Source organism: Phodopus roborovskii, unplaced genomic scaffold (genome assembly GCF_943737965.1).
Source record: "Phodopus roborovskii unplaced genomic scaffold, PHOROB, whole genome shotgun sequence".
Taxonomy (NCBI): domain Eukaryota; kingdom Metazoa; phylum Chordata; class Mammalia; order Rodentia; family Cricetidae; genus Phodopus; species Phodopus roborovskii.
In genome coordinates, this window is record NW_026126417.1 from 5,260,510 (window position 1) to 5,332,598 (window position 72,089).

Below are 72,089 nucleotides of genomic sequence, written 5' to 3' on the forward strand. Positions count from 1 at the left end.
TAAAGCTGGAGCTGGATTTATTTAATTTATCCCACTCCTAGTTACTTCAGCACAAGAAATGAAGTAAAAACCACTGCTTTCTGTTGCATTTGTATCACAGATTATTAAGGCATAGTTAGTTGATTCTTTCTGGCAACTCTATATAACTTCTGCTCTCATGGGTTTTCAATGCTGACAGCATTCAAGATTGCACCCACATCTACACCCTTCTTCTGTGAGTGAAAACCAAACCTGCTCTTACTTTTCAGGACACTGGGTGTCAGTAACTTAACTTGCCAACTCTAAGAATGAAGTCAAATGGGCGAAGTGATATAGGGTTACAGTTGACATTTTACTGTGAAATCAGCTGACAAAACATCATTGGGGGATGTTAGGGACATTATGGTACTGGAGGTCACCTGGGAGCTGGGGAGCATGACTTCCCTCTTTGATTAAGGCTTTTGCTTATTCTTGTCTCCTCGGCACCGAGTCCTTGAGGCAAGAAGCAACAAGTTGCAGGCTGGGATGTACTGTATCTTCTTGGGAAACCTAATGTTGGTGGGAGGAGGCCAGAAGACTCCTGATCACTTTGTAGATTTTAGTTGCCACCCAAAGACTCTATTTTAACATAATGGCTCCAGTGTAAAGAACTGGGTTTTGGGAACTATCCAACAAATCCTTCGTGTACTAGGCCGTCCTGCAAGTAAAAAAGCTTTGTCAGCCAAGCTCTGGATCCCTGGCATATGGCCACCCGGCCTTTCTCTCTTGTTGCCCTAAGGGATCTGTGTTGTGAGTCAAATCACTGGGCAACCAAGTATCTTCAGAAGCGCCCCAGGCTCTCCAGCAGCTACTGTTTACTCCAGACAAAACTGGAGAAAGGGAAAGTATCTAGAGAAGGGAGGCCAATCCCAGCCCTCCAAGCAGACCTGTACTAAGATCTCTCTAAAAACATTTCAGTTGCAATATTCAATGACCAAGTAGACGCTACTGCGCCTGTGCTCAGGTAAGAGCTGACAGCTCCTCCCTGCTCAATGCATAGGCTTCTTCTCCTAGTGAATTTTGCAGTAGAACTGTCACTGTGAACAGGTGGGAACTGTCTTCTTGTTCCTGTTGCTGCAGCTGGCTCAGACACAGGAGACAAGACAGGTGAGAAATGCTTTTCTTCCTCTCCATTGTTCGGAACTGGCGCAAAGCTTTGCTTGAGCTATTTGAGTTTATGGTTTCTGGAAACCTTTTAGAGTACTTTCTCTAGCTAACTGCTTCCTCTGGGGACGATGAAAGCTCTTTATTTTGTTTTAGTGTTGCTGTTATTATTGTTGTTAAATGTCCAATCAAAGAAATGACTTCACCTTCATATCAAGCTACCTTTCCTCTTTTGCCAGTCTCAGCTGTGTCTGTGGGCAGGGCCAAAAAGCAGCAAGGAGCACAGTGGCTTCCAAGGAAAGCGCATCAGCAGAATGGAAGCTGGAGGTAGATGTGTCTGGAGCCATTTTTTTTTAACTTAAGGTTTTAATTCCGGATGATAAACACAGACAATTATAAAAACACAACAAGCAAAACCATCTACAGTTCTACAGTGATTCTTGTAAGTGGGTATTATAAGAGTTGGAGTAAGCTGGAGTATAACAACACATTGTGATAAGCCAGGCTGAGAGCAAAACATTTAGACTGACTATTGGTTAAAATTTGGTTCATGTTGGCTCACAGGCTGTTTTACATATTAGTGAGGCACCAAAAGAATGTGCCAGGGATAGAAAGGTAAAGAAATGCAAACCTGACCTATAGGAAACTATAATCAATGAAAAAGAACACAAATGTACCGACATATATGTGGGAAATAGTTATAATCATATTTTATAGTTACAGTAAGTGAAAAGTGATGAAACTTCAATATTTATTTATACTTATGGGGATCTATTTGGATTGTTGTTACTTTATAACAAACATATTTTAGCTAGTTTAGAGAAAACAAAAATGTTAATAAAATTTAAGTACATTTCAAATCCAAATTAAGCTTTTCTAATTCATTTACGTTTAAAATATAGCGTATACTAAATTCTGATAAGTGAGCTTACTGAATGGTACAACAATACGTAGAAATGATAATGTAATTTTGAAAATTAATCATAAATGAGAGTCCAACACAAGATCTCTAACTCTGCGTAAAAATAGTCTTAAAGATATTTATTTAACTCCACAGTTTTAATTCTGCATTTATATAGTAATATCTATTTACAATTCCAAAACTTCAAAATCCTTGATTCTAAATAAATCATGACATCTCTCAAAATCAAATATAAGAAATAGCTCATGGCTATTTTCTGCTCCAAAGGATATATAGGCCCAAAGCTGTAGCTTCCTTTATTTGATATGTTCTGTGTGGTTTGGTACCCAGAAGATATATAATAACAGAGATTACTGAACTCAACTCTGATGACTGAGCGGCCCCTGAATTAAGCTTTGTGTACAGGGTAAAGAAAGAACATCTATATCAAACTCCAGGAACATGTCATTCACAGCCCTGTTGAACCATCAGGCATCTGGAATAGGCTCGGTTTCTGGAATGTAGTGGATCTGATTGCTTCTTGGCAGCTAGTCTCTTCCAATTATGTTTGGCTTAGTCTGATTGTCAAATTACTTTGCAATCCCCAAACTGATTCAGGATGTCTGTAGAAGAGACAGCTCTGTCTACAAAGCTGATTATCTGTGATGGAAGGAAAGTTCTAATGAAATTTTTTTGAAATGTTCTCTGAATAATCCACAATCCAGCTAAAAGGAAGGCGATGCATACTATCCCTTGGCCCTTTGTTGAGCCAAAAGAGCCAAAAGTAGCACACTTCTCTAAAAGTCTGGTCAATAAAGGCTAGCCCACAGTTGTTTTGTTCCCTTGATGCTGCTCAAGAAAAGATATAATTAAAAACATAGGACTTCTCATAATCAATGTATGAGGAGGCTCAGAGAATGTAAAATCTCTTTTGTACTGTCATCCCATCAGTAAACAAGAGGCTTCACAACCTCAGTTTTTACTGAGTTATAGTAACTCCACTGTGACGAAGTGAATGTTTCCTTTTTACCAAATATGAAGGATATTTTTGAATGAAGTCTGGTACTTTAAACAAGATAGCAAGCAGAACAGTGACCTTCTTCAAGAGCACCAAGTGGTTTTTCTAATGGTTCCACAGAATTCGTTATTTGTGTGAGGATACAGTCAGGAATGATCATATGCCAAACAAGTTAAGATTAGAAATAAATTTTAACAGATTTGAAGCCCCAAAATTAAAAGTCTATAGGTGGTTGATATCATGAGTTAAAGTATGTATTCCAATGATTTTTAGCTGTTATGTTATTTAGGCACTATGAGCACAACCCAGTCAGCAGCAACTTTTCCAAATACAACTGTATGATTTATAGATTGAACTATAAGTGAATAATATTTCTAAGCCCCGGTGATAAAAAGTTTGGAAAAAGAAAAAACCTTTTTCCTACTCCTTTCTCCAAAAATAAAATGTCTGATGGTGAAGTTCACTAAGCAAAGACCTTGAGAATGAGCCACTGTTTTAATAGTACCATATTAATAAGCTGTAATTATTCCCTGGAAGATGATATGAACATACGTTTTCCATGATGCAATCATATATCAAAACTACCCTGAGGATAATCAGTGGAAATTCACAGACATTGACATCTGATGTGTCCATGGTGTTCTCTCTGATGCTAAAAAAGTAGCCGGTGGGGTCAGTGATATACATTATTTCCCTTCATAGTTACTATGACGTTCCTGCATCATGTTGTCAATCCACTTTAGAGAATTTTACTCAAATTAGTTATTTGATTTCTGTATTCTCTTTTATTATAATAGACTTTTTTCACCAAGTGCAACTACACCAGACTAATGAACATAAGTTTGAGGTCATCTCTCCCACTAAGGGAGTGGGGCAGGATAAACCACAAGGATATCTCTTGCCTCCATTTGCCTGTATGGCTGTGTATCTAACAAGGGCACTGAAAACAGGAATATCGCAGATCGTTTCTTCCTGGCTCTAAGAATCCTAGTTCTAGCATTTATTTTATTTTTAAGAGCAGTACAAGAACTAAGTTTTACAGTTGTTTCCTTTTTCTTTCCAAAGACAGCAAGAGAAACTGGTGATAAATTTCAACATATAAAATTAAGAAACTGAAAACACACCTATTTCTGAAGTTGGACAGCATCAAGTACAAGTTAGTTGTGTCACACAGAGTTCCCAGGTAAAGTTCCCAACCCTGAGAGTGGCAGATAATTAGGAAGGGAACATGCACATGGTAACACTGTGGAGTGAAAAGAAAACTCCTCCAACAGATAAGACGCTGCCAGGAGCAAGGGCTGTTTTACAGGCCAGGCAGGACTGTTCTTTCCCACCACGCCTGATATCATGTTTCATAAGCTAACAATTCTTTCCTAAAGAGAACCAAAATAATAATAAGCATAAAATAATATTTTCTTTTTATAAGTGGAGTGTCTACTGTTTTCCTTTTCTTCTTGGAAACATAATAATGTGTCACTAACCAAATTCCCATGATCCTTTCCTAAGTTCAATTGTAAGTTGGATGAGTTAGAAACAGAGGTCAACAAATCTGTGTGTAACAAGCCTGTGGATTTTCAGGAACTTTTCTTCTTAAATATTTATGATTGTTAATAGCCTTTTTATTTTTAATGTTTTATATTTACCCCAATAAAAGTTTGAAGTTAGCCAAGGAAAGTTAAAATAGGGAATGAGTTGCCTGCCTCACCATGTTTTTGTTTGAATCATCATTTACATTCATCGGGAAGCTAAGAAGACTATGAATTGTAGAAATGTCCCACCAAGTTCCTACATAGACATCCAAATTGTTTTACTTTAGTAAAACCTAAGTCCTGGTGGTTTCTCCATGCCCTCCCCCAGATAACCTCCATTCTGGACAATGCTCATGTTTCTTTAATGACTGGAAACACAGTTTTACCTGTGTTTTACCTCTAGAGTCCAAATACTCTAAATAGACGAAAAGTAAAAGGGATTTAGAAAAGATAGATGGAAATTTCAAAATAGCCTGGAATGAGATTGCTACATGTTGGGACAGATGTCTGCAGTTCTGATCACTTCACCAGTGGATTTTCTCAGGTTTTGTTGAAGTTGACAGCAAGGCATAGTGCCATTTCTAAATTTAGAAACCATGTTCATCATGATGGAAAAAATCTGTACTACAAGACTATCCATTAAGTAACAATGCTTCATATGCCAAATGGAATAGCTATCATTTCAATCAGAAAATGTTAAACAGGAGCCCAGACATGGCTTGGCACATAAAAGAGATTACTACTCTATCTGAGGACAGAAATTACATTCCAGGACCTAGACATCAGACAACTCAAAATACCTGTACTCCAGCTCCAAGAGATTTAACGCCCCCTTCTGGCCTCTATGGGCATCAGCACATACACTTAAATAAAGATAAATCATTTTAAATGTAATAGAGATCACCTAAGCTTAGAACACATGCGAACGCACATGAAACCTGGATGATGAAACAAAATGAGAATTTTTTTTCATAAGGTAGACTCTAATGTCATAGAAGAGTCTCCAAACTTTTGACATTGTGACACAATCTGCTGGCTAGTTGTTTGCCAACTTAACACAAGTTAGAGTCACCTGGGAAGTTGGAACTTAGATTAAGAAAATGCCCGAGGGCAAATGAGTGGAGAATTCTCTTGATTACTGATTGATGTGGGAGGGCCCAGGCTACCCAGGCAGATAGTTCATATATATATATATATATATATATATATATATGGAGAGAGAGAGAGAGAGAGAGAGAGAGAGAGAGAGGGAGAACAAGCAACTGATCAGTACTGATCAGTGTTTCTCCATTGCCTGTGCTTCAGTTCTTTCCTCCAAGTTCCTGCTTTGAGTTCTTGCCCTGACATCCCTTCATGTTGGATTATAAGATGAAATAAACCCTTTCCTCTTCAAGTTGCTTTTGGTCATGGGCTTTTTCATAGCAATCGAACTATCTAGATGTATACCTACCAGTGGAATGGCTGAATCATTGGCAGTTCAATTCTTAATTTTTTGAAAAGCAGATTCTACACTATTTTGCTTAATAGATGTACCAATTTATACACCTCAGTGTTCTTTGTTCTCTTTATCTTTGCCAACACTTAATACTGATTGTAACAAGGGCAAGGAGATTTCTTATGGTTGTTTGGGTTTGTAGTCTCTGAACATAATTGCCCATTTGTTCACAGACATCCTATCCATTTTTCCATCTTCTTTTTGAGAAGTGTCTGTAGTGTCTGTGCAGATCCTGTTATTAAGGGAACTTGATTTCTTCCTGACACATAAAATTTTTGTATGGTTTGCAAATACTTTCTGCCATTCTAGTAGCTTTACAGTTTTGAATCTTATGCTTCAGTCATATATATATATATATATATATATATATATATATATATATATATATATATATATATGATCCTGGCACTTATGGCTTCAGTCTTCTTCTATTTTGAGATGATCTTTGTCAGTGTTCTGGAGAAGAGTCCAATTTCATTTTTCCAATTATGGTGTTCCAAACACTATTGAAGAGACCATCTTTTCTTTATTGAGTGTCTTGGAAATTTTGTTAAAACTATATTGACATTAGATACATGGATTTACTTCTGGTCTCACCAGTTTTTCAATTTTCATGTCAGTGCTGTGTTATTCCTGTCACTATAGATTTACAGTGTATTTTAAGAACATGTGGTATGATAATTCCACTCTTTCCTAGTTGGTTGCTTTGACTATTTAGAAACTGTTCTGCTGCCATACAAGTGTCAAGAGTGACTTTTCTGTTGCTCGGAATCATGTTATTGGAATTATTACATACATTTCACTGAATCTATAAATCATTTTAGTACCATGGGCATTTTAAAAATACTGAATCTCCCAGCTTATGAATACATGCTATTTCTTTTCACTTCCTATAATAGCCTTCAAATAATTTCGTAGTTGTCTTAAAGTTTCATCTCTGTGGTTAAATTAATCTCAAGTCTTTTCATTGATGATGTTGTAAGACTGTGCTCTTATATTACAAATATTCATATGCTTGTTCTGTATCCTGAAAACTTACTGTCTCCTGTTAATAATGTTCCCTATATTGAACCAGCCAAAATATTTCCCTGGCCACATTTATATAACACACACTAATTTCAGCTATGGGGGAAGTTGGAAATGTAACTATGTCCCAAGTTTATACTGAAAAATCAATATTACATTAGTGAAGAAGCAAAATAAGGTAGAATCGAGATGAGACACATAAAGCAATATCAGTCACAGATCCTTACAGAGTAAGTTAAACGATGTTCTCTAATGAATATTGACACCATACTTTGTAATCTTCTCCGTTTCCCTTGTGATATAGAACTTCATGGTTATCTTCATATCTTCTAATACCATGTCTACAAAGGAGATATTATTACACATGAGTGCTAATTTTTCTCAATACCCAAAGAAGTAAACTGCCTCAACACAGCACAGCATACCACTGACTGGAAAAAAGGATGAATGAACTGAAAGAAGACAGCTACACTATAGCTCTTGGCCAGAAATGTCCATACCACTTTTATGTGTGCCCTTAGCTCAGAATAGCTGTTCTATTTTGAATGGGGTTTAAAAATCAAGAATACAAAAGAGAAATTATATGTATCCTATCAACCTAAAAGTCTTTCGCTCCTTTTGTAGAAACTATTTGGTGACTCCTGACAGGGATTTAAAAATTGTGATATTTCTCTCTTTTGTAAAAGAGTTTATTTTTCTATTTATTTATTTATTTATTTATTTATTTATGGGGGGGGTCGAGACAGGCTTTCTCTGTGTAGCTTTGGAGCCTGTCCTAGCACTTGCTCTATGCTGTTCAGGCTGACCTTGAACTCACAGAGATCTGCCTACGTCTGCCTCCTGAGTGCCAGGAATAAGGCATGCATCATCACTGTCTGGCTGCCCCCCCTTTTTTTTTTTTTTTTTAGTTTAGTTTAGTTAAGTTTAGTTTTAATTATGTGCATGTGTATATACCTATGAATGGGTACGTGTTGGTAAGTGCAAGTTACAGGTTGTTATGAAACACCAGATGTGGGTGCCAGGAACTGAACCATGATCCTCTGCAAAAGTAGAACACACTGAGCCACCTCTTTAGACTCCCCCACCCTCCCCATCTCTCTCCTTGTCTTATCTGTTGCTTAAAGGTCTAATTGTGCTATCTCAGATTGCTGACTGGAACCACCACTGTGCCTGTGGGAATGCCTGCAGTCTTCCCTACCTCCCATATGGAACCCTAGTGTGCAATAGGAGCTAGTTCCAGACTTGCTAGAGCTCTCTTCAAACTTAAGTACTAAATTTCCAAGTTAAACTAAATTATAATTTTAATGAGTAGTTTGCATAGTAATGCTCCCCTGTCATTAGCATTTAAGAAAAGCTTGGGCATGAGTACCCAAGCAAACACATGCATCTGAGGCCCAGCAAATTGTCTCTTCTGTTTTATGGCTAGGTAAATCCAGTGTGTTTGAATTAAACAGAGAAAGCAAACTTTCCTGTCTTGACTCAAGTCTATAGTCAGAATAAATCACCAAAGCTATTTGATTTGTGAAATAACATGCAACACAATCACCTACACGTTAATTACTTAAATACCATGAAAGGACTGTAACTTTAATATGGTTTCAAAAACAAATGTCACCAAGTGTCTTTGTTTTCCGTGGGGAGTCACTAGTGCTCCTGGTGCCTGACACACTGAAGAGGATGTATGAGCAGATTCTGTGCTGTGTGTTGGTTTTGCTCCTTTCATCACATTTTGCTGTCCTGTCACCTTCTGTTAGGATAAAGGTGTCAATGCTCCTATGAAAACACTTAAAGCGTTTTTCATGTAAATTTTATGTTATATTTTTACTGAATTCTACTCTTTGTACACATGTTGAGAATCTCAGAAAAAAAAATATTTGCAGAAAGCTTAGTCTATAACACTATCATTCTACAGGTCGGGTATAAGCTCACTAATTAAATAAGGATTGATACTGAGTTGCCAAGTGCAAGTAGCGGTGGCTCCTTTCTTTTGCTAGATTTCTTTTCCTGTAATTATTGAATTGCTACAAATTTGGTGGATTTTGTAATGAAAGGAAGTCATACATTCCCAGTCAAAATGTAGATATGTAAAACTACCCTGTAAACACTCAAGATAAAGTAAGACATTCCAAATAGGCAAAGGAAGAAAATGTCAGTAAACAAACCCGGTAAGCTTTTTGAAGGACTTCAGTGTTTTGATGTTTCAGTAAGAAAATGTACTGCACAAGTAAAAAAAACAAAAACAAATAATAGATTAGAAATAGCACCATATTCCGACTCACACTACTCTTTAAGCAAATTAATTGCATTCTTAGTCCCTTGGTGGTCATTGGGAATCATGGAAGCATGTTTTGTTTCCAAAGCCAAGTGTAGCTGTCATCAGTTAAAACAGCAGAGATGTGAGCTGGGACTAAGGTTCACCAGTAGAGTACCTGTTTGGCCTGTGGGAAACCCTGGGCTTAACCTTCAGCCCCACAAAATCAAACCAGGGAGGCAAACATTACATTTTCCATTTGTGGAGCATTTTTTCCGCAGCCTTTCTACAAACTTGGTTATACAAATGGTTTTGTCATTGGTTCTCACTTTATCATCTAAAATTTCTGTTAAAGAACAAGAAATTCTTTTCACTGGATTCTGATGTAGCATTTTTACCCTAAAACTAGTCACTCTGTTTCTGTTTACACCATGTGAAATACTCTGATCAGAACAAAGTTCCCAGCATTGTTCAAACCACAGGCTTACACTGCTAAACAGATAGCAAAGGCCAGAGTCCACTTGCATTATTGCACCGGTCAGACTCAGGTACAATCTGCCTTTCTAATACTGTCAACATTGACTTGTCATCGCAGGTAGCTGGTAGGATTTATCTTCAAACATCAGAAACATGCACTGTGCTATGCTAAAGGCAGAAGCAGTGGATGGCGCTCATCTGATGCAGATCTTTTGGCACGATGGGACAGAGTCGCTCTACCCGGCGGTATGGCTGAGAGACAACTGTCAGTGTTCTGAATGCTACCTGCATTCTGCAAAAGCCCGGAAACTTCTCCTAGAAGCTCTCGATGTGAACATTCGAATCAAAGACTTGTCATTTGACAGGAAGAAGGTAATTATCTCTAGCAATCTACCCCTTCTGTTTTGAGTTAAATCAAAGCCTAGGTTATAATAATGAAATCAATTTTCTTTAACTTATTTTACATAGAACAAACCATCTCCGTGGACATGTTTGTACAGCGTTTGGTAGAACAGGCATACTCAGTGGAAGACTGCTGTTGCTATCACGGCTTCGGTGTTTTCCTTTCCCTTCTGAATATGCATAGTGTTTATTTTAACTGAAATGCAATTATATCACCTGTGTCCTCCCTTTTCCTTCCTCCAACCCCTCCCATAGCCCCTCCTTCTCTCAAACTGGTGGCCTCTTTTTCCTTAGTATTGTTACATATACATATGTACATATAAATATATAAATACAGCCTTTTGGTATGTTCTGGTTTCTCTTCAAGTGTCTTTACAAATCTTTTCTGTACAATGTTTTGCCTTTTGCTACTACCATTTAATAAAATATGTAAATTTGCCTTTTTTGCTTTTAGTGGCTAGCAGCCTTGAAACACAATCATGCAGTTTATATCATAAAAAGCAGTGCTGGTCCTTAGTTTGCTCCTCCATCAAGCTAGAAAAGTACAGAAGCTGCTCACACAAATGTCAGAATTCAGTGAGATAATCTGGGAGGAAATGTTTCTCACAGTGCTTGGCATAGAACACTCGCTCAGAAATTACACTAATTAGTGCTATTTATTCAAATTATCATGTAGGTCTAGAAGAAGTTGTGTCCTAAGAGCACCACTCTCAAAATCACAGATGTGTCAATTAATCATCTTTCTTCCTTACTTCCAAATTCTCTCCAGAAGAATAAATGTGATCAGAAATCCTGTCCTTTCCCAGTTATTCTGTCCTCTCAGCTTGAGTTCTCTATACCCACTTCTCAATCTTGGTAGACATTCCCTCTCATAGGAAGTTTGAGGATCACATACTTGAAGTATGTAAAGCATAAATGTTGGGTTAGTAAATTCTGTTTTTTACATATCTTCTCATCAGCCTTAGGCACCAGAAGTAGACCTTTGGCTTGTGGGGGAAATGGAAAGTAATGCTTAACTGATTTCTCTAGTCATTTTAAATAACATTCAAAAGAAAAGCAACTTCAGAAAGCAGAAGTGTATAACTGTGCAATGTACAAATAGATGATAATTGTTTTCTGTGTTATAAGGTTTATATCACATGGCCCAATGAGCATTACAGTGAATTCGAAGCTAATTGGCTGAAGAAAAGATGCTTTTCCCAACAGGCCAGAATAAGACTCCAAGGAGAATTGTTTTTACCAGGTAACATTGCCATTGTTTTCTGTCTATACTAAAATCTTATAGAATTATTTGAAGAGAAATGATATTATTTGAATTGGATGTATCTACAGGGCACTATTTAATGATCTTATCACACATGCATATATTACAAAATGGTCAAACCAATGTAGTCAGGCTTCATATCCCTTTCTCACTTTCTAATGATTTGCACAGGAGAAAATTCAAACCCTTTTCTTGGTTAAAATAATGCTGCAATTTATAAGGAGTGCTTAACATACTAGTAACACAGATAATTTGGGCAAAACTGAAAAGAAGATCAAAGCAGATGTCAACATACTAAAGCACTAGCAAGAAAAAGGACAGTGGGCTTGAGTCTGTCTCCTCTAAAGTTAAGGCTGGAGTCCAAGAACTTCCCTCCATGCTCTCTACAAAGAAGCAGAATAAACCAGAAACAGTTCATCCTTCTTAACAACATCTGAAGTCAGAACAGCCCAAACTCAACAAAGCACAAATTCCTACCCTGGTGTCCATCAAGAGATTGTTTGAGTGAAGCTATGAAACAATGAGTGTGGATGTAAGCCTGTTTCTCTAGAGAACATTTATATGGGTCCCCAGAGGATTCATGAGTGGAAAAATGTTTAGAGATAGCAAAAGATGGAGTCAGTGGCAAAGGGGGACCTTATCTGTCAGATAAAAGGTAAAATAAATGCTAAAGACAAATAGGTAATTTAAAATGAAACTTCTAAGAAATGTATAACACAGGCCACGCAGAAACATTGGTAAGGGTGGGAAAGTCAGAGATTTCTATTTTTCTACAGATTATTATATATGATTGTGCAGGTCAAAGGCAAAATCTAACATACATGAGTTTTGCCTGTCTGTTGGAACCCTGATTTCCACAAGCACACTAGCCTGGTACATTTACCTGAATCATCTTTCCACTGTCAACATTTATCAGACCACCACCCTTTTCAGGAAGTGACCACCTGGGTGAATTCTATGCCACCTCTTTGAGGAACACGCTTTAGTCCTTTAGTAAAAGTGGTTCTTCCTTACTCCTTCCAAACCTCACGAGTGATAACTGTCTAGGGTTTTCAAACTAGTCTTACAATCGTTCACTGGAAGTGGAGATGTTACTTATTAATCAATCAACTTGCCAGGCAGCTTTCCATTTTCTTGTGGATATCAATAACAAAGTACCATAGTTTCTCCTTCTCTTTAAGGACAGACTAGTCTTGTCAAGAATTAAATTCCTCTAAGTGCCTGGTTTTAGCACAGTGACAGCTGACAAGGATATGTTCCTCTGCTGTATCTAAACCAAGAATCCATTCCCCTTTATCTAGCTCTGCTAGGTGGCTAAAGATAGATAAGTTATGCAGGAAAATTATTCTTCCTACTTTCCTTCAAAGAACTTATTTCTGGATTCTTTGAGTGGTCTCCAATAATGTAATTCCATAGCCATTGTCTGGGTCAAATGGCAATATGTCAAATATGTTTTCTGATATTTCTTTTTCTTTAACTCTGCCCTAGTTTTATAATCCATTTGGATTTGGCTTTCATTGCCTTCAAATTCTTCTCTGTGTCATTTCAGGAAATAAAAGTCAACTTTTTTTATTATCACAGCTTAAGCTTTTAAATGCTGGAAGACGAATGGCCACACCTCTGCCATTAATATATCCTGACAAGTGAAGTTTTTATAGCTTACATTACTCAGTACTATCAGGCAGTAGCAAAGTGGAAATAATAGTACCTTCCATTAAGTAGTGGAAAAAGATGGTCATGATGACAGCTTGTGAGCATGAATAACCTAAGAAACCTGGCTGCTAGGTAGACACTGGGAAATATTTTAGTGCTTTAAAATTCATTTTTAAAATATATTCACAAGCTGTCCAGTTGATGGGTAAAGACGTAATTGATGGGACATTTTTAGAATGCTGTTTGCATGTGTTTTTTTCCTGCTCTACTGTGTGTTTTCAAACATTACTACTCCAAAGCATGTAAACAAATTGAGTTCCATTGATGAAAGCACTTTGCTGTTTAGCCCCAATGTTTTAGTCCTAATAGCAATGTCCCTCCTCTGCTTCTTCCTTTGGAATGAGGACCATGGTGCTTAGAAAATCTGGCATCCAGATGCATACCACTTTTCTTCTCTTATCACAGGTTGCCAAACACAAAGTGAAAGGTTAAATGACAGTCCAAGCTGAAAGGAAGATGTGGAGAATAATCTTTCCCCCATGGATGTGCATTCAGCTGCACAGACATGTGTCATCTATTTTGTACAGGGAATACCAAGGTATAAGGAAATACCAAAGTGAAAAAGGAAGCCTGGACAAGTAATACGCTGAGTTCATTCAGACTGTGTGCTGAAGTTAATGATGACATGAAGCAAAGAATATGTAGAAATGATACTCACACCGAGTTTTTGAGGAATAGTTTATCAGGCAGAGAAAGAAAGAAGAAAATCCTCACAGAGAAAGGGGCATGCAGAAAACCACAAAGTAAGAAACAGAAGTATGAATTCAGGAAAGTACAGTGTGCTAGTTGTTGATAAAGTTAAAATTGCTAAGCAATAGAGGAGACGTCAAAGGCCAAAGTAAGAATTAGTTTGCATACACTACTTGGTCCATGGACTGAAGGCAAGGATGAGGTGTTTCCAACACAGAGTTCAAGTACACCTACCATTCCACTCATCTCTCAGCTGATTCTCTGTTGACAAACTATACAAATGAGTTCCAGACCTTTACGGGTTTCAGATGATTGCTGCAAGGTTTTCCTCTGTACTGTACACATTTGGGTTTGTCTACCTCCTTTTGATTATATTAATATATTATCATAAGTGCCTCCAAGTCCATGAACACCTCCTACGCTTTGATTTTTCTTTTATTATAACCTGTCCTCTGACCTCCACATGGCACACACATGACAAACATACCATGTACACACAAAATAATAATAAATTTAAATTTAATTTAATAAAATATGAAGCTGTTACATAATCATATTTTAACTTCCACATAAAATTTGACATACTTACTTATTCTATCTTATTTTGTGAGCTTTAAATTTTTCAAGACTTAACTGACAGAGATAAAATGAAAACAGAAATGCTACATAGTATCAGCATATTACTGGTTTCTGTCTCAGGGTTTATATTGAAGAAACACCATGATCACAGCAACTCTTATAAAGGGAAACATTTAATTGAACTGGTGGCTTACAGTTCAGAGATTTAGTTCATAATCATCATGGTGGGGATCAGAGCAGCATTCAGGCAGATATGGTGCTGAAGAAGGAGCTGCTACATGTTAATATGCAAGCAAAAGGAAGTGAACTGTCTTCACCAGGCATGGTTTGAGCATATATGAGACCTCAAAGCCCACCTCCACGGTGACACACTTCCTCCAACAAGACCATACCTACTCCAACAATGCCACAACTCCTAATAGTGCCACTCCCTTTGAGAACTATTTTCTTCCAAACCACTACAGTTTCAAAGTGAATGAATCCTTGTTTTTCCTACCTCTTTGTTGCTAAAGTATTTCACATTGCTCTATGAATTTAATGATACTTGTTATTGAAAACAAGTTTTTAAGAAGAGAGAACTTAAAGAAAATCTCTCCATTGACCCAGCTATTTCATTTTTTCTGCAATGAAAATTAAGAACATTGCACACCAAAAATCATTTAGTCTCAACTACAACTACACATGCCCCTTTTATAGCAGATCCTTTACTTTGCCATGTACTTCATCAGATTTTAACTCCTCAGTCCATAGCTAGGACCTCCTCTTTGTTTGAAAAGCAAAAGTCCCAAGAAGTGAAAAGTCACAGGTAAAAGAGCCCTCTCAAATGGGCTTACCTTTCACATAACAAGAGAACTGCACAGAGATAGTTTTCTTAAGGAGAATTGTGTGTTTACTTCATTTTCTTATAGTGCCAGAAATATATTGGTTTGTTGCAGAGAATATTTTTGCAAAACTATGTCCACAAGTAAGAATCATACATGTATGATTTTCTTTTTAGTCACCAGAAAATGCTCATAGCACAGTTGTCTAACTCATATGATATAAGCCAAATCCATTTTTTAACCAGATGTGGGAGTGTGTGATGAAATATGGATACTTGTACCATCTATGACTATTTTTATCTGCCTACTAAGCTTACTGTATTTGCTCTGTCATCAAAATAAGCTGTTATCAACATATCTTACCAGCTCTACTATCAACTCTATGTAGAATCTACTGATACTATATGACCTTTTTTCTGTACCTCTTCTCTCACTCCCAGGCCACTCCTTCATATTCACTTGTTTAATCATTTACTGTACAAATCAGTGAGATTAAGTGTTGGCCTATTTAACTCCAGCAATAAATGAGGCTAATAAAAAAATTAAAACTAGTTCAAAGAGTAACAAGGTCAAGAATTGAGTAAAGAGCATCTGCACTAATGAACACCTTTCCTATTTCTGTACTTGCAGTGACCTGTGTGACCTATGTGACACTACACATGTTACATTAAATGGTCATTATCTACTCCACTAGATAATTAAGTCTAGAGAAATAGCCATTTCAGTCACTAATTTGGCTGACTAAATATCTGCCACACATTATGTATTTATTCATTCATCATCCTAATGGATGATTTTTGAATAACAGAATCCATACAATGGGGTTGAATATACAATAGGTAAAAAAAAAAAATGGGAAAAGGCTTTACCCCTTCGGCATTTATATTTTTGTGGGGAAAGAGACCAAAAAAAAATGTACAGACTTATCTGTAGTTCCTTAAAGAGTGATAAGCACACAAACATAAACAAGTTGGTGAGTGTGGTGGTGAAAGTAGATGAGATTTCCTTCCTGAATTCTTGTATTTTTTTTTAACTAAAATGAGGAAAATCATCTAAGATGAAAATAGAGTAGGAAGTCTGGAAACAAGACTAGAGAATGTGAGAAATATCTAGAAGAGTCTGTGTATTTTTTTAACTATAGACTCCTGGCTATCGATTGAAAGCCATCACTCTGGTCTGTTTTCATGGAGACACATTTAGGACTTGAAGCTCAAAGGCAGATTCAGTCAAGGCAGTAGAGCCTTGGCACTGTGTCCTTCACTGACATTATCTCATTTTAGTTTCATAGCTTGGTAGATTATTTTCATGCCATGTTTTCTAGATAGAGGCTGAACAGAGTTTCTTGCTTCCCAAATTCCATGCAGATGGAAAGCATTTAACCCAAATTGACCATTCAAATCTCAAGTCATTAGCTTTGACACAAGGTCTCTATCAAATGAAACCTGTATCATCATCTCTAGGTGAACTTGTGAATTTTGCAGTGAACCAGTTTCATAAAAGCAGTATGTGAATAACAGAGGGAGAATATTCAGAAAACATTCAATTCTTATCTTTCTGGTTAACAAGAAAGCTAATATGAGCCATGAAGTTAATGCTGCCAAAAGAGATATGAGCTCATTAGTAAAAATAAAGCAGTGAGCTCACTAAGGTGGCATGGATCAGGCCATTTACAATTCTGTTCCATGGAGGAAATCAGGGGACATTCACACATCCAAAGGAAAACAGAGAAGGCTGCAGGTGGAGTCTCATAAACCACAAAGCAGTATGGGGAGAAAGAGGCTTAGTCACCTTAGAGAAATAGCATAGCAGCTGCCTTTATGACATCTCTAGGATGTATATAGTCTCTGTGATTCTAAGTATACAACTGGAGTTTTAAAAGAGAGGTGGCAGTGCTAGAGAGATGACTTAGCGTCAAATGTGTTTCCTGTTCTTCCAAGGAGCCTAAATTCAGTTCCCAGCTCCCAAGTTAGACAACTCACAACTGTAACTCCAGCTCAAGGGAATCAAACACCTGCTTCTGGCCTTTGTGGGAAACCATACACATCACACAGACACACACACACACATACACACACACACACACACACATAATTCTTCAAAAGAAAGGTGACAAACTGACTATGCTTCCACATAGGGAGGAAGCTTGAGAAATTAGATGTTTATCTGCAGTAAACTGTTCCATACATATATGTGTACTAGGCAATTGAGAACAAGACAGTGTTCAATAACCTTATTGTGAGAATCTTCCATGATAGCCACAGCAAGGAGAGAGTTAGATGGAATTACATCCTTTGGAGTTGATTTCTCTTTAGTATACAACTCCTTTCCTGTGTCTCTGGTCAGAGAGACTGGGTGTTCCTGTTCAGACACAGGTTAGCTGTGTGATGTTGGGCATTTTTCTAGGCTGTAAGTGGGAGTAATGATAGTTCATATATTATGGAGTTATTTTAAGGGCTTTATAAATTATCAGTGTCTAAAGCTGAGGCTTAGAAGAGTTTCTGGAATCCTAAGTGCAAAATCTTACATATGCTATCTTACTGTTTTCTGTGTTGCATTCTCCAGGTAGGTAGCCATTCTTTGTCAAAGGTCTATTGATATAGAATATTTTAGCATCATAAAAATGGAAATGTGTTTCTCTCCCAGAAACTTAAACTTGCCTAGTAGCCTCATTTATATACTCACATACAATTCATTCTAGACTTTAGAGTTGGACTGGAAAGATGGCTCAGTTCTTAAAAGGTCTGACTGCTCTTCCAGAGAACCAGGATTCAATTCTCATAACCCACATGGTGTCTCACAACCTTGTGTAACTCCAATTCTAGGGGAGCACATACATGGTACACTTACATACATGGAGAGAAAACATTTGTACACATACAAAATAAATAAATAAATCTTTAAAATAAAATACTTAGATATGAGTCAAAGTAAGTAAGGAAATATTTAAGATGTAGAACACAATTTGCTCTGTAAAATCTACTTTGTACAATCCCTGGCATTTCTATTAAAGGAAAAGGGGGGGGATAATCATTATTAGTGGGGAAATAAAAACAAATTGCATAATCCCCATTGTTTGTTGCTATCTAGTGGGAGAGGCAGAGATTAGGTGCTGTGTCTGAACTAGTTTCCTCTCCACTCCCAGCAGCTGTTTAACACTGCTATAAGCTTCATAGGCACTCAACACAAGAACTTTAATCTTCTTCGAATCCCCCAAGACAGTGCCCCTTACCAGCAGGAAGTAGTTTGGAAAGAACGACGCCCAAATTCCCAAATATTGTGTATAAATGTTTGTTTTCGTTTAATTGGACTTTGTTATATAAAATTAAATAAAAACAAAGAAAAAAAGAACTTTACTATTAAATATTTGTGCTGGTTTCTTTACCTATCTACCAAAATTTCCAAATAGGGGATTCAATCATAATGCCTATCTTTATTCTTTAATGCAATCTTTTTCAACAAACACATGTTGAAGAAGATTTTAACATGAAGAGATAAGCGCTGTGGTAAGTGTCAAGGCTGAGTCAAGAAAGAGATACCTCACCCTTGCTTCGCAGATCCACCGTGTTTCCAGAAGAAGGCCATTTCAGAGGCTATTACCACATTTCAACCCAGAACCATGAAACTACAAGTCTCCCTCTCTATGTGAGGAAATATTCTTAGCTGGAAAGACCCAGACGTGGATGCCAAGGAAAAGCAGCCCTCAATCGATGAAGAGCACTGTGAAGTTCTCTGATTCTCTGGTCCATATCCAAGACACTAAAAAAATATGTGCTGGAGTATTTCATAAGGTCCTACACTGATGAACAACACCATTACCAACAGCAGGGAGCCATATGACAACAGATCTTCAGGAGGCTTTCTGCCCTCTTCATGCTTCTAGGGTTTCCAACATACAAATGTCTTATCATCAAATCTTCATCTCATCTAAACATTAAGAGAGGACAAGTGACTAGAATCTTAAAAGACATGTAGAATTCACCAGATAAGAGATAAAAGAGTACAACATCCATCCAATGAAGAAAGGACACTCAAAGCCCTGTTTCCTCTGGCTTCTCTCCTCTATTAGGGATCAGAATTGGGTTTTAGTGGAGAACTTAGAAGTTATGCATAATAAAAAAACCTGAAATATAATAGAATGATAATTATATGTAATTATTATAAAAGGAAATTTAATTAACATATTATGGAGATATTAAGAAAAGAGCAAAAAATTTAACTGATGCCGTATACATTAGATAAGCCATTTCAGAGCCAAAGCCCAGCATGGTGCAGGTAGACAGGAGGTCCTAAATTTTTGAAACAACACTTTGAAAACCAGCTTTCTGTACTCATGAATCTTTAGCTAAAGACCTTCTTTGTGTCTTTTCCTTTCTGAAATATAACTCAGGGCCCAGGAATGTGATATTTAGCCCTCAGTAGGAACCCTTACACAAACAGTTCCTTGAAATCTGGCACATAGCCTGGTCATAAATTTTATGATGTGTGAAGCGCATGTTTGAGGAAGTATTCATTAGTAAGGCCATAAGTTAAATAAGGAAGGGTGGCCATACCTTACATATTCCATCATTTCCATTCTGTTTATGTAGCCAGACCAAAGTGTGAATCTTAAATTTGTTCTTAATATATTCTCCTGACAAATGTTTTACTCTAGTCAAGTATTTCTTTTGCATCCCCTGATAGTTCTCTTCACAGTTGAAGGAAAATGGGAACATGTTTTGAAATCACTCGCTGGATGTTGATGTTTGATATCTTGTGCAGACATCACAAAATTCTTTGTAAGGTGGATTTAGTGAAACACAGTATTAATCCTCACTAATAATTAAAGTAATTTATATTCAAGATCATAGGTTGGATTTGGCAACCATTTATGTAAAGTACCATCTTTGCAAGTCACATTTTTTGTTGTTGTTGTTGTTGTTGCTGTTTTGTGTTTTGTTTTGGTTTTGTTTCATTTTGTTTTTTGGTTTTTTGAGATAGGGTTTCTCTGTGTAGCTTTTGAACCTGTCCTGGAACTAACTCTGTAGACCAGGCTGGCCTTGAACTCACAGAGATCCAATTGACTCTGCTTCCCAAGTACTGGGATTAAAGGCATGTGTGACCACCACCCGGCAACAAGCCACTTTTTAAACAGTGAAGTATATTACTGGTTTATATTCTGTTGCCCATTTTGCAATGGCCTTTGGTCTTTGGTCTCTGGTTTCAGGAAGGCATTATAGGCACTACAAAATGAAAGCTCCAATTTTAAAACTTTTAAATCTGTGGAACTTAAAAGATAGATGGAGCATTTGCCTATCCTACAAGAGCTCTGGGCTCAATCTCAGCACCACAGAAAATGATGAAAAATAATCATCACACTATAATAACAAACATTGGAATTAGAAATTCTTTGTAGCTTGGACTGTGTTGGGTGTTGGTACTGGCAATAGGATTTCACTACAGTTTCTATGTAAATATAGTTACTTTTGCACTTATCAAGAATAATACAAGAATCTACAGTTTTCTGCATTATTTAACAACAGTGTAGTGTACATGTTTATAATGGGAAAATGACTCATATAAAAATAAATTCTCATTAAAACATCCTTTAAATATATATTGTATGTGTCCTAAATAATCTTTTTGGGTGCAAATTTTCTGTCTTTGAAAATATTTTTTTAAGTATTTACTTATTGAGATTATAATATAATTAACATCATTTCCCCCTTCCCTTTTCTCCCTCCAAACTCTTCCATATACACTTCCTGGTTCACTTTCAAATTCATAGTCTTTTTTACTAATTGTTGTTAAGTACACACATGTATGTGCACACGTGTGTGTGTGTGTGTGTGTGTGTGTGTGTGTGTGTGTTTGTAACCTGCTCAGTCTGTATAATGTGACATATATGTTTTCAGGGCTGATCACTTGGGATTGGGTAACAAATTAATGTGCTTTTCCAAGGGAAGATTGCTTCTGCTCTCAGCATCTTTAGTTGTCTGACGTTCTGAGGTCTCATGGTCTTTCTCCCTTTCCACTTTATATGTCTATTGTTATTGTTCTTGTTTATCTCTTATTGATGAGATGTTATGCAGCTTCTAATATTATTAGGAGACACAACCTTATAGCAGACTTGGTTATCCTCTGGCTCTTAATGTGTTTCCACCCCCTTTTCTGCAATGATCCCTGAGCCTCAGGTGTGGAAGATGTTTTCTAGATGAGCCACAACAATAACCAACATAACACAATAATACTAAGAGTGCAGTAGTGGCATGGATACCTTGACAGTATCTAATAGACACCTCTCTAATTGGATTTAAGGCCTACTTAACAAGAGTAAATCATGCCAGGTACTGAAACCTAGCAAACTCATTAGGGCTAGTGAAGTCATGGACCTTGGTGGAGAACCTACAACAGCTACTTTACTAAACCAGCACAATCCCTAAGTACTTTCTAAATATTTGTTCTTATAACCACAAATAAGTGTCAGCCTCATTCCGTCCCATTGAAAAAACTTCTATTTGGAGCATACATAGACCATTATAGAGAACAACCACCAATCAAAATGCAGAGCTGTAAAAATTATTTTGATTTCAGTTTTATTTCCTTTTCACATAATACCTGAAGTTTTCTGAGCATATTAACCTTTAATAAATTAAAAAAAAAAAAAAGGCCTGAATCCACTGGTAGGAGTTACAAAAGGGAAAGTATTTTTAAACATGAAAAACTTGTGTTGATTTCATACAAAGTGAAGAATGTGACATTTTATATTGTGCAACTGAACCCTATTCCTAATGCTTTCTTGGCATTTAAAATCCTGACTAGTAGTAGTAGGGCGGCATTGGTGGTGTACACCTTTAATCCCAGCATCGGGAGGCAGAGGCAGGTAGACCTCTGTGAGTTTGAGGCCAACCTGGTCTACAGAGCTAGTTCCAGGAGAGGCTCCAAAACAATACAGAAAAATCCTGTCTTGAAAAACAAAGAAATCCTAACTAGTTGTGAAGGTTTACCTTTAAATGTCCAAGCTTAATTAAGTTCAAACAAAGCTGTTACTCAGTAATAACTTCCCTGCTTTCCTTTTTACCTATTAGATTTACTTTGTAAAGAACAGGATACTCTATGGACATTCCAATAGACAACATAAAAATATGCTCATGAGGTCTCAACCTTACACAAAGAATTATAGACAACTGAAGAAAACTGGGAATAGGAGAGGTGGTCTTCTACAAGAAAAAGCATATCAATTGGTTGTCCAGTGCCAAATGACAATCCTGAAAACACACATACAAGTAGCATTATATGGAATGAACAAGTTACATTTAAGAATATATATGCATATATATATATATGCATGTATGTATACAATAATAAGCACTGAAAAAAAAGAGTTCATCTATTTGAAGGAGAGTAGGGAGGGGCTTAATGGGAAGGTTTGGAGGGAGAAAAAGAAGTGAGAAATGTAATTATAACCTCAAAAACTGTTCATGAGAATAGTACTTCAAATCATCAACTTATATGTTCAAGTAATCATTGGGATTAGTCACCTGGATCTTACTAACTAGCACTGCCTTGGGGTACTGTTCCCCTTATTTATAATTTGTTAGTACTAAGATCATCTACCCCACATATTTGTTATGGAGAATAAAAGAAATAAAATAGGAAAGCATCGAGCATTCTGTATAACTCCTAGAAATGATTAGCAAATAGCTGTTGCAATGTAAATTACTGTGTGCCATGAGTCTCTGTACAGTCTCATGACAGCTATAAAAGACCAGCAGAGAAAGTGTAGCAACCTTTGTTTAACAAATTAAGCTGACACTCAGACTCCTAGGAAGAACATGCTGATGAAAGGCAGAACAATAATTCAAAGCACACCATTCTGCCTCCATTTCCTCCCCATATTGCCTTGTCTAATACAAGTTTCATACAAGGGTTCAACTTTTAGCTAAAAACTAAAAGCAAATAAATGAAATCCTGTTTCCCTGTTCTGTCACCCACATATCAAGGGTTAATGTGTAGCTCTGGTACTGGAGCACACAGATACTTCCATCACTTCAGAACATTTTACTGAACAGTATCGTGTTGTTAACTTCTGCCTATGCTGCTTTAGTTACAATATGAAACATTTTTTTCTAAACATTAAAATAAATCTTCATATATAAATTACTTAACCTTTGTGGAGATTTCCACAGAGCTTGAAAATAGAGGAATCATTCCTTGTAGTTGAGGCAATAATAGGAATAGTTGAGTAGTAATAGAATAGCAAAGCCAATATGAAAATGTCCAGTGATTCTCTACTTCCACAGACTGCTGATATTTCTATTATTCCCTGATTTTCCTCTGAGATTCCACAAGCTCTAAAGTGTTTTCAATATTTATTCTCAGTGTCTGTATATAATCCAGGTGAGCTTCATTATGTATGCCCATTAACACTAATTATTTTGCCTTGGAAAATTTTCTCCTAACTGAAAATTTGGGATTGGGTGATGCTTACACTCAGGTTTATCTTTTAGACAGGAATAGGGAATGGTTGGTAAAGGTATGGTTTAGATGGGATATAGGTAGATTAGCCTATTTTCTTGAGAATTTGAGTAAGAATGAGATAGTATTTTACAGCTTACATTGTTGTCTATTCTTATGTGGTAAGCTATAATGGTTGGTAAAGGTATGGTTTAGATGGGATATAGGTAGATTAGCCTATTTTCTTGAGAATTTGAGTAAGAATGAGATAGTATTTTACAGCTTACATTGTTGTCTATTCTTATGTGTAAAATTAAGTTTATATTTTGTTATATTGTGTTAAATGTTTCCACTTATAATATTTTATGCACATTATTTTTTACCATATTCTATGTATGTATGTATACTTTTCCTGTATTCAAGACATTTTGTATATTGATACAATTTGGGATATTTATCTTGCTGCCCTTTATAGTTCTACCTCTTGTCTTGACACTTATACTCTACCTCTATTTTAGGGATTTACATGTAGGTATATGTAAATAGTTATATTGTTTAAGTATTTGTTCCTGCTTTACTCAGGAAAATTTTAATCAGTGTTTTTAGCTAAGTTCCCGAGTATTACAGATTATCTTCACTCACATTTCCTGTACCTATGAGATTAGTCAGATATAGATGCTTAATCTTCAGTCACTTCATAGACATACAGAACATGGCATTTAAATGTTTTAATATTAGTACTCCATTGACATGAGACACTGTTGCTCCTGACAGCACCGTGCACTTTCCCAAAAATATGTTGGACACTGTTGTTGCTCCTGCTGGAGTTCAATCTCGCCTCAGCTAATGGCCTGTTGGGCATAGAATTGCCCCCACCTTGACCACTGATTTGGACATGCAGTCCTATGTACTTACAGGAGACAAATATAAAAGACTGCTTGACCTTGCCAAGTCAGGGTAAGACAGCCATTCTATTTCCCTGCTGTTGTTGTGGTCTGTCAAGTTCTCTTGGCCTTAGCCAAATCTGGGTGTACCAACGTCGCTGTGAGACCTAGGGTGACTGTTCAGGTGGCTTGCTGTTTCTGTCCTTGCTGCACCTTTTGGAAGTTGTCCATCTACATTTCCTGTCTACTCTAGCATTGTTAATTTCCTTCTCAGGTCTTGATGAGGTTGAAGATTAAACTATCACAACTATTATTCTCTCTTCCTAGTTAGATATATTAGGTACTAGACTTACGTTTTCCAGCTTAGGACAACTCTATTGTAAACTCCATTATGCCCTCACCCTAGGACTAGATATGTAGGTCATTTTGTTCTCGATTCTCCTTTTCTTAGAGCACACTTGTTATTCACTGTTTTGTATATAGTTTTGTATTAAGCCTAAATCTTTTCTTTAGACTAAAAGGGGAATTGTAGTGAGGTAGTCCTTCTGTAGCACTGACCACACCCATTGGGGGGGTGGAGCGATGGGCGGAGGTGACCTGAGGAAGGAGGTCGGAGGGGGCCAGGAAGGTGCTCTCTCTTTCTGGCCTGACTCGGACAGGAGAGGATCGGGTTGAATTCCCTGGTGTTCATCTGTCTAGGTTGTAAGTTATTTCTCCCTGAATAAACATCTATTCGGCCTATTTGTTTATCCTGATCCTTATTTACCGCAATAAAAACCAAATGGCCTTTCTATGCAATAATAATGACAGCCATCACCTTCTTTCCAGAAACTTCTCAGTTACTATAGTCTGAAAATTTTAAATGCAATAAACAAACAATAATGGTGAAACAACTAGCTATGTAATTCAACATTAAAAACAAAACCCAGTGTATTGTTTATTTGCAAAGAGTCTCTTTCACATAGAACCAACTTGGGCTTTTAGAACATTTGGTGTATGAGAAATAGAGCTGGGAAACATCTTGTATGATAAAAGAGTCATTAGGAATCATAGAAAGCATCAGACAGCTATGAAATCAGCTCCTTTGCAGTATCTTGAACACATTTCAACTATAGCTTCAACCACACTGTGTTAAATCACCAGTATCCAAGTTCTCCATAGACTCTGAGATCTTTGAAAGTGTCTTATGAAATTCTAAAATACATTTAGGCTTGTGTAAAGAAAAAAGCTAACTAATAACTACTGGGAAGCTAATACACTCAAGAATTACCATGGAGGCCTCACCCTCCCTGAGGAGTGCATGGGGGGGGGGAATGGGGTGATGGGTGATTGGTGGGGAGAATGGGAAGACGAAGGGAGGGGGAACCGGGATTAGTATGTAAAATAAAATTGTTATTAATTTAAATAAAAATTAATTGAAACAAAAGAGAAAGATCGTGAATTGGTCAGCAAGTGATTCCTCTTGAGTTCTACTTCCTTTAGGAAATTGTGGTTTGCAAGCCCATAATTTTTTATGTGTTTTCCTTTCTGTTTTCTCAAGCAAATGTATTTACAACCATTTCATTGTCATGCATGAGAGAACAAAGAAAGGCATCTGGCCTTTACCCCTTTGGCACTGCCACTCAAGGCTCTATGCATTCCAGGGACACACTTGGTCACAAGATAGCTTTCAAGCACAATAAGGGGAAGAAGAATCTGTACTTACCCTCCTGCCACAATAGTCATAATGTTCTAGTTCAGAAACCTAATTTTATCAGTATTTGGAATCAGATGCCTGTTATGCACACAGTATCTCATGGTTGTTTCTAAGCAGTGCCTGGGTTGAGGAGTCTTAATGATATAGATTTCAAGGGCTCTCCTGTATTATCTAATCAACATTCTTCAAATAGATGGGGCATACTGAATACCAGTTGTAGGCCAGACATATTGTAAGCAAAAGGCATATAATAGGCACAGTTCCAAGGAAGAAGGACCCAGTGACCAGAATTCCTGATATGCCCAACATTTAGCAAATCAAAGATCATCTCCAAGGAACTGTGTATTCCTTCAAGGTTGTTGTCTTGTCTGAAAATGAGATCATCTAGATTTTTTTTTATTTTATTTAATTTTTAATCCACAGAATGCCAGTACTGGGGCTCAGAGCTCCAGTTGCCTACTCTGAATTTTGAAGATGTGCTAAAAGAAGATGAGCATGCATACAAATGGCTCTCCAGCCTCAAGAAAGTGGGCATTGTGAGACTCACTGGAGCAGCTGACAAATGTGGAGAGATCACAAAACTTGGGAAAAGGATTGGCTTCTTGTACCTCACATTCTATGGGTGAGTCTTCAGATGTTTTGGCTTCTGCCATCACAAATACAGTTGCATCTGTTCCCAAGTTGGAGTGGGCTTTGATTATAGAATAAATGCAACCATTCTTGTGCTCACATTGTAAAGAGCGTTAAAAGTGAAAGTGACCTTCACAAGCCAACATTTACACACCAGTAGCACACAGTCTCCCTCAGATGTGTTTGGTTTGGCCCATAAGATATTGAAGGAAAATAGAATTAGTTACCAATACTTTAAAAACTAAGAGGCCTGAAATTTATGTGGACTAATCTTTTCTTGAAACACCTGATCTAACAACACTACAGCCTAAACCTAGCAGGCCACAAATCTATTGAGCATAAACAGGCAGCACCTTGTATCATTTGCTGAAGTCTTCTCCCTCTGCAGAGCTACAATGCTGTGACATAATAGGATTATATTGTCCCTAGTGGAAAGTAAGATGCGAAGATGATCGGGAACATTTGGACATCTACTTTCAATCATTTTAGTAACTTTATCATAGCAAAAGGCTATGTCATATTTGGATATAGACAACCTATTCCCATCCCTTAGCATATGGATTACTTATACTACTAGTACATTTTCTTTATATAAATGTGTATAGTTCTTTCATGTTCAAAGCTTATACTATTGTGGTGATTGCAATAATCATAGATCAGTGAATGAGAACAAAGTATTTGAAATTATTAAGAGCCTCTGGTATATTTTTCTTTAATTTCTTTAAAGTTTCTGAAATAGAGATTATGTTCCAATTTGTAGGAAGAAGTATAAAACTCAAAGAACTAATTTGTAATCCAAATTCACATGAGTAATAATAAAAGAGGCAAATTATAAATCTAGGCTTGCCTCTTCTTCATTGTTAATGACACAAAGAAAATACACGAATAGGTGCTGAGAATGAACTAAACAGAACACCTCAAAATAAATCTCTTGCAAGTCATTTTGCTTAGTTTTCATTTATGAACAACAAATATTTGAGTCTATTCCAATGCGTTTCACAATTTCATAATACTGACCAGTTTGAATGATCTTTTCGGAGGTTCCTAGATCCACCCAACCACTCACCCATCTAACTGGGGGTCAGAATCTTAATCCTGATTTACAGTTTGACATTTCTTTTGTTTTGTTTCTACAGATCTTATAAAGGGGCTTAATAACTTGGCCACTGATCTAATATTGTGAAATTTTTTGGAATAAATAATAAAGGTCCGTTGTCAAAACAAATCAGACCTGGTACATCACCTAATTCTATTTTTCCAAGACCTTCCCACCCAGCCCAGTGTGGTTTATTCTATCCTGCCACACCTTCCCAGGATAATTAAATCTTCCCAAAATATGTCACACTGCACATATGTCAAGATATCCCTTTCTTGACACCTCACAACTGTCCCCACAGATTTTCCTCCACATTTTCTGCAAGTTTTGATTCTCTAAACTCTGTAAGTCTCACAGAGTTTTGTTGTCATGCTGCTTTTGTTTTGTTTGTCTATTTGAGAATTGGATGTTACTGTTGGTGTTAAGAAAATGGGATAACTTGAATATTTTCTTTAATGTTATCCTCTTTTCTGCTCCCCTTCTCAGGAATGTGGGAAAGAGATATTGGAGTTTGGGTGACATAAGACTTTCATTAGTGTTCTAAAGGGCACCTAAAATAGTATTGCTCAGCCTGAGCAACAAGTTAGAGTAGGCCATTTTAAGACTTCAGATATCTGGGTCCTATCTTCAGAGCTTCTTTAAGATGAATGATATTTGACATCTGCATCAGGTCTGTAAGAACTCAGCAGATGATTCCCATGTACAATCAAAATTAGGAACTTCTAGTTGATAGGAAGGTACTCTTCTACATACATAATAAAATTTTGAGTGCCTTGTAACCTCTGAACTCTTACTGACATAAGTTACAAAAGTCCCTTATTATATTCTTCTAAAATAAGTACCCCCCCCCCCGATCTTTTCAATTTAAATTGCGTTACTAGCTTGGAAAATTTTAAATGCTTAAGAAACACCTAGAATAGCTATTTTAGAGAATATTGAGAATAACTAGTTTTAGCTCTAGGTTATCATCTCAACACTTAATTGGTTTGTAAAATAAAAAACAACAGATTATAGCTATTCATACATTCTTCGTATATACTAGACAGAGGTAAATGCTTAATTACAAATTTATGCCTAAAAGTTTTTAAAAGGCTACTGAATAGCAGAAGAATAATGTAGTTATTGTAGCATTTCATGATCATAAACTCCCTTTCAACTAAATCAAAATGACAATCAATTTGAGGACAAAGGACATGTCAGTTTCTACATCTGCATTTTTTCATATGCTTGTCATTATTCTGCCAGTCAGTCTGTCAGCCCATCTTCTAGACAATATAGTTTTCATGTGACCATGTGCAACACTCAACAGCACTAATACCCCAATAATAAAAGCTTTCCTGGAATAAAGAATAAGGATGTTAAAAAAGGTAATCTTTTCAAGATTTAAATCTTGATTTAGAGCAATTCATTTTATAAAGGATAGAGACAAAGACTCTTACTCCTCTTGTACCAACAAAAATAAATTATTGAACTCACAGAAGCCCTTTTGGGATATATAAAAAAATTATTATCAAAGAATTTATTTTAACTTTAAAACATAATTTAACCCAGTCATTCTAAGCTATACTTTTTTTCTGAATAGTGCCATCTTCCATGATTATAAATTAGAATATGAAGAGTGTATCCTATATGGTAAATCCTAAAGAAACAATTGTTGCCAATGAAACAGAATGTCTTTCTTGAATATCAGTGTATATAAGAAACTAGGCTAGGCATCTCTTCTAAACTGGGCTTGAGTTTTATCTTATAGAAAATGATGTTTTCTATATAAACACTTCAGTTAGCTTTCTCTAAATAATCTAAACAAATAAAAATTCCATTGACACCAAAGATCAGACTTCAATTTCAATTTATGTTCAAATTATGCTCTTTCAATATAGTGCAAAGTAATCCAAAGTAGAATCAAAGTAAAAACAAGATGGCCCTTAAAGACATTAAAGTTAGGGGGTGGTAAGATTGTTCAATGGTTACTATTCTTGAATAGTGCCAGAATTTGGTTTCCAGCACCTATGTTGTTGGGTAGCTCACAACCATCTCCAGCTCAGGAAACTCAACAGCCATCATTGAACTCCATGGGGACCTGTATGCATGTGCATAAACCCACACAGACACACAGATACTCCTAATTTAATTTATGTATGCTACCATATGTAAGTATGTATGACATTCATAAGTACCTATTTAATTGACTATTTGATGTTATGTTTCATCTCTTCCTCACCCCACATTATTCCAACTCAGACACATCCCATTCCAGCTCATGCCTTCGACAGACTAAACTAAGACATCTGTATCTTATTGCCACCGATATTCAGAGCTCCTGTCCATGAAAATTGTGGGTAATCAATGTCCGGTTTTTAGGAGCAGCTTAGGGACTATACTGCAGATAGCCTCTGAGAGATAACAGCAGCCATGGTCATCTCTGTTTCTTGCTCAGAGTTGCTTCTTCCCCAACTCTTTTTCAAGTGACACATGCCTCTTGCTTTTTCCATCCCCTATCTGTTATTCTCTTAACAGACACTGGTGCCAAACCTTTTAGGGTTGGTTTTGTTTTTTGTTACATTATGTTTGTTCTGTTTATTGGGGCTATTTGATTGATTGATTGATTGATTGATTGATTGATTGATTGATTGATTGATTGATTGATTTTCCTCTTCTTGCCTTCCTAACTTAGCCAGATAAGCTTTTTCATCCTCCCTTCCAACAACCATTCCTGGTGCCTGCTCCTTGATCTTGAAGCCTCATGAGCTGCAGGGAAGGCATCTTCCTCAGCCAAGCCCTGCTCCAGGAGATTATTACCAGTACTTTCTTCTCAAGCACAGGCATTATGATAGAAAGAGCATCTAATTATTTCTCACCCAAATGAGAAAAGAAAAACTGTAAATTATTTCCTCTATTAATTTATAACATAAAATAATTTTTGCTTTTTTGTTGAATAGTCTGGTTTTAATTATAACAAGCTCAGTATAAAAGTTGTAAGCTATCCCTATTGATTATTTGCTAGTTTGTTCGGTATTTAAAACTATTATTTTATTTACTGAGAAATCTGAATGATCTCATATAATGAAAAAAAATTAAACCCAGTAAATTCCTTTTTTTTTTTTTTTTTTTTTTTTTTTACTAATTGTGTGACTACATAAACTGACTGGCTACGTCAGGTTATCACTATTTACATAAATGTATTTGTATGTCACAAAACAAGAGAGGAAAAGAATTAAGGGGAAAGTGGTCCAGTTTGAGCAATTAGCAAATACACCTACCCTGCTGTGACTGTACTAGTCAGGGTCACATTTGAAATAAAGGTGTATCTATCACTGCCGTGTTCATATTGAGTACCTTACTAGTCAACATGGTGACCTGATCAGGATCGCATCATTAATAACAATTCAATGTCTGACACACAAACTTCTGCTAAGTGAGTTTTGATCCTAAAGATTTTCAGCAAGAATTTAAAACTTCTTTCTTAGCATTATTGACACCTGTCTGTCTTTATTCAAAAGTTAACTTTATGAGTTCCTCATAGTACTCTTCACCAGAAAGTAGAAGAGAAAGGGTAAAGGCTTTTAACCACAGCTAGCTAGACTACTTTCCAGAGTGAAGCCAAAATTGCAGATTTATAGTTCTGGGTTTTTGCTTTTCTGAAACTATTTTATTTGCTGGGGTGAGCAATTAGCATACATAAGGGCTAGACTGCATGAACAATGACTTGAATTTGAAAACATTCTGAAGCTAACTTCAGGAATAAGATGAGGCACAGAGAGAAACAGGGAAAAATAAACAGGATCTTGATGTTTGTCAAATGTTATCTTATTGCTAAATAACACTGACAGGGGCCCTTTATGGTCAAAAAACAGAAATGCTTTGCAATACTTTCTCCAAAGACTTTAGAAACAAAGGCCTAAACACTCCAGGGCATCCACATTAAATTAGTTCCCAGAGAGCTCTCCCCAGAACAAACAGAGAGTTTAATCACAGATTTGCTTTGTGCTACTTGTAAGTGAGAAGTCCAGCTAAGCCTGTCATATAATTTCCCATATCTTTGCCTCTTTTCTGCTGAGTGTTTTAATCCCCACTGCATCTTCTGAGATCCTAGGATGAAAGTTTGCTGGAAAGAGAATAAAACACTGCAAGTACTGCCCAGTTTCACATCTGCACAAGCGCCTTGCTTGCAGACCTCATCCGATGAATAAAATCAAGCAAAAATAAATGATAAATAAATAAATGTTTCTAGTGGGCTATCTGTCAAGTGCACCAGCCATAGCAGCTAAGAACTAGATCACTGAAATGGCATCTGGGGATCTCAAGAGAAGGACCTTCCCAGCATCCACTGGTCTTCTGCTGGTGTTTCAAAAGACATCTGTGAAACAGCCCAGCAACATTTCACACACGGGGTTGTGTTAGAGACTGTGGATACAGGAGTGAGATAGTCACAGCCCAGACACCCATTCCCTTACTCATCTTCCCCCACCATTAGCATGGTTGACACGCATGTTACCAGGAAAACAATTCTAAAGTGTGGGAATGAAACGGGAAAGAAAAAAACGAGCTAACCCATTTTGTTGAAATGTCTCTCCCAGAAACAACCTAGGCAAGGGATGGGGGTGGCTATATAGCCTGTCTTGAATAAAAATAGTTGTGGTGTATGGAAACCAACCTAGAAGCAATTCAGACTTGAGAGGCAAACAAAGAAAACTTGTCTGAGTTCTGAATTTAGTTGTAATCCTATCCTACTTTGAAAAACACTGAACCACTGGTACTTCATAATGAGTTATTTTAACTGTAGCACTGACTATAACGATTGAGTAGGAGGAAAGCCTTGAAAGTGAGTATCCTAGCGAGTACTAGGGTTTCTTAGGCAGGATAACAATGAGTTCTGTTCCTGCAGCCATTGTGACCTCATGATTTTTGCCAAGAGCCAGCCCCTGGGGTTCCCTTTGTGGTATTAAATTTCACAGTAATTAATGTTGCTGCCAGCAAAACCACTTGACTATGAGGTCATCTCATAAATGGAAGGAAAAGTAATTTCTGTGTCTTGCGCTCCTTAGAAATCATTTGAAGAAATGTGTGCGATGGTCTGTGTAGGCAGTCACTTCTCCACAATTGCTCTGGTGCCCATGGCCACCTCAGTTGCTGTCTATGCAGTCAGGACAAGCTGTTGTCACTGAGGCAAGGAGATAAATGAGTAATTTGAGCATTTTTATCATTTAAGTATTCAACTTGGTTCTCTGCAATCAGTATTTTGAGTCCTCACAAGTCTAGTAATTATTATTATTATTATCATCGCCATTTTACAGGAAAGAATCTGAGGCACTGGAATCGGGTTGCAAACGCAGGGTTACTTGCCCTAACAGACACCTTTCTATCTTTGCAGCATTCTACCATGGCAGCTTTATTTCCTGAATGGTTTGCACTGCAATTTTTGGCTGTCAAATCTGGTTTCTGGGGCTGGGAAGATGGTAAAATTATTGCTGAACAAGCATGAGGACCTGAGCTCAGATCCCCAGATCCCACAAAAAAAAATATGAAAGCACACACCTATAATGCTCATTTTGGGAAGGCAGAGGCACAAGGATGCCCGAAGCTTGCTTGCTAGTCAGTCCTGCTGAAGCTTTGAGCTCAAGGTTAAATGGAGGACCCTTTCTCAGTAAAATAGATGGAAAGTGATTAAGATGATACCTGACTTTGACCTCTGGCGTTCACACATATCTAGACTCTCTCTCTCTCTCTCTCTCTCTCTCTCTCTCTCTCTCTCTCTCTCTCTCTCTCTCTCTCTCTCTCTCTCTCTCTCTCATATACACACCCTCTCACATATTCACACCTATTTACACACACATATACACACACTGTCTCACATACACAAATACATTCCCACACACATTCACACACCTATTCACAAATATTCATACATAATTTATACACACCCACACACATTCTCTCACACACTTAACATATAAGCACACACATACTCTAACATAATCACACACTCTCACACACATATACACACACTCTCATATACTCATACCTAATTCACACACACACACCCATATTCATACACTTTCTCTTTCTTTCTCACACACACACTCATACACACCACATTTGCAGTAGAGTTACCCTATTCTGTTTCGCAGTGCATTGAATTTTTAGTCTTTGATAAAAAGGCCTTTCAGAATTCCTTTGAAATAAATTTTTGTAACTCTTATTTATAGAGTTACAAAATTTTGCAGGTGGCAAGCCACTTTCTATTCCTACCTATCTTCATTTAAAAAAGTGTTTTTTAAAAAAATCTGCCAGGTGGAAGTGGCTCACATCTTTAATTCCAGCATTTGAGAGGCAGAAGCAGACTGATTTCTGTGAGATTCAGGCCAGCCTGACTACAGAGTGAGTTTCAAGAAAGCAGGACTACACAGAGAAACCCTGCCTCAAAATAAACAACAAAAATACATAGCCTGGGCAGTGGTGACACCCACCTTTAATCCCAGCACTCAGGAGGCAGAGGCAGGAAGATCTCCATGAGTCTGAGGCCAGCCTTGTCTACAGAATTACACAGAGAAATCCTGTCTTAAAAATAAATAAATAAAAATTTAAAAAACTGAAATTTTATTCTTTCCAACGATTTTTGAAATTAATAAATTTAGCATATGTAATGTTGTGATAAATGTATACACTTTGAAATGGTTAATACAAGAAACTAGTTTACATATTCACCTCCACACCTTGTGTGTGTGTGTGTGTGTATGTATGTATGTACATGCAAGCTGGATATACTTGATAATTTATGCCTCAGCAAACTGTATACACACATGAACAAATGTAGTGAAAGTAATGGAAATCTATTATAACTGAAAAGTTGTATTTGACTTTTAGATTTATTTGCTTGTTTTTATGTGTACAAGATTTTGCATATGTGTGTGTGTGTGTGTGTGTGTGTATGTGTGTGTGTGTGTACCTAGAGGATGGAAGAGAGCATCTAATCCCCGGTAAGTGGAGTTATAGACAGTTAGTAGACACCATGTGGGTGCTAGGAACCAAACCTGGGTCCTCTGCAAGAGCAGCCAGTGCCCCTAACTGCTGAGCCATCTCTCAGCAATTTTGTATTTTAATCAATGTCTCCCCCTTCCTTCAACCCTTACTTCATAGTAACCATCATGTACTCCTCAGTACTGAGTTCACTTGGTATAGTATAACATAGTCATAGAAAAGTCACATAAAATAAATGCACAGCTGAAAGAATTACCACCATGCAAGCATTCTTAAACACAGTTCAGGTCAAACAATTGAACACTGCGGCCACCTCAAACCCCATCCATAAATCTTGAGCTAAACCAAACTTCTGGGACCACAGTGTTTGCCTCCTTGATGTCCTGGGTTAGTGTTGTCAATCCACATGTGCATTCCTTGGCACTACTACTATTCACTTTCTCAGCTTCCTGAGTTTACTTGTTTTTTTTTTATCTTATATCATTAGTGTGAGTAAATATAAATTTGCTGCTTAGCACAGCATCTTTGTCACTGGACCTGTTTTAATTTTGCTTTTCTGAACCCCAGCCTCTTGTAAATATCTCAGGAAAGACCCATGGGAACAATATTCTCTGAATTCTTGAATGTTGACAGCAGCTTAAGGCTTCTTCTGCTAGAAAATTGGCCTGGCTAAATAAAGAATTCTTGGTTCACTCATGTTTAACAAGTTGGGAGAGTTTTATTGGTAATCAGATTTTGTTTCCTTGTGAGTAATGTGATATATCTACCTGGATAGTGAGAGTTTTTTTTTTCTTTGAAGTCTGCTCATTTCACATGCCACATTTTGCTGTGTGTTGTTCTGGGGTCAGTTCTTCAATGAACAGTGACAAGTTTTCCTTTTGAAATGTCGGGTTGTTTTTTGTTTTGTTTGTTTGTTTGTTTGTTTTCTTCTCTACTTGTTCTCTTCCTTTGTCTTGAGTGCTCCCTTATGAGACTCCCATAGTGCATGCATTCAAGCATTCAGCCCTACTTATTGCCATCCACTGGAACTGGAGTTGTTAACCACCAGATGTGGGTGTTGGGAGCAGAACCTAGGTCCTCTGCAAGAGCAGTCAGTGCTCTTAACCACCGAGGAGCTCTCTCTCTAGCCCTCTTTTCTTAACTTTTAAATGTACCTCTTTTTATCTCCTAGAAACCTAAACACATTGCCTGCTGCATATATTTGATTTCTCACTGATTATAGTTTAGTATTTACTTATGGATTCTTTTTATTTTCTAAATATACCATTCCATATTTCTGATGGAGGTTATTCTTCACATATTGAACCATTTTATTAAAGACTACTGTCTCATTAGAAGTGGTTAGAACTAGGAAAAACTACATAATAGAAAACTGTGTGTCTGGAGAGATAGCAATTAAGATTAAGAGCTCATGCTCCTCTTCCAAAGGAAGAGCCCAGCTCCTAACTCACATGGCACACAAGTTCATGTAACTCCAGCTCCAGAAGATCTGATAACCTCTGCTGGTCTCTGCAGAACTCTGCACACATGTGCACCTGTGCACATATCCCTAGAGATAATAAAAATAGATCTGTTTGTTTTGTTTTCAAGAGATGGTCTCACTGTGTAGAGCAAGCTGGCCTTAAACTCAGAGATTCTGATTTTAAAGTTCAGTGATTAAAGATGTGAGCCACCATACCTGGCTAAAATAAAGCTTTTTAAAAAAAAGAGGAAAATATGATACTTTCCATCTTTAAAAGGTCATGTCTACCTGGCAGGGGTTATCAGTACTATGTTATCTTACTGCTTATTTGGTTTTCTTCCTCAAAAACCTCACATTGTTCTGTTGCTAGTTTTACAAGCAATTAAACATTAAAAACAAAAAGCTATGAAAAAGGAGAGAAACCTGAACTTTTGGTTTTAAAGCTCCATTTCAACACTATAACTCATAGATTTCTAAAACCGCTTATTCTTCTCCTGAACTGTTACCTGTACAACTGTCTTCCCTTTGTTGTTGTGGGTGATGTATTGCTCAATGTGGAGACAGTTCTTCAGAAAGAAGCTATGTCATGTAATGGAGACTTGTTGAGTCGATCTCTAAAATTTATGATTACTTGATCCCATACCATACTACAGACTTCTTAAACTCAACTATTCTAGAATGAGAGTCCTCCCCTAATTTCACCGCCATGCCCCAACTGACTTACTGTGTTAACAGTCAATATCTTTTAGTTATCTATGCAGACAAGGCTGTAGCCCAAAAGAAAATCAGATACTGTGTTCCTAGCCATACATTTCCCAGGTCTGTTATGCTTTTATCTTAAGTCCCAATCCTCTGCTTTAGTTGTTAATTTTCTGGTGGTACAGAAAACAGGGGAATGTGTTGAATGGCAGCATGAATTCACCTCGAGTATACAGTTAAAGTCCAAACAGGGATTCCCTATATGTCAAAATCCCATAGTTCTCCAAACACTAAATTGAGAGAGCAGTTTGAAGAAAAAAACCTATAGAGAGGAGATTTAAAAGAGAGGCAAGGCTCAGCAGATAAAGCAATTGCTGTGTAAGCATAATGGCCAGCAATCAGATCCCAGGATTGATATGAATGTTGTGTGGGCATAGTGGCTTGCTAGCAATTCTAGCGTTCAGAAAGTAGAGACAGGAGCAAGCTGGCAACTAGCCTGGCCAAATCAATGAGCAATGGTTTCAACTGAGATAATCTTTAGTTGTGATTGAGGAAGACTACCATATCAATGATTATGACTGGGACAGGTTATGTGTAAGACTTTCCATTTTTATTTTGTCACCTAAGTAGTAATTTCAATAGTATAGTAAAAGTTGATCATTTTCCATTTGGAAAAGGAATAAATCAAAGAAGCTTGCTTTTGCCACCACTGTTAAATATATTTCTGGTTGTCAGATAAATAGGATATGGAGATAAATAGGATACTGATAGATGATAGAAGATAGGTAGATTATAGCTAAATAGATAATGATAGGTAGACTAGAATAGATTAGATAGATAGATGATAGATAATAAGTATATTGTTAAGAAAAAAAGAAAGAAAATGAAATCTACAAAATCTAATAACACATATAATAATTCAAATCAGCAAAGTTGCAGGGTACAAGAAGAACAAGTAAAACTTAACTGTAGCTACACATACCAACAATGAGCAATCTGAAAAGTAAATTTAGCCACCTGAAATTTAAAATAGAATCTAGGTGAATAAAATATCAAATAATAAATGTAACCAAGGAAGTAAAACTCATACAATTAGAATATAAAGCATCCTTGAAATAAATTGTCTTAAATAAATGAAAGAATGCCTTGTATTCTTATAGAAATATGTAAGATGTTAATAGATGTTAAAGATGTTATAAAAATCTGTTGTAAGATGTTAATTCTACCCAGGCCAGATTACATAGTCAACAAAATCTCCACCAAGATTGCCCTTCTCTTTTATAGACTGAAAACCAAGTTTATATAAATTTCAAGGAGCTACAAATAGACAAAGCTAATTTATGATAATCACTATGGGGTGCTACTTGGAAAGAAAATGAATTATTGAGTTCAGAAATAAACCTGTTCCTTATGGCCAACTGATTCAAGGAAAAAAAAAAGAAATTGGATCCTCTGTCTAAGACTCTCTCACAAAAAAGTAACCAAAATGAATCAATGAGCTAAAAATAAAATATAAATCAATAAAATTCTTAGAAGAGAACACACAGGTAAATTTTAATGATCATGGCTTGAGAAATGGATTTGTAGCTACTCTACCAAAAGTGTGTCCAACACAGAAAAGACAGATAAGTTGGATTCCACAAACATTAAAAACCTATGAGCATCAAAAGGCATTCATTCACTTGGAGCTGGAGAGACAGCACAGTAAAGAATACTGACCGCTCTTGCCATGGACACAGATTCAGCTCCAAACACTCAAGCTGGGAAGTTCTCAACCACCTGTAACTCAAGTTCCAGGTGACTTGATGCCCACTTCTGGCCCTGAAAGCACTACATGCAAATGGTGCTCATACTCAGAAATACATACATACATACATACATATTATAAATAAATCTTTACAATTACAAAAAAATGCAAAAAAATCTATCAATATATGAAAGTTTTCACAAATCAGATTTATGACAATTGCCTGGAATCCTAGCTATATAATGAACTATTGTGATTTAACAAAAAATATAACTCATTCTAAAAATAAGAAATTTGGATAGATAATTTTCCAAAGATGCATAAATGCCCAGCATGCACATTATGAAATATTCATTATAATTAGTCATTAGGAAGATACAAATCAAAGCCATAATAACACAACATTAAAAGGGTATACAATGATAACAATGTTTCTAAACCCAGGCACAGTAAAGTCTAGGTATGGATGTGAGGGATTTCAAAAAAAACAAAATGGTACAGCTGTTACAGAAAATTAGGCCATTCCTCAAAGATATAACACAGAAAAACAACGTATATGACCTTCCATTGTTCTCTTATTGATATATTTTAAAAACTAGAAACAGGTGCTCAAATATGTACATGTACACATGTGTCCAGACTGGCACTGCATGTAACAACCAAAAAGCAGAGACAGCCCAAATGGATACACCAATGAAAAATAGATAAGCACTTTGTGGTCTCTCCATACAAGTAATGCAGGATTTAGCCACCCAGCAGAACACAGTAGGTGTTTCAGCAATAAAGGAAAGTGATGGGATAAAATGTGCTCTAACACCATGAATAGATCTTGAAAACATTATGCAGATTGAAAAAAACGTCAGGCACAAAAGGACAAACACTGTACTATCTCTCGTGTATTAAATATTCAAAATAGGTAAATACATAAAGACAGAGAGCAGGTCAGTGGTTCTCAAGGATCTAGAAGAGAACAGAATGAGAAGAAACTGTACACTTAGACAAGAGCTTTAAACTGTCACTTTTCTATTGCTGTAATAAGACACCATAAACAAAGCAACTTACAGAAGAAAGGATTATTTGAGCTTCCAGTTCTAGAGGGATAATAATCCGCTGTGGTATCATCAGCAGGCATGGTGGCAAGAACAAGAAGCTCGGAGCTTAGAGAAAAGAGCAAGAATGAGGTCTTAAGATCTCAAAATCTACCCTTGTAGAATAATACCTTCAATGAGACCATGCCTCATAAACCTCCCAAATAGCACTATCAACTGGGGACCAAATGTTCTGGTTTCTGTGACTATGGGGGACATTCTCATTCAAGCCACTCAACAAATTTTAGCTATGAATGACCAAATGGTTTTAGATTCACTATGCTGAGTAGTGCCGCTACCATTTAGACATACTAAGTGCCACAAACATGTTCACTTTTTAAATTGTTCATTTGTTACTATATGAATTTTCCATAGCAAATCATATGGGCTAATCTTTAAAAAAAAAGTCTCATATTCCCATATACACCTCTCTACCAATTCTATAGGAGAGACTATGTGTATTGTTCTTTTGTGTCTTGATAGGAGAAATACAGAAATGCCAGTTCTGAAAGAGTCACTTAAGAGAAAGGTTAAACTCTTTTCTGGCTCTTGGTGATTATGTTAATTATTTCATAAAGTGGAAAGTTTCCACTTCCCCTCACAGAGCAAAAGCATTATAACACATTTCCTCTGGCTTAGTGTCAAACTTTTAAAACACATGTTTCTTGTATTTTGCAGGCACACTTGGCAAGTACAGGACAAAATTGATGCCAACAATGTGGCTTATACAACTGGGAAGCTCAGTTTCCACACTGATTATCCAGCCCTCCACCATCCACCTGGGGTAAGGTGAGCTTCAACACATTTTCCACAGGCCAGGCCAAAGAAAAATGTTTTTCTGAACTGTTTAGATTATATAGCTCATCACTGGATTTGTCTTAGGTACATTTTCTTTTCTGAAACAAAATCTGAACTCGCACACATCTCATGCCTAAGTCCTGAACATCCTCACTTTTTAAAGGGAAAGAGACATTTTTCACTCATCTTTTTGAAATTCAGTTCTTTATTTCTTCTTGGAAATAACTATTGGAGCATTTTGCTTTGCCAAGACAGATTTTAAGACAGCAATATTTTTTGAGATGTTTCTGTACATATATCATGCCCCTGAGAATTAAAAATGAATGAAATAATGAAACATAATGTGAAGTCACATGTCCATCATTTGTACCAGCAAATGAATTTAAAGCTTTGCAAGTTCAGTTTTTTTTCTGACTCAATTGATAAAAGTGTCCACTGCACAAACAGAAGGATATGCATTCAGATGCCTGTCGCCCAGCTAAAAAGTTGTGGGTGGGTATATGTGTCTGTAATCCCAGCTCTGGGGCATGCTAGCTGACAAGTGTGACTGATTAGTGAGCTCAAGGTTCAGTGAGAGACCATTTCCCTAAAATAAGGTAGAGAGTAATTGATGAAGATACTGCTGTTGTCCTTTGGTGTATGCACGCATGAGTGCACATGTGCACATGCACACGCACAGAGAGAGAGAAAGAGAGAGAGAGGAGACCTACCCAATTTAACAGCTTAAAAGAACAGCCAATAGAGGAAGAACACTTGGCATCCTGCTCCAACCTAGTCATGCACATGCATGGGCATGTGTACACCTTCACATCACATGTTTATATCACACAAAAACAAGGTGAAATTAAAAGCTTAACAAAATATTGCTGGGGTATGTGACTCAATGGTAAGAGTGCTTGACCAGCATATATGAGGCTCTGTGTTCAATCCCTGATAGTGACAAATAATAATAATAAATTCTTATTATTATTTTAATAAACAGCTAAATATGTAGCACGTATGTTTTTACTATTTAAGCTGTACTCAGCTCAGCGGTTATTGTTTTCAGTCATCTAGCTCTTGTCAGCTGCTAAAATGGCTATGAAATAGCTCATTTCAAATGATACTGAGATGGTTTGCCTCTGCTCCCCCTAGTCTATCATCTTTCAACAGGCTAGCCTAGGCTTTCTCACATGGCAGCTGGCAACATTTTGCTTGGGGAAGTCAAACATGTGTTGAGTTCTTGGGACCTTGGCCAGTAATTACCATAAGGTCTCTTCAGTGATGTTTTATTGATCAAAGCAATTAATGAGGCTAGCCCAGACCGGGGAGGGGGGAGATAAGAAAGTGGGATGCTCACATGAAAAACTGCAAAAATGCATTGTAAAGGGATGTGGGCAGAAGGAGCAGAGCAATGATAATAGTGCTGGAAGCCCTCTCCTACCCCACGCACAAGTTTCCTTGATAAAGAAGATGCATGGTGCATAACAGTATCCAGGAGATTACTGACTGGACACTTTCTCTCTCCATCTTTACAAATCATCATCTTTCAAACCAAATACATTTTTACAAAATCATTATTTTCTTAAACCAAAAACCATATGGTCAGGAGATTAAAGAGAGTGTAGCCCTCAGCTTTCAGCTACATTGAACATACAAATCTATATTCTCAGAGGTAGATCAGAAGTTGGGTAATTCTTGAGTTAATTAAGAATAAATGAGCCAAAAATCAAAATGATTCCTTTTGGTCATCATCTTATCTGAACGTGTTTTCTCTGTGCCCTGCTTCTTACACATAGTTCTTGCCAGAATTAGTTAGCTAAGCTAGTCTAATATTTGGCTGCATATGCTTTAAATTATTGTATTGATTGTTCTCTGAACCAAACAATGACAGAGAGATGACTCCTGTGATCACCTTTTTGGTTGGGAGCTGGAGAAGAAAAGGAACAGTGAGGCTTGTTCTTAATGTGGTATGGTGATACCAAAACACTCAACGCATTCCACCTGCTAACAATTGCCTGGAGACATTGAACTGTAGAGCAACTTAAAAAATGGAGTTGAATAACTGAGTCCTACTTGGACTTTTAAATTGTGTTTTACTCTTTCAGAATGTAAGTTTGTTTCTAAGTTAAAACTGAAATCCTAAGAAAAAATTATTAAATGGCTTCCTATACATACCTTAAGTATTTTACAGTATTTTGTACTTTCTTGAAGTTTTCTGTTTCTTTACATGCTCTCTCTTAGAAGTCCTTTAATATTAACAAGCTTGATCATGCCCTGCAGTGTTAGATGAGGACATAAAGTGGAAGGATTTTATAGGATAACCACTAACAATTGAGGAACCTGGACTTGAACATACATCTCTGCCTAGATTTTTACATACCAGCATGCTCCAGAACTGGAGTTACTAAGTTCCATAGTCTGTGATGTGATAGGTTATTTGTAGACATTCTCATATTTTACACAACTATCTTCAAGGACAGTAACTAGACCTTGTACTTATTTATATCTCAAAACCTAAAGCATCTTGTGCATGAACAGAGGCAGGAGAGATCTGCTCTAGAGAAGCCATGGAGTGAAGCATGGCAAAGGAGGCATCCAAGACCAATGACTTTCTGTGCTCAATAAATAATGACCCCTGGAATGTTTTCGTTCCAACAGATAGACACACATAGGCCACCTATCTTATCGTTCACATTCCATTTTGAATTATGAAGAGTTTTTAATACCAAAGTTTGATCTTTTCTTTAACAAATAGAAAAGGTAAATGTCCTTTTCAGTATATTTGAAATGATCTGGAAAATGAGTTTCCTAGTGAGGGTTCAGATTGATCAGGATGAGGAGACATAGCTTAAATGATACACAGATGTGGCTTTTTTTCTCTGGGCCAAAAGTCACATGCTTCCATAAGGAAAAATTTAGAAAGGAATTTTTTTTTTATTCTGAATGATTTATGTGAAATAAAATTGGATTTTATATATGACAGGAGTATATTTAGTTTTTGGATTAGTGGTGGAAATGTTGTCAGGCTTCATAATCTGTTTTCTTTTATAAGATTGTATTAAAATATTACTACAGAGAAAGGAGATATTATTTGGCCTAGTCATATGTGAAAGATATCAACTGGCCTTTTTAAAAACCATTGGAATCAATGGGCTCATTACAACAAAATCCAAAAGAATAGAGCTGCTGTGATTCTCCTGAGGACAGAGCTATGTTCATGCTGTGTCTTTTGGAACCCTGCAGACTTGCAGCTGACATGTCGATCTCTCTTTTGTCTCATCACATTGCCTGATCTCTTCTTGACCTGCTGAAATGAGTTTTCTAACATGGCTTGATCAAGAAGTGCACATATTTTCAAGGTGAAAATTTGCCTCCATTTAAATATTGAATCATTACTTATTTGTTCAAGGTATCTTCAACTTTGGGAAATAAGCTTACTTTTTTCATATATGTACATAAACACCTAAGACTGGATTTCTTTCCTTTTGGTTTTTTGAGACAGGATTTCTCTGTGTAGCCTCAGTTGTCCAGGAAAACACTTTGTAGACCAGACTGGCCTTGAACTCACAGAGATCTGTCTGCCTTGCCTCTGACTCCTAAATGCTGGGATTAAAGGCATGCACCACAACCACCTAGCAAGACTAGATTTCTAAGAGCTCTATAAATGAGAAGAGGGACTTTCTTTGTTTTGGATTTATGGCAAATGGGCCAAAGTTTAAATACCATCTTTATCAACATATTAACTGAATTTTTAATTATGAACGTTGACACCTCTGTTTCAATAACTCCATTTGTAAGACAAATTTATCAAATTCTAAGTATATTATAAAAAAGAATGTGCATGACACAATTATCATTTGAGAGCAACTTGTGTATAAAATCATAAAAATTGCAAAACCCCTGTGGCTCAGTAATATAAAGCACATGCCAGGCATGTAAGAGAGCCAGAGTTCGGATCACCACATTGCAATTCTCCAGTAATCTCAGCACCTACAAAACATCCACTAAGGATTCCCTGATCAACCTTCTTTACTAGCTAGATTATTAGTGAGCCCTAGATTCACCTAAAAGAAAAGTTTCATCAATGAATAAAGTGGAGAAGAATGGAGGGAAACCCCTATTGCTAACCCCAGGCCTCTGAACACATGTGCACATGCTCACATATACCACACACATATGTACCCCCATGCATGTAAACATGCATACACCACATACAGACATGTACAAAAATAAATATTAAATACAATTTTAAATTAAATTCTTTAGTCACAATAACTGTATCTCATGTACAGTGGCCATGTGGGACTGGTGATTACTGTATTACACGACAAAGAAGAACATGTCCATCACTACAGAAAGTCTTGAGGACCACTGTTCTAAACCACATGTGGGTAAAACCAAGCTAAATGAATGTTTTTCTCACTAACACAGATATCCACCCAAGCATGGATATTTTATTCTTTTGTGGTATGAGAAATCAGCGAGACAATAAATTAAAATGTATTAGAATTAGTAAAAGTGAAGTTTTCCCAACAGAATACCATTAGATCTTTCAAGCAGAAAACCAGGCTCTAAATTTAGGTGCTCAGAATCACCTAACCCAAATTAACCTACTAAAAGGAGTCACAAAATCAATGAGAAACTCTCTTCATAAAACAATTCTTTTAGTTTTTCTGTTTTGATTTTCCAGTGGTAATATGTTCACTATGTTCAGTTAAAACATAGTCCAATTGATACTTCCCCCATTTGGTTTGCCATTTCTGGTGTTTCTTGTTTTTACCCATCCTCCCATAGTCCCAGCCAACTTCATTGCTTTTGTATCTTCCAGTCTGAACTGGAAGCTGCAAGTAGCTATGGCCTAGCATGTTCCCATCTTAAAATCAGTGTACCAGAGTGACACTACTAGACTGATACATTATTCTTCAGTGCAGTCCATGCTATATCCAGAGTCAGTGTCCCTTATGAACAACAAAAAGTACAAGAAACCTTCATCTCACACTTAAGACTGTTAGAGACAAGAACACGATTATCCTTTCAATTTGACCTACTCCACCCATGATAATGCTCTGCCAATCATTTTATTACTCGGTATACTGTATATTTTTCCAGCCCTATCATTACAGTCACCTATAACATGAATAATAAAAACTCATAAACATATATTGGGGTTAAAGCTGAAGACCAAATAAGCAAACCAGCCAGTTACTAGAGAGTTCTCACGTCTACCAATGCTCAGATCGAAGGGGCAGTCGTATCCTCTGATTGCACTTCCAAACTGCACTGCCTCTCAGACTGTCTAGACTGCTCTGAGATCCTGCCTTATATTCCTCTCTAGTGCTGGGATTAAAGGCACAACATCCCAAGTGCTGGGATCAAAGATGTGAGCTCTGTTTCTCTTTTTAACTGATTCACTCTTATGTAGCCTTGGGCGGCCTTCAACTCACAGAGATCCATCTTCCTCTGTTTCCTGAGTGCTGAGATCAAAGGTGTGGCCACCACTACCTGTCCTTTATTGCTAACTAGTGACTTAGGTATGTGACTAACTAATGGCTTTGAGTGTGTGTGTGTGTGTGTGTGTGTGTGTGTGTGTGTGTGTGTGTGTGGCTAACTAGTGGCTTAGCTCTTAACTAGATGTGTGGCTAGCCAGTGACTTATCTCTGCATTCTGATCTTCAGGCAAGCTTTATTTGTTAGATTAAAAATAAACTATCACTAGAGTCACCTATTTTTATTCTAATTCTTTTATGTAACTCAGGTTTTATCCATAATCCTCGGTCCAGCTTAAACCTGCCTCTGTTATTGCCTTCCCTGCCTCCAGTTAGTGTAATCTGTGAACTTTATTCTATGCCCATATCTTTAACTCCAGCAGGTTTGAATTATACCCACATTATTGTAAGCAACTTTTCACCTCCCCACTTCCTCTCAATACTGACATCAGAGAACAGGTGTTTTTAAGTTTATTGGTTTATTTTTTTATTTGTATCTTTTTAAAATATTTAACATAGTAATTTTTAGAAGTGGGTGCTGTTATCTTGACCTATTTCTCCATGTCTCCTTACAGGTTCAGCTTCTGCACTGCATAAAGCAAACAGTCACAGGAGGTGATTCTGAAATTGTAGATGGGTTTAATGTGTGCCAAAAGCTCAAGGAGAAGAATCCTCAGGCATTCCACATTCTGTCCTCCACCTTCGTGGATTTTACAGACATTGGGGTGGATTATTGTGATTTCTCTGTGCAATCTAAACACAAGATAATAGAGTGAGTAGTCTTATAAATTTCCTATACTTGAAACAGCTTTAAACAGCAGGAAGCTTTGGTTAACTCCAAAGCTTTGACTTAATATGTTGCTAGAAGAAAAAAAAAAAGACGATGAAGAAATGGCATTAAAAAGTCACCAAGCAACATGAATTTTGTTCTCAATCAATATTGGATTTTGGGGTAACTAAGAATTCATGCATACTTCATTTTTAAGTATAAACTCTGCCTTGTCAATGAGATTAATTATAGCTGTTAGAAAGTGTACATTTGGAAGTGAAAGAATATAAAAGAGATAAATCCAGAAGTTAAGTCCGGTCAACCAGGAGCTATTGGTTTTTGCTTCTGAGCTTTGCCATCTTGTTGGCTTCATTTTCAAACATAAATCTCACAAGCTCAAAGTTTTTCATCATCCTTCATGCTAGCAACCGTAGCACAAGAACAGCATTTTTATTTCAAAAACTATGCCACATCCGGATGACTCCCTGCCCAGTCTTATCTAAGTCTGTCCATGAGACAATCACCAGGATGGCCTACCAGGGAGTTGCAGAGTGCTGCTTGCCCATAGCTGGATCCCATGTGCACCTCTGGAGTAGAATCTGCCTCATTTTAGTCACATGTACTACCAAAGAAACACCCCTCAGAGAGTTCTAAGTCAGCAGAAATCATATGTATATCCTACGTAGATGATTTAGTTTTATCCTTTTTAAAAACTTCAATGTGAGTACATGATGAGAAACATCTTATTTTCTTTGACAGGGTTGGTCCTTCATTCTTAAATAGGATACATTTCTCCATGTTTCCTTTTTTACATAACCAATTCTCTTTCTTTCCTCTCTCCCCCCATCTCTCACTGTGTGTGTGTGTGTGTGTACCTGTTTATATAGATGCATATATATGATGTTCATATGAAGGCAAGAGTGTGTTTCTCAATTGTTCTTTACCTCTCTCCCTTTATTTTGAGACAGGGTCTTTCATCAATCCTCACACACAGAAAGTACTTTGACATCTGAGATATCTCCCCCACCTTATCTTTTCTACTAACACAATTTAATCATGATTTTCTTGAACATAAAAAGAACATTGATTTAACTTTTCATTTGAAAATTGCCTTCTGTGTTGGTTTTTATAATATCCTGTATTTAACTATATCTCAGTCAAAACTGGAAAGGGTTACACTTCAGAATCAATCTGTATTATTTCAAAAAAAAAATAACCAAATAGCACAGAAATAAAGTAACACACACACACACACACACACACACACACACACACACACATATATATATATATATGTTTAATTTTTCAGCCAAATTACAATTTGTTTAATTATAATTAATGTTTAAAGATACTGCACATGCTCCAAAAGCAAAGGAAAGCAGAGTTCAAGTTTGAGAAAAAGGGGGTCTGTAGCTCTATAGACTTTGTAAGGAAGATACTTGGTTGCCAAACTTTCCTTACATTTCAGCAAACTGCTGAACACACATTTTATGGGTAGAAATAGATGATTTTCTGGAGACGTTGGATGGAAAATGTGGAGAAAAGATAAGTTTCAGAAATAAATTTTAGGTAAAAATAAATATAATGTATTCTTTGGTGACTTGTGAGATGAGAAATTTTCCCCTTTGGAAATATGGTATCTTTATACAGCTTATGTTGTGTTCGCCCTGAGATACTCGTGTCTCAAACTTCTGACAAGCATGTACAGCTGCCCCCAGCAACTCAAGAATATTATTTATAACTTGCCAGTTAAATTCAAACACTACTTTTTAAAATGCTATTTGGGATTTCAACTTGATATAAATAGGCACAATATGTATAATTATACAAATATATCTAAACATCACATCATCCTATTTTGTTTAATCTGTATGTTTTTAATGGATGCTCTATTTCTGACATATCTTCTAAGAGAAATTGATCCTTATTTGATGTTAATTTTGCCTATTAAATAAAACAGGTTGGATGATAAAGGTCAAGTGGTTCGCATCAACTTTAACAATGCAACCAGGGATACAGTCTTCGATGTTCCCATTGAAAGAGTTCAGCCTTTCTACTCTGCTCTGAAAGAGTTTGTTGACCTCATGAATAGCAAAGAATACAAGTGCACCTTCAAGATGAATCCAGGTGAGTAGAGGGAAATGGTATCCAGACTGGTATCACTGCAGACTATTAATGAGCATCTAATTTGCCTAAATAGAATATTTAGTGCCATCTCTACTTCTAGGCAGTTGACTCCTCAGAGTTAAAAAAAAAATAGTCCTTTTTGCAAGCTCTCTTGGAAATCCTAGCACATGAAATTTAAGAGCCTTCAATCTAAGGATACTTAAAAGTGATGCCAGATGAAGCTTATGTATAATATTAAAAATGTTTTACATTTTCTGTCCAGATAGTCACCTTCTTAATAAGCTTTTTGAAAACTCTGTCATCTGTGTGATTTCCCTATTTTATTAAAGTCAACACGGCTCAAACCCAAGAAAGGATGCTATTTTTCCCTTACACCAAATTCTATATTATATTAAGTATCATGATCACAAGTTAGATTCTAAGAAATGGTATAGAAATTACAACTTGAAAATCACTCAGTCCTAAAAATGCACCACTTCCTCTTGAGATAGTGGAAAATATAGAGTGTACAAACGAAATTTATTTTAAATTCTTCTGACTTGTTAAACAAAAAACCTTTGTAATTCCTTCTCCAAAATACATGAGTAATGTTTATTGATAAAACTTACTCACAAAGAGAGTAATACTAAAACAAAGCAGGACTCAGCCAAACTTGAGCTATTTTTTCTTGTTATTGATTTTTCAATTAACAATAAAATTGTGTTTAGCATATATATTTTGAGATATGAATATTATGGAATGGGTAGCTTGAGTTAATTAATAATGCACATTTTACAATCTATCAGTTTTCATGAAGGGAACACGTAAGATCTATCTTCTCAATGATTATAGCAATCATTATTGATTATCGTCTCCATGTTGAACAACAGATCTAAACATGAAAGTTCACATGTTATTTGCAATAAAAGGCATAATTTCTTTTTGTTGCTGATTTGGCCAATTTGAACATTCTTTTAATTATTTGAATTTTTTGAGATTCTGTTTACTTCTCTTTTTGCATGTATGAGGGTTTGCCTGAATGTATTTCTGTGCACTACAAACATACAGTGTCCAGAGAGTACAGAAAGGGGCATTGCATCTCCTGGAGGTAGAGTTCCAGACAGCTGTGAGCCAACATGTGGATGCTGGATATTGAACAAGGATCCTCTGCAAGAACAGTACTCTTTACTGATGAGCCATCTCTCCAGGACCTAAGCACACCCCATACATGCTCAAACTCATCTTTAGCTCCCAAGCTAAACTTCAACAATACTCGTGCTTCATTCTCCTAAGTAGATGACACTACAGGAACACACACATACCACACCTAGTTAAGTTGTTTTTAGAAATCCTCTTTGACATAATAAATGGAATAAATAGAACTAGATAACTCCATTAAGCCTTCAGCATGCAGTCAGAGCAGATTTATTTTAGGGGTAACACCCTATAAAACAGAAACATCATGAGAAAAAAGTAATAGTAGGACCTGGAATCTAAGTCTTAACCATTTAGTGGCTTTGGGTAAATGCCTCAATTTGAGTTTTCTCATATATGAAGAGATGAAATACTGCTTTCTTTTCAGTATTTCCTTTTTTTAAAAAATGTATATAAAATATAGAGGATGTAGGACATAAGCCAAAACTTTACTATCCTTATAGTTATTTGAAGCTATTAAACTGGGAAGCAATGTATATTATTGATGTTTTCAAAAGTAGAAAAATACAAAACCTTTACCACGCCCATGATAGCCCATCAAGTTATGAAGTTTAAATATCATGATCCATATGGGAACTATTGCCTATGGTTGTGTATCACAGATGATCTTAGCAAGTTCCAATAAACAGTTCCAACCCAACAGTCATTTAGAAGGCCTTGGAAAAACTAGAGGGGTCACAAAAAAAAAATCAAAAGTCAAGAATGTAGGAAAGGGATTGGATGTGATGAGCATAGGCAGTGGCAGGCATGGGAGTATGAGAGAGTGGAGGGAGAGTATTTAGAATGCACATGTACAAAATTGTTCAGTAGCAAAAAATTAGTTTTTAAAACAAAAGCCATAGGTGTAAAATTTTGTTTACAAGAGAAACATATTTTTTCTTGGTGTGAACCGAGTAGTGGTGGCATCTCATATATTACATTTTCTTGGTATTTGCTTTCTTAATGAATACAGTACATTCTTACTAATTATAGTCACTATGGCAAGCAACAGATCTGAACATGGAAATTTTGTTATTTGTACCAGAATGCATAATTTCTATCTTGTAAGTAATAATTTTTATCTTTGTAACTCATCGAAACACAAATTATTCATGTTGAAAATTTCTCCTAATTAGGTGATGTGATTACCTTTGACAACTGGCGCTTGCTCCATGGACGTCGTAGCTATGAGGCAGGAACTGAGATATCCCGCCATCTGGAAGGAGCTTATGCTGACTGGGATGTAGTGATGTCAAGGCTGCGTATTCTAAGACAGAGGGTCAAGAATGGGAACTGATTTTCCTGTTCTTAAATCTTAGTGCAAGTCTAATGACTGAATGTTATTAGTTATAGCCATACTATTCTCATATCATGATCAACATCATTTACATATTAATTTCTTTAAATCTGAACATGCAAACATGTAATTTCTCTTATCAGAGTATTCTTCCTTGCTATCACAATCAATGTCATGGTAGATGTCATGATAGGGGCCATTTTAAAGCATCCCTTCTGTGATAATTGTGCTCTGACTTCCTTTGTTTTGTGAGTGTCACCAGAACACCTATAATTAGTTCTGAATGAAACAAATCTTTCTGACAAATAAAGCTTTTTGTGTAGAAATAAAGATTGTGCTTTAAATAAAATGTCTTAAAACACATCCCCATTTGGTTGCCTACATGATCTCATTTTTCATAACTGCACATCATGATCTTTAAGATGCTTGGAAAAGGCTTTATGTTCTAAAAGATCTCTTTTATTCACTCATCTTGAAGGATTTTGTTGTCCATGTTTACAGAGATCTCACACACTTGATGATAGTCCTAACATTGTTTGTAATATTTATGTCATGGAAATAAACCCAAGTATGTCTGATTAAAAAAAAAATCTAGTGTCTGTAAATTTGGCTTGGCTAAAGAAATGCCCCCTATAGACTTTAAGAATTTCTGTCACCTAAAGATATATCATTCCTCCTCATTCCTTACCTTCAACTCAGGAATTCTTAAAAGAGGCAGGCAACCTAATTGACTAGACAAGATGTTTACTCACCTCTGGGCAGCCTTACCAGCTGGTCTCAGCTTCCCACATGGCCACTTACTACCCTAGTGATGGACCAAAGATGGCACAGTGCAGCATGAAGTTGTAGTCTGTTGAGCCTCCTATTCCAGGGAGATAAAGAAGCTTTGAAATTCTGATTTCTTGAGATTCCGGTATCACCTACATATTCCATTTTGTATGCATTTGAATCTGTAAACTTTTTCTAGACATTTTTAAATTTATTCATTTATTTTATGTCCTGACTGCAACCTCCCCTCCCTCCTCTCCTCCCACTGCCTTCCCTACTTCCCCATCCTCCCATCCACCCCTCCTCCCTCCATATTTGATCAGAAAGGGGCAGGCCACCCCTGGATATCAGCAAAGCATGGCATATCAAGTTGTAGTAAGACCAAGCACCTCCCCAACTAACAGCATGGGGAATAGGTTCTCAAGAGCCAGACAAAGCACCAGAGTCAGCTTTGCTTCCAATGCCAGGAGTCCCACAAACAGACCCAGCTACACAACTTTCACATATATTCAGAGGACCTAGGTTGGTCTGTGCAGGTTCCCTGGTTGTTGGTTAAGACTGCAAGTTCCCATGAGTCAGGCTAGATATTTCTTTGGGTTTTCCTCGGAAATCCCTCACAAATACACACACACACACAAACACACACACACACACACACACACACACACACCACATATACCCTGGCTTCTACAATTCCTCCTCCCTCTCCTCAGGAGGACTCCAGGAGTTCCACCCATTGTTTGGCCATTGGTCTCTGAACCTGCCTCCAACAGTCACTGGATGAAGGCTCTTTCCACTGACAAGCGACAACCACGGTAGTCACCAATCACAGGGGACAGCCAGTTCACTGCTGCCATGAGTCTTAGCTGGGGCCATCTCTGGGGATCTTTGTGAAATTAATTTCAGTTAGCATACAAAGTAGGAGGTTTCATTGTAGTAACATCATCTTAATACATATTCATCTTTATTAGCTTCCCCCAATGTCTTGCCTCATCTTCTATCTTGCTGTTTAAGGCTTGGAGAACTATATTGAATAAGATTGGAAAGACTGGGCACCTACACCTCATTTCTGATTTTACAGGAAATTCTTCCAGCCTTTCTCCATTAAGTATGATATAGGTTAGATATAGGTTGTCACATCTGGCCTTTAATATGAAGGAATATGTTTCTTCTGTTCCTAGTTTCTTCCAACTTTTAATCATGAAGGAATATATAGGCTCTTTTTTAATCCATCAAGTTAATGGTGTGCTTACTATCATAGCTTATTTTTGTGCTGTATTAACATTTTGTCAACTTGTATATGTTGAAAGTATCCTATCCCCACAACAAAATCAACTCCATCCTCATATATGATCTTCTTTAAAGTTCTTTAATTCAGTTTACAAAAATTTTAGTAATAAGCTACATCTATGTTCATCATGAAAATTAGTCTGTAGTTTTATGTTTGTTGATTTATTTGTCTGTTGTTGTTGTGCCCTTATCTAGTTCTGCATCAAGATGATGCTGGCTTAGTAGGAGTTTTTTTAGCTTGCCTTTATTTTCTAATTCGTCTACAGTCTAAGAAATACTAATGTTCACTTCTTTTAATGGTTTGGTAAAATTCACCAGAGCCTCCTAGCCCTGAGCTCAACTTTTTAGGGACAGTTGTTATTATCACTTCAACCATTTACTTTCTATGGATCTGTTTAAGGCCTTCATATCCTATTGATTTAATTTTGGTAAATCATATGTGTCTCAGAATTCACCTTTCTCTTAGATTTTTCTTTTAGGTATTTTTGGATTATAAATTATCAAAGTTTTCACTAAGATCCTAAAATTCATATGGAAGCACAAAAGACCACAAGTGTCTGATACAATACTGAAGGTATTTTCATATCTAATTTCACTGGAATCGCTTGTCACAATCCTCTTTTCACCTCTAGTTTTATTAATTTGAGTAGTCCTGATTCATTAATTTCTACCCTGACCTAGATTTTCTTTTCTATGGTATGTATCTGTTTGTGAATCTGGGAACATATAAGTACATGCATGTACCCTTGGTGTCCAGAAAAGGGAGTCAGATATCCTGGGGCTGGAGTTATAGGCAGCTGTGAGCCATATGACATGGGTACTAGGAACTGAACTTGGGCTCTCTGAAGTAGTAAGAAGTGCTACTAACTGTTGAGCTGTACTTCAACACCTTTTCTATTGTTTTATTTTGAATTTGATTGCTCTTTGCCTTTTGAGCCTTTAGGTGTATCATCAGGTTATTTGAAACATTTTCTGTTTTGTTTTGTTTTTTGTTGTTGTTTTGTTTTGTTTTGTTTTTTAATGTGAGTACTTATATCTATAAACTTTCCTCTTAGGATGCCTTAGCCATATTTCAAATGTTCTGATAGTATACTTCTTTTCATATGGCACTAGGATTATTTTTCTAATTTCTTCTCCCAATTTCTTCAATAACCCATTGGATACTCAAAGGAATTGTTAATTCCTTGAATATTTGCATAGTTTTTATAGTTTTCCTCTTATTAATTTCTACTCTTATTTTCCTATGGTCTGATGAATTATAAGAAATTATATAAATTATTTTGTATTTGTTAAGACTTGTAGCCTTAGAATATGTTGTTTTAGAGGTTTAGGTAATGGATATAAGTAAAGAGACAACAGGTATGGCCTCAGAAGCACTGTTCAGCCTGAAGTGCAGTAGCTCTGCTGTCTGAGATAAGGAAGCATGCAAAGCAGATTTAGAATCCTACTAGATATCTAGATACAAACATTTACAAAGTGATTGTAAAATAATCTGAAATGTATGTGCTTAGTGGCACAATCATGGCTGTCTGGAGCATGAATGGAATTCTGTATCTCATTCCTGGACATGAGACATTTCTTTGTGTAGGGGGAACAAAAGCATCTGGGGAGGTCTGCAGAAGTCATTTTCTGCTGCAAGCTCCTGGTACTTTCTATAGGGCAAGCCATGGGGTCAATACTGATGAACACTATGAATAGTATGGGGGCTCCATGAAGTTTATGGAAATATTAGGATCCCAGCGAAGTCATCTTCCACAAAGCAGATGACCTGTGACCTATCGTGATAGCACTCTTCACACAGCAAATGCTGATAGTCACTGGCATTCTTGGTTTTGTTTTGTTTTTGTTTTTTTTAATCCATCTCCAGACTCTGCTAATTGAATGCTGTAGTGGTCCTATCTCTGGAATTATCCTCTTCCTTTGCTCTATTGTGTCACTATAGGTTCTTAATTGTATCCCTCAGCTTCCTCAGATCTAAACACTTTTGTGGATAGCTATCCAAGTTTCCAAAAAGGAGTGAAGAGAATGATTTTTCCTCCCCTATCTTATTTGTGACATGACTGCTTTGCTGCTTGTTAAAAGCTACATAATTAATGGCAACTGATAAATAAAAGAAAATTATGTCCAAAACTGTCTTACCTAAGAAAATTTAGAATGGGGTAATGATTGTGTGTTACGAGTAAGGTTTTTTCCTGGGCCCACAGCTGCGCCAGCCCCAATTAACACACAGAGACTCTGTATTTGATATGATGCTGTTGGCCAGGTACTAGTTGCTTATCGGCTAGCTCTGCCTTAATTATTAACCCATTTCTGCTGATCTATGTATTTCTCTTACCGGGGAGCCAGTTGGCATTCTGCTTTCTCCAGACTCTCCATCTTGACTCCTCCTTTCTACTTCCTCTTTCCTCCTTGTCTCCTAGTCCCTCCTATCGTCCTTTCCTATTGGCCAATAGTGCTTTATTCATTAACCAATAAGAGAAACATATTTACAGAATGACATCTCCCATCAATTGTGTTTCTTTAGTAGGTAACTCCTATAGAAATTCCTATCACTGTGGGTATGTCTTCCTCAAAAAAGCTGTTGGGATTTTGCTTTGATCCTTGGAAAGGCAAAACATTACATTCTACCATCAATACTTCCAGCTATGATCAGGAACAAGGTCAAGACTTTCAGACATCAGTTACTACTAGTTGTCACAAGCATTTCAATGTCATTTTAGTACATCCAATCTTTTAAATGCACAGCCTGAAATCTGAAAGCAATTTTATACAGGGAATGGAATAGATATAGAGAAATGTGTTCTCTTTTCATATGTGTGTCTAGAGTCATTTCAATCTTTTCTCTATCTACCTTTGCACCACCAGTAGACTGAGTATGAGATCTTTCGGTGTATTGGGTTTCTCAAATCAACTTTGGTGGTAAGAATTGCAGTTTGTTATAGGTATATTTAACAGGGAATAAGACTTATGTATACTAAAATAAAATGGCATATCCAGGGCTGGAGAGATGGCTCAATGGTTGAGAGCACTAAATGCTCTTCCAGATGACCTGGGTTCAATTCCAAGCACCCATATGGCAGCTCACAACTGTCTGTAATTTCAGTTCCAGGGGACCCACCACCCATGGCAAAACACCAATATACAGTAAAAAACAATTAATAAAATGCCATATCCATCTTTATGAATCTTCTGTACCCACAGTCCCACCATCAGTCAAACAGATGCATATCTCTGTATGAGTAGCCCAGAGCAACTCTTGAAGTACAACAAGCAACTCTACATTAATCTTTTGAAAGAGAAACCTTGTGACTCGCATCTCTAGGTATGCTCAAAGCCTCTGCGATTGGGTCAGTACACTGACATTTCTTGGGAAAAACACAGTGATAATTGGGTTCACAAAGCATCAGTGACAACAGTTATTTTCAGCGTAACTTCCTGAGAATGAGAAGTTTAACTCAAATGTTCACTTACCCTATATATAAACAAACCCTGAAATGGAAGAAGGACCGTAGAAGCCAGAGGAGTGGAAGACAACATGGCCCACAGAATCAACCAAGCAGAGCTCATAGGGGATCAGAGACTGAAGCAGCAATCATGGACCCTGTGTGGGCCTGAGCTAAGTTCTCTTCTTGTATGCTCTGAATGTGTGACTGAGCGTTGTTTTAGAACTCTTACAAGTAGGAGTGAAAGTTACGTCTCTCACTCTGTTTCCTGCTCTTGAGACCCTTTTCCTCCTACTGGGCTGCCTCATCCAGCCTTAATATGAGGGGTTTTCCCTAGTCTTATTGTAAATTGTTAAGGCATTATTTGGTAGATATAGATATCTCTAGGGGGAGGTCTGCTCTTTTTTTTTTTTTTTTTTTTTTTTTTTGAAAATGGAGGAGGAGTGGATTTAGGGGTGAGAGGGCTAGGAAGAGTGAGGGAGGATAAACTGTGGTTGGGATGTATTTTATGAGAGAATATATATATAGTTTTACTCACTGTGAATATCTTCTCATTCTACTGATTTCAATTATTTGAAAATATTTATAACAAGTATATATCTGGTCACATAACAGGATGAACATTGGAAACATCGCTTTTTCCAAGAAAAAAAATACGCAAAAATTCATTCTCTTCTACTTAGCAATTGCAATTTTTGGATAATTTACAAATGAAAAAGATCTGTGCACCCAAAATGGTGCTTTGTTTGTTTATTTGGCAACCCTTCAATAAACGTCAGCTCGGTACCATGTACACAATGCACTATGACTATGACATTACAAATGCCCATATGTTTACCCACAAAGGAAAAATAACAAACCAGGGAATTGATGATGCAGAAAAGTTTTACCACAATCATTCCCAGTGCTTCCCGGAAAGATTTAGTTTATAAAGAAAGCTTGAAGTAGGCCAGGTGCTAAGAAAGAAATGTTTTCCTGGGGCTGACAGAGGGAATCTCTTTGCCAAGCCCTGATTAAACAAAAGAAAGTGGAGAGACTCTTTCTGGGTCCTCTTTTTGCTACTGAAGGGCTACAGGAAAACAAGAGAATGAATGAAGCAAGAGTGTATACCGTATATATCACATGCGCATTGAACATTGCTGAGGTGCTTCCAGCAGGAGGGAATCCTTTCATTGGACCAGGAAATCAGAGCAGTGTGGTTCATGGACCACCTATAGACAAACCCTGTGATTCCGGAAGTTGAAAATCAACGCCACTTACCATAAAAAGTTACAAACATTGTAACATCTTTAAGGCCTATCTCAGAAGGTCTTAAATAATGTCATCTACTATTGATGACATTGTTATTTGTACTTTAAGAAATAGTGAATTGAATGCTGTTTAAGACAACTTTTTAAAAGTAAATCCAAGTGTTTATTGGAGCACTGTTTCATTATTTTTGGAAGAAGCAAATGGAGTCCAGACTTTAAAGTAGTTTCTGAAAACTCAGCCTTTGATAATTATCAGGCAAAATTCCCAGCATAACAGTTATAAAAATATATATAATAAGGGTGCTTCCTCCCAAAAATTAGCCTCAACAGTTTAGTTAAACGCTTCTATTATATACATATTCTAAAGCAATAGATACTTTTGTCCCTTAATTACATCTGCCAGCCCCATCTGTTCGTTTTTCAAACCTTTAAAACTAAATTGGAATTAGGCAAAAATTACAATTTCAGTGCAAGTGTAATTCCCTGTCAGTTCACATTACACACATTGTGTGTTGGCTACTGGCTATTGGTGTTGGAAAAATGTTGGGAAGTGGGTGTTTGTGGTGACTAATTTCACAGCAGTAACTGCCAGAAGAGCTTTCTAATTTAGGGCTGCAGTCTGGGTCTCAGACTGTTCTAGGCACACTGCTTACCTTTAAAAAATATGAGAACAGTTTCCACCAAGACTAGCCACAGTGATTATCACTAACGGAATAACGCTGTGGTTCTATATATAGAATAAGAAAATAATTGGTTCATTCATGGTGAGGGTATTAAAACTGGCTACCATAAAGAATGACTCCTGTGTGTAAAAGATTTATTTCCTTGTTTACCAAGAGTATTGCAAATGGATTAAAAGCCCTCTCTCATTGAGATACAGTGCTCCATAAACAGAATGAAAATAGTGTCTCTTCTACTGGGAATACAGTTGGTTAAGCAAACTTTGCCTTTATCAGACACCCATTATAAAAATAAGCAAGATCTTGGTAATGGATTTTAGAAGTTTTAGTTTGTGGGTGTTTTGGTGCTGTTTATTTTGTAGTTTGAAACTGGCATTTCACTGTATAGCCCTGCCTGTCCCAGCACTTGCCTGTTCCTTTCTGAACAGAAACAGAGGAGGAGTGGATTGATGGGGGTGGGGGAGAGTTGTGGCGGGAATGGAAGGAAAGAAGAGAGGAGAAACTGCAGTCAAGATATTAATAAATACATACATTTTCTTTTAAAAAAAATGTGGATAACTCTCCAAGAGGATAAAAGCCAAAACAAAAACAAAAACTATCATCTTTTATGTTTTTCTCCTTTAACAGCTTTTTAAAAAATTCCAATACGCTGGGTATTATTGCACATGCTTTAACCCCAGCACTTGGGAGGCAGACTCAGGTAGGGGGGAATCTCTGTGAGTTCAAGGTTTATAAAACAAGTACTGGGACAGGCAGGGCTAGACAGTTTTAGTGTTTTGGGTTTCAAATTGAGGTCTATGTTCCACTTGGAATTAATTTTTGTGAAAGGTGATACATACAAATACAATTTCATTTTTCTTTGTGGAAACATCAGATTTTTCCAGTGTTATTTGTTGAAGAAGCTTTCTTTTCTCACATGTGTGTTTTTTAGTGTCTTTATAGAATATCAGATGGCTATGGTTATTATATTCAATATTTGTAACATTTAAATCATTTACTAGAGTATAATGGGGCTTCTATTTTCTTCCATTCGTCAACATTTCTGATTCTGATTTTATTTACTATAACTCCATAATATATCTTGAAATCCATGTTACTAATCGTTTTGGCCATGCAAGGTCTTCTCTTGTTCCATATAAAATTTAGGATTTCTTTTTCTATTTCTGTGAAAAATTTTGTTGTAGTTTTATTGGTATTGCATTGAATATGTGTGTACCAGATCATTAATCAGCCTGATTCCATCAAGGAGGGACTAACCCAGGATAGGTAATGTATGTACTCCCCTTTCTTGCTTTCCTTGCCCCCTGCCAAACAAATTGATTTATTAAGGGCAGAGTTTATGGTCTTTGACTCTTCATTTTTTGAAAAAGTTTGGCATAACATAAAAAGGCTATCTGACCACTCTTAAATGCTCACATTGACTGGTGATATTGTTAATCCTTATTCTCCTCCAGAGTATCCAACAGCAGCAACTAAGGCAACTTCAGGTGATAATAGCTCTTAGGCATGCTTCAGGAAGTCCTCAGCAGGAGGTTATGCATGCCTGGTTATCTGAAATTCAAAAAGCTATTACCTAGTTCACCCACCACCACCTTGGCAGCTCTCGAGGAATGAATGTTTTTCAAGGACCAACCTAAGAGAGCAGAGTCCAGTTACTGAGTCCTCATGAGGTAGGGTCAAGAGGTCTGAGCAAAGAACTCTGGCTCCTGCTGAAAGGTTCTAAATGTGCCTAAGCAAGGAGGCAGAACCATTCAACGTCAAGGATTGAAGATGCATGGGGGTGGGGGGGGGAGAGATAATTATCCTTCCATTTTCTAATTTTTTTCCTCTGTCTCTTTCCTTGGAAATTCGGAGTTTTCATTATAGAGGCCTTTCACCTCATTAAGTTTATTCCAAGGTATTTTATTATCTTTGAGTGTGTCCATATCTATCTCCATGTGTTTGTTGCCGGTGTATAGAAAGACTACTGATTTTTTCGTTGATTTTCTATTCTGCCACTTTGCTGAAATTGTTGATGGTTATTTCTGCATTGGGAAGCTAAGTAGGAAAACTATTTCAGGATAGACTATGGAACTCTGAGATGAGCAAATCTATACCCAAGAGCAGGGCAAGTGTGTCTCTTGTTGGGTCACTGCATAGACAAAGCTGGAGCTACATCTGAAGCCATTTCAGAATCCTCAAGTGAGATCAAGTTTGACAGGCCTATTACTTAATATATCGGAGACAGAAACCAATTGCAAATGATATTCATGGCAGATTCAAGGTCACATAGGTCCATATCTGAATCCACAGGATGATGGATTTGTTAAAATGGAAAATTTTCAGTTGCCCTAGGTCCCAGAATAGCCTGAGAACATGTATTCCTGACCAGGAAGGACCCGAAGGATGGGCTTGCAAAACATTTCATAGAAACTCAGATGCAGTTGCCAGATAAGGAGCATGAGCCTGGCCAAAAATCAGCCACCTGGGCCCAACCAATCAGGAGCTTGCTAGCCCCTAACCCCAGACCCCCTCCCCGGCTTGCGGGTTTTTTGTTTTGTTTTGTTTTGTTTTGTTTTGTTTTGTTTTGTTTGTCTTTATAAGCTCATGTAAAATTGGGCTCTGGGTTCACTCCTCCTCCTTTGTGTGGTACAAGTTGAGCCCCAGCCGGCTGGAATAAAAAGCCTCTTGCTGTTTTGCTGATTTCCGTGGTTTTCAGGATGATCTTTGCATCCCAGGATTCAAGTGGGGGGTCTCCCCAGTGCAGGGATCCAACAGATTTGTTTCTGGTTCTGTGGCTAGAGCCATAGTTGGCAACTGTGTTATCTGATTTAAATCAACATAGCTCCAATTGGCCTTGAGGTCCGCTGGGACTTTGCTATCTTCTACATGGTTTCTAAACTTCTCAGAAGGGCACCGTGGTCAATGATGGCTGCAAGAGTATTGTACTTCGATGGAAATGAATGGAAGATCTTACGCCCCATCTTGTTGGCCAATCTTGAACTGAAATTTGAAGGTAGAATGGGAATTTTTAGACATAAAAATTAATAAGAAGGGGTATTTCTGATAGCTGGAAAAAACGTGCAGAGGCTCAGAAGTCTACAGTAAGCTGTAAAGTCCAACCACATGATATTTCAATTGCAAGAACATTTTGTTCGCCTCTGTCTCCCAGATGATGTTCAACACACGGACTTAATAAATATAAAATCTCTTCTGTTTCATAGTCTCCAGGAGAAAAATTCCTGTCAGTGATGATTAGCTTTGTATATAATTTCTTTCTCTTAAATTTCCTCTACCAATATTCATTTACTCACCTTTTAGTGGTTGGCTGGAAGAAGAAATAGAGATGGATGAGGGGACCATGTGATATGTCACTTTGGTGACCTGTGGATTCATTCCAATTAACTGGTCAAGTAGTTAGCATTCTCCCAGTCAAAGCAGAAAAATGGAATACAGCAAGCATCTCTATTGCCAATAAGGGTGAAATCTAATCCAAGTTACATCAAGTCTATTAAGAATTTGGAGGGTAGTCAATTCTTTAGATGACTGTATCCAGGAAACCTAATCATCTCCACTCAGAACCAACTGCTATAGCCCACAATATGTCATCTAGTATATAACACTCTAAAACTGCTTGCAACTGCATCCAGTCTTTCTATCTCTCCCTTCCAGAGCAGGAATATTTAGCCAGAGGGAAAGTATAAGGCTATAGGGTGGTAACTTAGAAAACTATCTTTTGGAGACAAAAAAACAATATATAAGATGTTAATCTGGTTGTTTTATTGTTTTTGTTTTGTTTTGTTTAATTAGCCTACACTGAATTTTCTCTTCCTTTAACTGATTCTATAAGCTAGGCCATTAGCATTAGTTTATTGTCAAATAATTAGGATTTTAATTTTAGTCACACCACTACATGTCATGAGGAAAAGTGATGATTTCAGCTACCATCTCATCTATATGGTTTCTACACATAGATCTCCAATCGAAACCTCTGTCCCAAGCAAGCTCCATGTGTTTAATCCCTAACTACCAAATGGACTTAGACAGGAATGACTTGAGTTCAGTTCATTCAAAATGTAATTATTTCTCACTGGACACCTGTCACTCTGTCATTCTTTCCTTCTACATAACACTTTCTTCTAACCTGACCTGAGGGGGAGCCTAAATAACTCCCTCATGCTTATATACTGTGGGCCAAGTCTCCATTTAAACCTCCAATATCTCTCTACTCCATTTCTCAGCATTTGAATTCATTTCTTGATTTTATTTCACCTAGCTTCCTGAAGAAACCTTATAAGTAGAGTTTTGGCTTTTAATACAATTCACTTACAACTCTCTCTTCAATGAAGACACATGGAACTTTTAAAAATGGGTGACAGGTCAATGACCTGCGTTAGACCTTTAAACAACTTTTCTTTTTTAAGATAAAATACAAGTTCTATAATATGGAATGCATTTAGTCTTTTAGTAGCCTTGTCCTGTCTCATCTCTAGTCTCATATACCCTTCTCAATCTCATGCCTTCCCTTCCTCTGCAACCTCTGTCATTGTAAGTAGTATATTCAGTCCTTACACTGAGTGTGAAGCTATGCTAATGTTATATAACAGAGTTTTCCAAACTTTATCAATGATGTGTATCACCTGGGGTTCTCATAGGTACAGGAAACATGAGTGAAGATCTGTAATATTCAGGAACTTAGCTAAAAAACTGATTAAAACTTCCCTGAGTAAAGCAGGAACAAATACTTAAACAATATAACTATATACATATACCTACATGTAAATCCCTAAAATAGAGGTAGAGTAGAAATGTCAAGACAAGAGGTAGAACTATAAAGGGCAGCATGATAAATATCCCAAATTGTATCAGTATACAAAATGTCTTGAATACAAGAAAAGTATACATACATAGAATATGGTAAAAAAAAAAAATAATGTGCATAAAACATCGTAAGTGGAAAGATTTCACACAATATAACAAAATATAAACTTAATTTTGCATAGCTTACCACATATAAGAATACATAACAATGTAAGTTGTAAAATACTATCTCATTCTTACACAAATTCATAAGAAAATAGGCTAATCTACCTATATCCCATCTAAACCATACCTTTCCCAACCATTCCCTATTACTGTCTAAAAGATAAACCCGAGTGTAAGCATCACCTTCCATACCCAACCCTAAATAACTAAAACGAACCCAAAGATGGGAGATGTCATTTTGTATATGTTTCTCATACTGGTTAATGAATAAATCACTGTTGGCCAATAGGAAAGCAAGATAGGTGAGACTAGGAGACAAGGAGGAAATAGGAAGTAGTAAGGAGGAGCCAAGATGGAGAGACTAGGGAGACGAGATGCTGGCCCCTTTCCTCGGTAAGAAGACCACGTGGAAATACATAGAAATGGGTTAATACTTAAGACAGAGCTAGCCGATAAGAAACAAGTACCTGGCCAACAGAATTATATCAAATACAGAGTCTCTGTGTGTTAATTGGGGTTGGCGCGGCAGCGTGACAAGACTAGCGGCGGTCAGAAAAACCATACTCCTTACAATTCTGGGTTCTCAAACAAAAGAGAAAAGGAAACTTCAGAAGCAAAGACAGTGAAAAAGTTAAGTAATTAAGTAGTTAATTAAACCAAAATTAATCTTGAAAGATCCACAAAGTGGATAGGTGCCAGGAAATTACCCAGTGGCAGCCATATTGTATTAATGCCTAAAGTACTGTGGTTAGAAGGAAGAGAAACTGCTAGGAAGAAGTCTGGGAAGATAGAAACTCTAAACCACATTTCAAAGGCCAAAGCTCATCCAATACCCACAAGAGCATAATACAAAGAACCACAGAATGGTATGAATAATTCCTGTGAACTGACCTGAACTGGGACTTTATGGAACAAATCAACTGAATACCATGGGCACAAGCAAACCGCCCCCCCCAAAGCACAGGTACACTGAATGTGCCCAGAAAACCCTGAGATGGCCTTAAACATTAACATTCTTGTGGAAAAAAGGTGACTATCCCATCAGGCATATGGGGGAACAAAACAGTCATACTCCAAAGTATCACTAGAATGCTAAGATGTTCTGACTCCTGCTGATACCTACCAGGAACTCAGCCTCACCAGCAGCCTGTTGGGACTCCATAGAAACTCTTTGCATCCAAAGATCTATCTAATGGGTTTGATCTATGTGACGGCTACTCTTGGTTGTCTACTTGATTGTATCTGGAATGAACTATAATCCAGAAATGGAGGACACACCTGTGATCTGGATCTTATAGCAAGAAGACAACATGCCTTTGATCCAGTTCTTGAAGCAGAAGACACACCTTTAATCTGGGCCACACCTTCTACTGAAAGCCTATAAAAGAACAATGGGCGACAGATACACAGAGAGAGAGAGAGTTATTCATTCCGTAAATTCTGTGACTCTAGAGAACCCTGACTAATACAATCTGGAAACACAAACAAAAGATCTGCTCTATAAGACATTTCAGGAAGGGGAGGAATCCAACAAGAATCCCAGCAAGGAAGAAATAGAAGCTGGCATGGTAATACATTTTATTTTACTCTGTGTTACTTTAACTCTGAATTTTTTAAAAAATGAACTCAAGAACAAATATTGTTTATTTGGACTTTTCAGATTTTTCTCTCAGTTTCTGCACCCTTTCTATTCTGTTCGGTCCACTACTTTTCTTAGCCACAACCCAAAAATTTAAGTTTTATTTCTACTTCACTTTCTCTTTGCCTCATGCCCCATTCTTTCTTGGGCTACTTTAACTATGCTATGCATTCTATAGCAAAATGTGTGGTGTCTACAGCAGCAGAGCCTTGCCTTCAATTTCTGGGAGGTAACCAAGGGCAATGGCAATAGGTTGGTATTAGATATAGGAAACCTCTTTTCAACTTGTTGGTCAGGGGTATCCTAGAAACTTCCAAAAGGAAAAAGGTTATAACATGAGTGACCTTTAAACTCCATTTACTGTAATTGTCCCCAAACCCCTTTTCTAGTGTCTTTCCCTTCCTCTATTTTTCTGTTGCTCTAATACTAATCCCAGTATTTGTCCATTGTCCTTCACTCATTACCCTAGTAGCAAATATTTAGTATGCACCATGCAATCCTGGTTCTTTCATTCCCCAAAAGGTACCAGAGTTGAAGAGACGATTATCTTTAATTGACTTTAACTATGTTTATGTATATCCACCAATTGTAGCTGCTTCCAGAGTTAGTAGTGTACTACTATGCATCAAATATCCTGATTGCTCACCCTGTCACTCTCTTTCTTAAAACCACCATCTTACTTAAAACATATTTTATCAGAATGTAATCCAAACTGCTCAGTCACACAAAGAAGGCAGTGCAATACAAAGAAGGCAGTGCAATTCTAAGGTAATCAGTTGTTGCTTTTACATTCATTTTCATTCAGTGCTCATTTCAAACTGCAGCCATGGTTTAGAAGCTCCCACCCAGAGGAATAAAATTAGAATTTGAGATATTTTGTAGGTCTCTAGATTTCTTTGGAGAAATTAATTCCCTGATGACTTGGAATCAGAAAGGACTGGAGAAGTTATAGGAAATACTGATAAAATACTGATATGAAATAAAAACTTTATGAATGATAGAGACCCAAACACTATACCTAAAGCATCAGCAGGAAGAGTGAGAGACTTAAGAAGGAAGGCAAAATGGCCCACACCAAGAATCTAAATTCTAGATATTGTTAGAATGCCCACTTCAGTAATTATTTTCATGGGTGACCAGAAAACCCCCAAATCAATTTTAAGGACAAAAAGGAACATAAAGTCCAGGAGAACAGGTTCCCAGTGACACACTGATGAATACTTCATACGCTCTACAGCCCCTTTAAAGGCATGAATTTGGGAATGTGGAATGCTCCAAAAATACTATCTTTTTCCAGAGCTATTGGGATACTGTCATGATAACACATAGCTGCTGTCTATCTGTCCAAAAGATAATAATTTTTTTCTGCAAGGGATAGACTGTAAATATTTAAATCCAAATTATGACCAGTAAAGCCCATCACAGCCATTCAACCCTGCTGTCTAGTGCACAAAATAACCAAAAGACAATAAAGTAAGTGAATGTGTGTAGTTGTGTTGCAATAAAATACTGTTTGTAAAGAAACAGAGGTCCATAATTTGCCATCTTCTCTTCACACAATAAGCTAAAGTTGAATGTCATATCTATCCTTAAAACTGCCAAAAATGTTTGAGAATTTCACCATCAACATGGAAGAGATTGAGCAACAGAACTTAGTAAAATTCTGTGTGATAGAACAGCTTAGGTTCTAATAAAGGTGATGAAAAACAGTGGATAATGAAGTCAAAGATACTTAGAGTAGTGAGTCTTACCAGTGAGTGAGGTGTGCTGCCAAGGGCCATATTCTGTACTCAGTAAGTAAACATTTGCTGAAAGAAACTGTCTGATACTACATGGTTTTCATGCACCCTGAAACCTCTTTTCTGACCACCCAGAGGCCCAAGCTGGTAAGACTTGAAAGAGAAAATATGTTCTCCAGCTAGTCCTAAAGCCACTCCCTCAAACACTCATCATTTAGCAAAGCCACAAGGCAGCATATGTGTGTAGATCCCACCAGACAAGTGGTCAGAACCAGAGCTGGAGAGAGAGCATCGGCATGTGTGGTCCATCAAGAACACTGTTGGGAAGAATGAACCATTCTGTGGATGTGGCTTAGTTAGGTTTTCTATTGCTGTGATAAGGCTCCAGGATCAAAAGTAACTTGAGGGAAAAAAGGGGTTTATTTCAGCTTGCAACTCTCAGGCTACTCTATCACTGAGGGAAGTCTAGGACAGGAACTCAAGGCAGGAATCTTGGGGCAAGAACTGAAGCAGAGGCCATAATGAGTACCATTACCAGTGTATTCCTCATGGTTTCTCAGGCTGCTTTGTTATAAGATTCAGGAGTGCACTGGAGTGGCACCACCCTCCTGTGAGCTAGGACTATCTACATCAAGTATAAATAAAGAAAATTCTCTACAGGCAATAGGAGGGAGGAATTTTCACAACTAAGATTCTTCCTTGCAAATAACTCTAGCTTGTGTCAATTTGACAAAAAGAAAAGAAAAAAAAAAGCAAAGTGTGGAAAATATTCTTACTGACATCAAAGATGAAGAAAGATGCTAAGAGCCAGGAAATATAAGCAGCACCTGGGAAAAGACAAGAAATACAGCTGCTGTGATCTTAAAGAAGGAACTTATATGCCTTGATGTGGGTCCTACAAGACTTATTTCAAACTTTTGGTAGCCAGATCTGTAAGATGCTATATTTGTTTTGGTTAAAGTCATTAAACTTATGCTTGTCACAATAGCAGTAGGAAAATAATAAACTCCTTCATTTGGACCTAGCCTAACTGTAAAGGTCTTTAGAGAGTCCTACCATAGATGCCTTGACTCACATCACAAGCTTGGTAGTATGTCCTCTTTCTAAAAAGAGCCACCCAGAAACCAACAGGAAACAGAGCCAACCTAAGACTCTGGTCCAATCTGTCCTTCTCTTCCTCTTTTCCTGCTTCCCCAGCTATTCAACAAACCCAATAAGTTACTACAGAAGTACCATCTCCCTACCATTCCCTGTGCATCTACCTTGATTCACCCCAGATAAACAATGTTTCCTACATCCTTAATGAGAAGCCATTATCTCATTTCATATGTGAAGCTCAACTCATTCAAACAGGGTCTGGGGAAGCTGGATAAGTACTTGCTATGCAAACATGAGGACATAAGTTTGATTTCCAGCATTTGTATGAAAGTGGAGCACAGTACTAGGTGCCTGTCATCTTACAACTAGCCAAAAAGATACAGAAGGATGTGGGGCTTGCTGGCCAACCAATCTAACCAAATCAGTGAGCTCCAGGTTCAGTGAGAAACCCTGTCTCAGAAAGTAAAGTGGAGGGCTAGAGAAACAGCTCAGGAGTTAAAAGCTTGCAATACTCTTACAGAGGACTGGAGTTTGATTCTAGGACCTATATCAGGAAAGTAGCCAACTGTAACTCCAGCCCCAGGGAGATTCAATATCTCTGGCTTCCATGGACACCTACATTCACATACACAGAGATACATGAGAACATCCATAACTAAAAATAAAGTAAATCTTAAAAAAAATAATAATGTGGAGAGCAATTCAAGAAGTCATATATATTGACTTCTGGCATCCACACTCATATGGAAGCATATGTACATATACGTATATACACATGACAGAATACAAATAACCCCCCAGAAAACTAAGGAATAATAGTTCCAAGGGAAATAAATGACCTTCCAGAACAGATTAAACATACCTGTATCAATTCTTAAGCCAAAAGTTTAAGGAAGAGATTTCTCAAGTAATTAGAGGGTGAGATCTTTCCTTGGATGGACCTCCTTATCAGAATGTGCTGCCAAGAAAGGGCCCCATGGGAATACTCCTCCACTGCTGGTGGGAGTGCAAACTCATACAGCTATTTTGGAGATCAGTATGGCGGTTCCTCAGGAAAATGGGAATTGGTTGACCACAGGACCCGGCAATAACCCTCTTAGGCATATACCCAAAGGATTCACATCCATGCAACAAAGACATCTGTTCAACTATGTTCATAGCAGCACTATTTGTAATAGCAAGAACCTGGAAGCAACCTAGATGCCCCTCAATTGAAGAATGGTTAATGAAGAGGTGGCACATCTACACAATGGAATACTACTCTGCAGAAAAAAATAATGGTATCTTGAATTTCGCAGGCAAGTGGATGTTACTTGAAACCATCCTGAAAGAGGTAACCCAGTCACAAAAAGAGGAACACAGTATGTTCTCACTCATATATGGATTTTAGACCTAGATCAAAGGATCACCAGCCTATAATTCACACCACCAGAGGAACTAGGATACAAGGTGGATTCTAAGAGATTCATATAAAGTCCCTCACAGAACTGGGAAGGGACAAAGCTCAGGGGAAGTGGAGGGGGGCAGCGAATGGAGAGAGAAGTAGGAGAAAATGAGGGAGAGGAAAGGAAAACATGTGCGACCAGGAAGATTGAGCCTGGTTAGGAATAGAAGACAGGAAAGACAGAGAGAGAGAGAGAGAGAGAGAGAGAGAGAGAGAGAGAGAGAGAGAGAACATAAAAGAGGGAGCCAATATTGGTTTGAAGATAAAATTGAACACAAAGAAAGGTCTAGAGAACTACAAGACTGCTGCCAACTAACAATTTGAGCTTCCATGGAAAGGCTACCATAAATGCCCTTCCTGGAGAGTGAGATCAACAACTAACTCATCCATGGAGCCCTCAACTAATGCCTTTTGGAAACAGGAGCAAACACCCATACATAAACACTGAGTCGAACTAGAACCCAGATGCAGATGGAGAGGACAAGACCAGGCGGCAGAAACACACAGAGACAGCTTACCTGAACAAGGAGGAGCTAACGGGCCACCAGACTGATAGCTGGGAAGCCAGCATGGGACTGACTCAGGCCCCCCTGAATATGAGTCTCAGCCAGAAGGACTGAGCAGTCTAAGGGACCTCAGACAGTGGAGCCAGGATGTATCCCTGGTGCACAAAAGGACTTTGCGAACATATCCCCCATGGAGGGATAACTGCCTTAATCTAGAGACAGGAGAGAAGCCCTAGGCCCTACTTCACATGACCTGTCAGATCTACATGACCCCAACTGGATGGCATTCCCCTACATATGGAATTGGGGTGGGGGGGATGGGAGGGGAGGGTGGTTAGGGTGCATGTGAGAGGGCAAAGAGGGTAAAAGGGAGGGAAGGAGGGAGGGAAGAAGGGAGGGAAAGAGAAAAGGAGGGAGGGAAAGGGAACTGGGATCGACATGTAAAATAATAAATTAAATTTAAAAACAATGCTTTGACTCCAAAATTTAAGTTCAAGGACAAGATACTGGGGAAAAGGATTTCTATTTTTGTTTCCACAGAAAATGAAAAGATGTGGATTCCTTCCAGACTAATGTGGTTTGATCAAGCCAGACCACCTGAAACAGTACCAGGTGATCCTACATTCAAAACAGCTGGACAAAGCAGCCTTCAAGACTACAGCCAGGATTTCTGAATCTTCTTAGAATCCCCCATGACAGCGCCCCTTACCAGCAGGAAGTAGTTTGGAAAGCCCAAATTCCCAAATATTGTCTATAAATGTTTGTTTTCATTTAAATGGACTTGGTTATATTAAATAAATAAATAGATAGATAGATAGATAGATAGATAGATAGATAGATAGATAGATAGACAGACAGATAGATAAATAAATGGGCCCCATAATTCCATCTCTCTCTACCACATCATTGAAATTCCAACTTTTCTTCAAAATCCATCTAACTTTTCAGACCTATAGAAAGGAGACTGGACTCAGCATTTTTTCTAAGGGACCATCTACTGTACAGTGATCTGTTCCTTGAATGCTGACATCTAAGAGGCTTTAAGGAAAATGGATTTAGGCTGGCTCCCACCCTTTCCCTCACAGCAGTGAGGCCTTCTGCACTGCAGTTCTTTCTACAGATTTTGCTAGGGTCGTTAGAGTTTACAAGTCTGGCTTGGCCAGTAAAGCCAAAATTGTTTTGACATCATGGAACAAGGCATGAAACTCTTCCCACTGCCAACATCACTTTCTCTTTAATTGGTTTCATTCTGTGAACTTAAACTAGCACTTACTTTAAAATCATGTCAGCTAGATACACCATGAGTCCCTTTTACTCCTTTGTTCTGTTACTGTCCATTTTTGTCACCTCTTCATTGATCATGTATATTTCTTCAAAACTCCATTTTTCTTGTCATAATTCTATATCACTTATCATCTCATGTTCTTATTTTAATTGCTTTAGAATTTTTCTCTAGTCAAAGAGATAAAGAGAGTATCAAGTAAGAGCTGTCATAGTTGTCATAGTTGTTACCTATAAGATACAAGTTTGAAGCATATGGAGAATTTTTTAATTAAATTTAAAAATAGAATCATGTGGAGAAGATATGAAGAAACATTCCAGTGACACAGGACTAGACCTTAGAACTATGCTCCA

General features: G+C 37.3%; 1 protein-coding gene across 1 annotated transcript; it reads left to right on the plus strand.

Moving 5' to 3' along the window:
* The first annotated feature begins 9,913 nt into the window (after positions 1–9,913).
* On the plus strand, positions 9,914–51,995 carry Bbox1 (gamma-butyrobetaine hydroxylase 1). The gene is made up of 7 exons (XM_051183798.1): positions 9,914–10,191; positions 11,350–11,464; positions 26,725–26,923; positions 40,680–40,785; positions 46,842–47,038; positions 48,996–49,162; positions 51,472–51,995. The coding sequence occupies exons 1-7, from the start codon at positions 9,973–9,975 to the stop codon at positions 51,630–51,632; spliced, it is 1,164 nt and encodes a 387-aa protein (XP_051039755.1). The 5' UTR covers positions 9,914–9,972; the 3' UTR covers positions 51,633–51,995.
* Positions 51,996–72,089: the final 20,094 nt, after the last annotated feature.

Bases quoted from the DNA above. Each gene is read 5' to 3' on its own strand.
- Bbox1 (XM_051183798.1), top strand. From the start codon at position 9,973: ATGCACTGTGCTATGCTAAAGGCAGAAGCAGTGGATGGCGCTCATCTG. The intron at 40,786-46,841 runs GTAAGGTGAGCT...GTCTCCTTACAG, and splicing joins CCCTCCACCATCCACCTGGG to GTTCAGCTTCTGCACTGCAT. The intron at 49,163-51,471 runs GTGAGTAGAGGG...TCTCCTAATTAG, and splicing joins CACCTTCAAGATGAATCCAG to GTGATGTGATTACCTTTGAC.